The sequence below is a fragment of the Stenella coeruleoalba genome (genome assembly GCF_951394435.1).
Source record: "Stenella coeruleoalba genome assembly, chromosome: 9".
NCBI lineage: Eukaryota > Metazoa > Chordata > Mammalia > Artiodactyla > Delphinidae > Stenella > Stenella coeruleoalba.
The window spans coordinates 223,460-286,919 of NC_137155.1; the positions used below are offsets into that span (position 1 = coordinate 223,460).

Genomic DNA, 63,460 nt, shown 5'->3' on the forward strand with positions numbered 1-63,460 from the left:
AGATTTTTTTTAAGATTCTATACTTTATGTTTTATTTATTTATTTTTGGCTGCATTGGGTCTTCATTGCTGCATGCGAGCTTTCTCTAGTTTCGGCGAGCGGGGGTCTATCCTCTGTTGCGGTGAGTGGGCTTCTCATTGCAGCCTTCTGACCCCATGGGCTTCTGACCCCATTCGTCGGTGCTACTTCAGTTCCTTACCCCTTCCCTTCTGACCCTGGGCGGTGAAATCCTCTTTCTGTGGCTGGCCTGCGGCAGAAAGTCAATGAGGCAAGAGTAGGCTTGGAGTATCCAAGGAGCAGAAAGGATGTCAGCGTGTGGAAAACAGAGCGAGCAAATTGGAGAGGAGAAGGAAACAGTCAGAGAGGAAACAGACACCCAGATTTCTAGGTCTGTGGAGGCACTCTGAGGGCTTTGCATTTTCTGTGAAGAAGCCATTGAAGAAATTTGCGTGACATGATCTGACTTATGTTTTAACAAGATCTCTCTGGATGCCACGCTGATTAGAGACTGTAGGAGAGCAAGGACAAGCCCCAGAAGACCAACAGTTGATTCAAAGAACTGATTACTCGAACATGGCCCCCTCCTCAGTGAAGACGCAGAGCAGGAATTGGCAAATAATGGGCACGAATCAAATCAGGCTCTCAGCCTGGATCTGGGGGACTGTGAGCTAATAATGGTTCTCACGTTTAGAAAGCTTGTTGAAGAGGAAAGAGGAGGAGAAGCTACAGAAACTGTATATGGCCCACAAAGCCTAAGATATTTAAAATCCAGAAAATGCTTTCCAACACCTGACGTAAAGCATGTGGCTGGTAGGAGGTCCTCAACCAAATTTGGAAGAGGAATACATGAGTCAGTTAGTTCCTGAAAACACTGTAAAGTGATAGGTGTCAAGAAACATTTACCCCTTCACCCTTAACCTTCACAAATGATGCCAGTTCCATTGAGCTGTTGAAAAATACATTCTGGCTTTCAAAAAAATAACCCAGAGGGCATTTTCTCACATAGGCAAGGTCATAAACAACTGTCAAGTGAAGTTGAAATAGCAACTAATCAAATAAAAAACATTTTTACAGATTTTTAAATCTTACAAAGCATTTTCATGTTCATTATCTAATTTAATCCTCAAATCAACGTCATGAGATAGTTACTATTTCCCCATTAGAAATGACCACATAGGAAATCCTTAGTGATTGCTCAAGAAAAGCTGAAATCTTGAGTGTTACATCTATTAATGCCATGGTTGGGTGTTTTCCCATGGGAACATTGGAGGCTAAAATCCACAGGGATTTTCAGCTCAAGATGGCAGACTAGGAAATATATTTACTTTCTGTTCCTCCTGAAACCATATCTAAATAAAACTGTAGAAATACCAAAATTAATCAACCAATAAAAGCCAAGATATTTTGGAAGTCATCAACCACAGAAAGATTTCAACACATTTCGAGAAGGCAAACAATGAAATGGAGGAGCCATGAATAAAATAATGAAGAAAAAAAGGCTGAGCCTAAGTAAGGTCTGCACAAAGTCACTCAGCTTTTGCTGAGCTCTGGTTATAGTCAAGGGCAGAGGAAAGAAGAGGGGCTGAAAACAAGGAGACAAACGTCATTTTAGGAAAAACACTTCATTTAATGAGCTCCAGGGAACACTCAGCCTGCTGCCATACTAACTCATGAATTACAATGGATTGTTGGTAAGCAAGACAAGAAAACAGGGAAGAAACAAAAGAAACAAAAATCAAGACACTGTTTCTAACTGAACTCTTCTCAAATGAGATCGAGGAATTATGGTTCAATGCCACAGCTGTAAATCATTTCTGCTCTTGGAGAGGTTACAAAGGGCTTATAATATTTCCCTTGTTTTCAGACAGAATTTAGGTCTGAGCAAAAGCTTTTGTGTCCTCCAACCCCAAAATTTATTGGGGATGGAAGCCCAGATTTGCTGGGACATACCATAAAAAGAATCTCATGAGCAGAGGGTCAAACTGATTTTGGAATATATGAACTATGCCCAGTGTGAGTTTCTATAGATTTATATATATATATATATACATTTTTACTGATCTATATGATTTTGGGTTCTGAAACTTCTACATGTCTCATGCGTGATACATAACAGACAATGTCAGCCCCAGGAGGGAGAAAACACTCCAACGAAGCAAGCCAAAGAAACAAGTTTTAAGCAAGGTCAAGTGATGTGTGGACCAGGATTGTTCAATTCCTACCTGTCATGCTGAAGCTTCCAGCTCCTGAATAACAACACATGCTTCCCTTGTCCTAGACAGCCAAGAGTACGTCTCCTCCCTTGGGCATAAGAATCCCTAGAGTTACATATGTGTAGTAAAGAGTGGACCCAGCTGTCATACTCACAATGACCAAATTGTGCTGATCGTACTTTATACCAATACATCGCTCCACGCTGAAGTTGCAATAAATGATATATTTGCTTTCTAGACATATGAATGAGACGCCTTACTGGATATACTCCAGGAAGGCCAGAGAAGCTGGCTTCTAATCCATACGGAACAATTCACTGGTGAATTTCTGTCAGGATAGCCCATGATTTATCTAGAATATCATCTTTACATATCTGGATCCTTCCAACTAGACAAAGGGAAAATACGGGCTTCAAGCCTCAATTAGAAATATGGAATGGCGCCATGCTGACAACTGGTGGTCCCTGACCTGTATCTTCTGAGATTAGAACACAGTGTGGTGGATGACCAATTCAGGCGTTGAACAAAAGAAGACCTCCTACAGGGCAGTGTAGCTGTTCGTTACAGGTATGGCACTTAGGGCTAAGTACCATAAGGACTACAAGAAAAAAAAATCAAGTAACACATGAAGCATATACGATAAGGAGGCACCACAGTCCAGAGCATAAGCTCTGGAACCACACAGGCTTGGATCGAATCCCGGCTAAGCCACTACCATCTATATACCCTGAAGGACAGGCCAAGGTTTAAATGTTCTTTTACCAAATTGCAAAAAAGAAGTGAAGAAAGAACCTATCTGCCAGGAAGGGACATCGTGGGGTGCAGCATCCAGTCGGATCAGGGCTCTGCATCTCCTGCTCAGAAACCTTGGCCACCTGGCTCATGGTGATGCTGGCAGCCGAGCAGCCCTGGAGAAGGCGATCCTGTCTCCAGGTCTCGCAGAGGAGCTGGGGAGGTCTCCGGACGAGGTGGCCCCCACCCTGGTAAGCTCTGGCTGCCTCCTGCCCTCAGGTCTGAGCAGGCTCTGGCCTCTGGGCCCCGTGGTGGGGAAGGCCTGGCCGATACATACGCAGGGCTGAGGGGCCTGCAGAGCCAGTCCCCAGGCAGGGTGACCTCTGGAGGAGGCGTCCACAGTCCCCAACAGTCTCTGCATGGTGGCCCATCTGGTGCCAAACACCTGCCACCCACAGCCAGACGTCCCAGCCACTAGAAAGTCCAGAAGGGGCCCCGCCCTTTGCCTTTGGGCTGGGGTTAAGCCACCAGCTGGGCTTGCATGTGACCCCTGCCTCACCCTGTGCCCCGCCCGCTCCTTCTCTGTGACAGGTACAATGGATATGTCATAAAGCCAGGCAGAGCCAGTGCTATAAATTCAGAGGAGTTAGAATCTAAGAAGAGGCTCTCCCACTTTCACTCTCTGCTCTCAGATCAGGCAGGCAGTACCTCTAATATGGAAGCTATGGACACCACACCTCCTTCACACGCTGTCCTCTTCCATTCTGCTCCTGTTTTCCCCAGCACCCCATTCACTGCTTTGGCGGGCATCGGTGCTTCAGCAGGAAGCACGTCAGACCCCGAACCTATGGACACCACACCTCCTTCACACGCTGTCATCTTCCATTCTGCTCCTGTTTTCCCCAGCACCCCATTCACTGCTTTGGCGGGCATCGGTGCTTCAGCAGGAAGCACGTCAGACCCCGAACCTATGGACACCACACCTCCTTCACACGCTGTCATCTTCCATTCTGCTCCTGTTTTCCCCAGCACCCCATTTACGGCCCCGGCGGGCATCGGTGCTTCAGCAGGAAGCACGTCAGACCCCGAACCTATGGACACCACACCTCCTTCACACGCTGTCATCTTCTATTCTGCTCCTGTTTTCTCCAGCAACCCATTTACGCCTTTGGTGGGCATCGGTGCCTCAGCAGTCAGCACCTCAGACCCCGAACCTATGGACACCACACCTCCTTCCCACGCTGTCATCTTCCATCCTGCTCCTCTTTACCCCAGCACCCCATTTACGGCTTAGGCCGGCACTGGTGCTTCAGCAGGCAGCACCTGTAACACCAAAGCTATGGACACCACACCTCCTTCCCAGGCTGTCATTTTCCAGTCTGCCCTGTCTCCAATAGAACCACTACCCATTTCACACCGCTGTTCCAAGTTCTGGGAACACACCACCCAGTGATAGCAATGCCTCAGCCCATGCCTCGACTCATTTACCTGCAACCTGAGCCAACAGACAGACCAACACTTCAAAGTTATGACAGAAAGTTGAGTAAGTTATACGCTTGGAATTTCATTTATTATTATTAACAAGCACAACTGTAGTGCTTAGACTATAACAAGTACTATTCTAAGGGCTTACCAAATATTAACTCACTTATTCCTCATAATGGCAACCCTAGAGGTAGGGAATATTCATAATGTTCACTTTCTTGGGGGAAACTGAGGCCCAGAGACGTTGAATAGCTTGCCTAATGCCACACAGTAAGTAGGTGGCAAAACCCGGGATTAAAACCAGACCGTCTAGACTTTCATCACTTTGCTGTGTCACCGTACTATAAGTTGTGGTTAGGGAAGGAACTAAATTGACAAGACTCTGAACTAAAAGGAGAAGGGAGAAATGAGAAAATGAGTGATCCTAGAAACTAGAGTAGATTTAGGCTCAGGAATTTCTGGTGATGAGACCCGGAAGAACAAGAACTTGGTTGGAATATTAACTTGGGGTAGTATCTGAATCCACTGAGAAATGGTTTTGTTTTCTGTAAGATTTAGAAAGGTCAGTTGGATGAAGATTAATGAAGACAAAAGTAGAAAGGAAAAGAAAAAGGTGCCTTAAGTGAGACATAACCGCTTCCCTCTACGTACCCACAGGTGGGGTCCTGTGGGAAAGGATGGAGCTCTCTCTACCGGGTTGGTCACCAGGCTGAACAAGGAGAAACATGGCAACCATTGTACTGGTTTTGATGATCTCTCAAAACCAAGGCTTCAGTTTCCAAGAACGACCTACGGTAGCATAACTAGTGTGTGTCACACATGCCACTAAGTGTGTTTCCAGTCACACAATTTAATTGGAGAACTACTTCCTATGAGGTAGGCATTAGTTCCCTATGGCTGCTGTAACAAATGACTACAAATGTGCTTGCTTCTAACAAAACCCACTTATTTTCTTATGGTTCTGGAAGACAGAGGTCCAAAACCAGTTTCCCTGGGCTGAAACCAGAAGTCGACAGGGCCATCCATCCTCCTTCTAGAGGCTCTAAGCGAGAATCTGTTTCCTCGCCAGCATTCCTTCACTTCTGGCCACATCAATGCAACCCCAACTTCGTCATCACATTCTCTTTGGAGTACAAATTCCCTCTGCCTCTCTCTTACGAGAACACCAGTGGTTATATTTGGGCCCATCCAGGTAGTCCAGGAGAATCTTCCCATCTGAGAACCATTACTTTCATCCCACTGGCAAAGTGCCTTCTGCCATTTAAGGTGACATTCACAGGTTCTGGAGAGTAGAATGTGGACATTTGGGGGCAATGGTATTATTCAGTCTACTACAAGGTAGATACTATTATCTTTCTCAGATGTAGGAAATGACGTTTAGGGAAGTAGTTTGTCTCAGGTCTACAATTTCCAGAGTAGAGACTTAAATTCTGCCACTGACACTTTAGGACACACCCTAAACAACTTTAATCTGTGTCCTTAACTACTGCATAATCCTTGGTTAAGAGTCACACTTAGGTATCAAGACCCAATTGAATACAACACAAGTACTGTCTCCTCTTTCACTATGTTTGCCTGGTGTACTGATGAATCTTGCCCAGAGCAGAAGAGTTCAGAAAACTGTCATGCAGGTTTACGAAGAGAAAGCATTTACTGTTTGACGTGCCCGGAGTAACGGAAGGCTTTTTCAAATAAAATATGCCACCAAATAGTCAAGTGTCACAACAGAGGTAACCCCGTGGGAGTCACGAGGAGACTAAAATTATCTCCAATTGTGCAGGAGAGAAAAGTTTCACTGAAGGCAGGTGTAGTTCAGCCAAGCCCTACAGCACAGAAGTAGGAATGTGGGTATGTACGAATGGGAAACAGATTAATGCAGAATGGATGAGAAATATGCATTCGACCTATTCTAAAACAACTGGCTTATTAACTCAGTAAATCGATTTAGTCAGTCAAACTAGCTTTAGCTGATTACTTATCCAGGGAATAGCTGTTTAGAGTAATTTTTGTCATAGAACAGTAAATAAAATGGTTGATCTATAGCTTTAGGCTTGCTAAGTGAAACAGATTGCTCTAGATGATTTTCAAGTGACTTACTTGGTAGTACTCACGAAATTGGGGGTTAACAATTGCTTAAGAAAACAAAGAGAACTGATTTTAAATAAAGTAGTTACTGTGTAAACTATCTGTTCAGTAGCTCATGTTAAACGGATGTTTATAATCCCCATTGGACAACCAATTACTTTTTTGCAAATGGCAATGTGAATTGCTCTCGCATAAACTATAGCAATGACCACCTATCTAATTTGTTGTCCAAACCAGAAATCTTCTAACAATACTGGTGTCCTAATAAAAATAAGCACGAAGGGAACACACACTGGGTGTCTCCCGTGTGCCTGTGTATGCATCTATATCTCACTGAAGCCCCATAACAGCCCCCAAGAGAGGGACTCTGAGTGTCCCCATGCTGCTTGTGGAGAAACAGGCACAGGAAGGTTCAATAGTCTATCTACCTGATATCACACAGAGGGTGGGAGAGCCCGTTTTTAAACCACCTGCCTCCAATTCCAGGTGCCAGGAGCCAGACTCAGCCTACAGCTCTCTTCTGCTCGCCTGGAGGTGAAACAAGGTGTCATGATTAGTCAAATCCCGTCTTCACTCATCAAGGTAGCTTGAACACCTGCACGTCCTCCAAGTAGCATGTAGCATAAGCAATAAGATGTTTGCCCCGTGATCGTCCAGGAACTTGGAATCAGCTGTGCCTGGTTAGGCTGAGCTGGTTTAGAGTGGAGAGGACCACCGATCTTCCACCTGGGCAAGTGCCTTTTGACCTCCTGCCATCAGAGGGCCGAAAACTCCAGCCTGAGAATGTGCTGAGGCCTGTAGCCTAGTTAAGCCAGCTCAGAACAATGACGAGCACACCTTTTTCCAATCACCTTTCCTCACGCTCCCCATGCCTCATACTGCCCTGCTTCTTTACTCTTTATCCCACAGATACCCAAAGCCCCTTGCCTTTGGGGAGGCGGATTTGAGACCTATTGTCACGTCACGTCCTCGCTTGGCTGCCCTGTGAATAAACCTCCTCTTTGCTGCAAACCTCAGCATTTCAGTGTTCTGGCTTGCTGCGCCTCAGACAGAATGGTTGGGAGCAGTGGTACAGGTCCCTTGCCTGTGAGGGAAGCTGGTTCCAAACCCTTGCCCTCAGCGTCACCGTCACCTAGGAGCTTGTTAGAAGCACAGAATCCAGGCCCCACCCAGAACTACTGAATACCAGCCTGCATTTAACAAGATCCACAAGAGAGGCATACCCATATTAAAGTTGGAGAGGCACCAAGCTGTCATATACGATAAGGAGGCACCACAGTCCAGAGCACAAGCTCTGGAATCACACAGGCTTGGATCGAATCCCGGCTAAGCCACTACCATCTATATACCCTGAAGGACAGGCCAAGGTTTAAATGTTCTTTTACCAAATTGCAAAAAAGAAGTGAAGAAAGAACCTATCTGCCACGAAGGGACATCGTGGGGTGCAGTATCCAGTCGGATATGGGCTCTGCATCTCCTGCTCAGAAACCTTGGCCACCTGGCTCATGGTGATGCTGGCAGCTGAGCAGCCCTGGAGAAGGCGATCCTGTCTCCAGGTCTCGCAGAGGAGCTGGGGAGGTCTCCGGACGAGGTGGCCCCCACCCTGGTAAGCTCTGGCTGCCTCCTGCCCTCAGGTCTGAGCAGGCTCTGGCCTCTGGGCCCCGTGGTGGGGAAGGCCTGGCCGATACATACGCAGGGCTGAGGGGTCTGCAGAGCCAGTCCCCAGGCAGGGTGAGCTCTGGAGGAGGCTTCCACAGTCCCCAACAGTCTCCGCATGGTGGCCCAGCTGATGCCAAACTCCTGCCACCCACAGCCAGACGTCCCAGCCACTAGAAAGTCCAGAAGGGGCCCCGCCCTTTGCCTTTGGGCTGGGGTTAAGCCACCAGCTGGGCTTGCATGTGACCCCTGCCTCACCCCGTGCCCCGCCCGCTCCTTCTCTGTGACAGGTACAATGGATATGTCATAAAGCCAGACAGAGCCAGTGCTATAAATTCAGAGGAGTTAGAATCTAGGAAGAGCCTCTCCCACTTTCACTCTCTGCTCTCAGATCAGGCAGGCAGTACCTCTAATATGGAAGCTATGGACACCACACCTCCTTCACACGCTGTCCTCTTCCATTCTGCTCCTGTTTTCCCCAGCACCCCATTTACGGCTTTGGCGGGCATCGGTGCTTCAGCAGGAAGCACGTCAGACCCCGAACCTATGGACACCACACCTCCTTCACACGCTGTCCTCTTCCATTCTGCTCCTGTTTTCCCCAGCACCCCATTCACTGCTTTGGCGGGCATCGGTGCTTCAGCAGGAAGCACGTCAGACCCCGAACCTATGGACACCACACCTCCTTCACACGCTGTCCTCTTTCATTCTGCTCCTGTTTTCCCCAGCACCCCATTTACGGCTTTGGCGGGCATCGGTGCTTCAGCAGGAAGCACGTCAGACCCCGAACCTATGGACACCACACCTCCTTCACACGCTGTCATCTTCCATTCTGCTCCTGTTTTCCCCAACTCCAGCCTGAGAATGTGCCGAGGCCTGTAGCCTAGTTACGCCAGCTCAGAACAATGATGAGCACACCTTTTTCCAATCACCTTTCCTCACGCTCCCCATGCCTCATACTGCCCTGCTTCTTTACTCTTTATCCCACAGATACCCAAAGCCCCTTGCCTTTGGGGAGGCGGATTTGAGACCTATTGTCACGTCATGTCCTCGCTCGGCTGCCCTGAGAATAAACCTCCTCTTTGCTGCAAACCTCAGCATTTCAGTGTTTTGGCTTGCTGCGCCTCAGACAGAATGGTTGGGAGCAGTGGTACAGGTCCCTTGCCTGTGAGGGAAGCTGGTTCCTAGTAGTCACGTTGCGGATGTTTTGTCCTCTCGGGTGGGGGTGCGGCAGACATCCTGCTCTTCCGGAAAGGGAGAAACGCAGGTGCCAAACCCTTGCCCTCAGCGTCACCGTCACCTAGGAGCTTGTTAGAAGCACAGAATCCAGGCCCCACCCAGAACTACTGAATACCAGCCTGCATTTAACAAGATCCACAAGAGAGGCATACCCATATTAAAGTTGGAGAGGCACCAAGCTGTCATCGTCTTCTCCGCAGCTAATGAAAACGAAGCAAAGATTCATCCCGAGCCGACTCTGCCTCAGTCACCTGGATATCACATGAGCTCATTTAATCCTCCCCAGAACCTGCAAATGAGACTGAGGGTCAGAGTGGTCTAGCACCCAAGGTTCCATAAAAGAGCATGACCAAGGCTCACTGGAGCCCAGACTTCCAAAAAAGAAGGCCCCTGAGCCCAGCATGGCACCACCGCAGCCCAAACCGTGGGCCTCGAGGGTAGGCCAGACTCCCCACGCACAGTTCACACCATTCGACAGATGCCCACAGCAGACCACATGGCAATATGAGAAGGAAGTTCTGATTGTGGAATCTCTGAATTTTGAGATTTAAAGAAAAAAATCTGTTTTCGCGGGATGGTTAAAACAGTTCTACCAAGGAGTAAAGAGAGGGCATCTCAAGGCCCCTTCTGGACTAAGAATTTAATGCCTACTTATTGAGAAATGCTCCGTGCATTTGCTCAGCCCTACGTCAAGATGAAGTTCTCTGTGCCCTAGAAGCTTAGGTTCTAAAAGGGCCACAGAAATGGGTGAGACCTAAAAAATGCCAGAACAATGCAACGGCCTTAATCAGACTGTCTTTGCTTTGCCTTGCTTACAAGTCACTGACTTGAAACTGAATACGGTGTCATGTCTTTATGTTTCTTGAAGCTTTTTTTTTTTTTTTTACAAAAGATCATATAAAGATTTTCTAACATGGTAAGACTTTTATATTGTATTTTTCTTAAACTGGAGTGTGGTACATTTACCCTCCATCAGATGATTGCTTATAACTCACCTTGCTTTATTAAGAATACCGCTAGAGGCTTCTATGTCCCTACTAAAAAAAAATACATTTTCAGGCCCATTCAAACCAACGAAAATCCAAGATTTCAGAGCACAAGATAATGAAAATTCTCTCTATCCGTGTCTTTTACTACTTTTAATCTGTTAACAGTCCCTAAGTGTCTCAGATGAAAGATACTGTCGCGGGAATTGACATCGTTAACAGCATTCCATACAGGTAAGTCTTGATTGTTCCAATTTCTCAAAAAGTTGGACACATTTACCGCCTCTATGACATCTCTAGGGTGTGTGGAAGAAATAAAAAAGAGGCCTGTACAATGTGTTTCTCAAAATATACACACAGTTTGCACATACAAACAGGGAAACCTTATAAATAATGTATGGGGAGCAAAGTATCGTCGGTAACGGAACTACTCATTTCGAAAGACAACACTGTCACCAAGTGTCCCCTCACCAAAACTGACTGGGAATTTTTAGGGGCCACCAAACCAGAGGTGGAGATTTTTAGGCACATTCTTGCCAGAAAAGAGAGCCTAGGGCTTAAACCACTCAACTTCTTGGCACGAATGCCAGGGCAACCCAAGCAAGTGGATATACAAGCCTACGTAACGCTTGGAAGTAGGACGCTTTGGGGGACTACACCTGGACTGGTACTGGCCTCCCTCCCCAAAGGGACAAGGAGAGCAGAAACCTGGATGGAGTCAAGAGAGAGAAAAAAGAAAGGCAAGGCTGGGTATGGAGCAACGTGTGGATCCAGGAACATGTGTCTCAGAACTGCCGGGGCTCTGCAGACCAGCTGCATCCCCATTCTCCTTGACCCTCATTGGTATGATGAACTCAGGGTGGGCGCATCCCGGCTGCCAAGTCACTTCCACCTGTCCATGGAGTTGACAGTTACCTGCTCACAGTGAACCAACCTCTCTGGACCTAACAGCTACTGCAGGAGGCGGTAGTGGAGAACAAGGTGACGACAACGACCAGATGCGAAAGAGGAAGAGACGTCCAGTGGACCGACTGGGTGGACTCATGGTGTGGGGCTAAGTCTGCAGAGCTAAAGGGCCCAGAGGTAGAAAAGGGAAGGGGAACCACGAGGATATGGTCAAGCCCCATCGTATGGATAGTTCATCCATATGTTGTATGCAAATTCCATTCAATTTGCTCTGAGTGAACAAGAGAGAACAAAATTATCCTTTAAACCATGTCAGTGACTTTATTTACCATCTCATTTGATGAGCTCATAGCCCAGGGTCAGAGGGAAATGGGAGCTGTGAGTCTGCCATCTCTCAGGAAGTCTCAGGCCTCAGAGGCCCCTCAGAGCCAAACTACCTCACCTTTTGCACTTTTCAAGCAACCTTATTCCTAAGCGCGAGTCACCCTCTTCATCAGGTTCTCCAAGAAACAGCAATCTCTCCCAATGAGAGAGGAAAAATGGGCTACTTTGGCTTGCTGAGGCACAATAGGTAGTTCTCCAAAATGGTACCTGCCTGGGGCATTTTTCAAGAAAATTAAGCATCAGTGGTGATTTGTTTGTCTTCACATAACGTATGTCCCAGATGTGCTGAGAAATAAGAAAAGGACGAATGAATCAAGGGCGGCTGATCCAAGGAGGCAAGGGGCAACTTCCACAGCCTACGTGGAAAGCTAGAGGGAGGGACCATCCAGCTGGTGGGAGCTGAAGACAGGGGCCAGTCCTCCTTGGGCTCGGGATGCCACCCCCTCTTCCTACATCTTCAGGCTCTCCTTCTCTGTTGGCCCCTCCCAGCCATATTAAAGAGCCACAAGGAAATGCTCTCCTCCATTCCATTCTCCTGTCCTCCTATCTACCCCTCCCTTCTTTCCCTTTGCCATCAATTTCTTGACTTGCCCCCCATTTCTCCCCCCCCATCTACACTGCGATCTGGTTTCTGCCCCACTACTCTCGTGAAACTGATCTCCTTGAAGCCCCCAATGATTTCTCCGTTGACAAGTCCAGGGGACTACTTCTCAATCCTTATCTTTGTGACCGCCAAGCCGAGTTAGATCTTAAACAACGTCTCTGTCTTGAAAATCTCTTCCCTTGGCTTCTGCGCCACCTTTCCTTTTCTTTCCATGAGACCGATCACAACCAGTGCTGCAGATTCCATCGAATTAAGGAATGCTGTTGCCTACATGTGTGAATGCGCTGTGAGTAAAGTACTGAAGTAGAGGACACCTAAAGTGAAACGTCTTCATGAATGTCCACGTGGCTGAGCAGCAAGTTAACCTTTCATACATGTGCTAAAGAAGAAGAGTTGGGTTTTATTTTATTTACTTTTCCCTGGACTGTGTTGAATGACTATCATCTACAAGTTCAGCCTACTTTTTGCTGAGGATTAATGCACTGGGAGAGCTGAGAGAAAACTGAACAATAGAGCTGTCTTTTTCTTGACCAGTTCACCTTAGTTTCCCAAACTCTAAGTCTTTCCCGAATTTTTTCTCCTTTTTATTGTAGTAAAATGCACATAACACAAACTCCACCATTTGGATCATTTTACAATTCACTGTACCATTCAGTGGAATTTACTACTGTCACAATGTTGTGCAACTATCACCACTGCCGAGCTGCAAAACATCTTCATCAACCAAGAGGAAACCTACACCCATTTTAAGGAGTCATTCCCTATTTCCCTCTCTTCCAAACCCCTGGCAACCACTGATGTAGAATCTTTTCTGTGTGTATGGATTTGCCACTGCTGGACATTTCATATAAATGGAACCATACAGTATGTAGCCTTTCATGCCTGACTCCTTTCACTTAGTTGCATCCATCATGTAGCATGTATCAGAAATCCACTCACTGTTATGGCTGAATCCTTCATACCCTTTGAATACAAAATTAAAAATACGTTGAGAGTGAAGCTCTGTTTTAATGGCACATCTATTAGGCCAATTCATTGAAAGAGGCTGAAGATGGAGATATTGTTGTGAAATGATAATCGTTGAGAAGCCTCAGCCAATTCGATAATGAAAAGTTTGGGAAATGTTGCAAAAAATTATCTGCTTTATATTAAAAGCCTATTAAACAAGGATGCAGGAGATTGTCTTTTTCTTGCAGGTAACTTAAATGAGGCAGAAAGAAATAACTGCCCTTTAAAACACATTTTGAAAGGATTCTCTTTATTCTTAATAGACGAATGGGAGTACAGGAAGTTCACATCCAATATGGACTCGCTGTCCAAACACTGTTTATCGTTCTAGCCACCACTATCGAATTATATTTCTTGAGGGTAAGGCAGCTCAATTCCTGCATATTACTTTCTAAAATTCATCCATCAAATCCATTAATACAGTATAAACAAGAGTTGTTCATGTTTAAGTGCACTTCAAATATCAGGTATAAAGAACCCCCAGTAAGAAAAAGAATCCTATATCTCTTGCCAGAATGTGGTCAGCTCTGGGGTGCTCTGCTAGCTGAAAGACACATTCATTATTAAGAGGATAGAGGCTGTTTAAGAGGGATGAGAGCCAAAAAGTTTTAACTACATATATGTGTTAAGAACAGTGCTAGGTTATCTCATATTCTATATCAGTCAAGGCTCACCATTTTACATACGTGAAAAGCAAAGTTAAAAGTGTATTAGTAGGGCTTCCCTGTTGGCGCGGTGGTTAAGGATCCACCTGCCAGTGCACGGGACACACGTTTGAGCCCTGGTCCGGGAAGATCCCACATGCCGCGGAGCAACTAAGACCATGTGCCACAACTACTGAGCTGCGTGCTAGAGCCCGTGAACCACAACTACTGAAGCCCACGCACCTAGACCCCGTGCTCAGCAACAACAAGAAGCCACCACAATGAGAAGCCCGCGTACTGCAACAAAGAGTAGCCCCCGCTCACCGCAACTAGGGAAAGCCCGTGCACAGCAACGAAGAGCCTAGGCAGCCAAAGATAAATAATTAAATACGTCTATCTAAAAAAAAAGTGTTTCAGTAACTTACTAAAAGACACGCAATCAGTAAACGTGAGCAGGAATTCAATCCCAAATCTGTCACACTGAAGTTTAAGCTAATACTTGAGATTAATAAAAACAGCACTAAATTAAAAGTTCAGAGATATTTTTTATTTCATACTTTCACTAATGCTCTTTGGAGATAAATCATTTCATTTATATGGGCCTTAGTTTTCACAACTATAATACTTGGAAGCTTGACTAGATGATCTGTATGTCGTCTTCCAATTCTAAAATGTTCCACTAATTTGGATTGCTACAAAAATTGCCCTTGCAATACATGCGTGCTGCCACCAAGTAGCAGTAGAGACTACTAGTTCCTTTTTTACCCCTAGTGGGGGTGCATTTTCACAGCAGACTTATCCGTCAATAGTACAACCTGTTAGTATAACTATAAGATAACAAAATAATCTGGTATTCTTTCCTGTAAAAGAGAAGCTTTACATTGTATCTGTGAATCGTACCAGAGTCACCTGTAGGTTTTTAAATAAGGAGGAAATCCTGAACCCATTGAATGAGAATCTTCAGAGACAGGACTTGGGCATCTGGAATTTTGGGCTCCCATCACTTGTATATTTTATTTCATTTTACTTTTGCCTATGTACAATATTTGTCACATCCTTTTGAATCTTTAAAAGTTTCTTTTTGTTTTAAATTTTAGAATATTCCATAATCTTCACCTACTTTTCATAAGGTGTTACCTGTTATGTTTATTCGATCTTGTGCTTCTCCTGGTTAAGACTTCTTTCTTTCCTTTTTTTTTTTTCGGGGCCCTGCCTCATGTCTTGCAGGATCTTAGTTCCCTGACCTGGGATTGGACCCCAGGGCCCCAGCAGTGAAAGCGCCATGTTCTAAACACTGGACCACCAGGGAAGTCCCAAGATTGCAGTTTTAAATGACTTTTCTCCCACTCTAATTCATTCCTGGGATCAGTTTCACATTTGGACATTAAAGCAACCTTGCATTGCCAGAATAAAGCTACTTTGATTCTGATATATGATTGTTTTACATACCATGGATATAGTTTGTGCTTCTCTTTACACATTTTGCATGCATGTTCAAAGGAGAAACTGGCCTGTGATTCTATTCTTGTAATATTCTTTACAGATTTTTTTTAAGATTCTATACTTTATGTTTTATTTATTTATTTTTGGCTGCATTGGGTCTTCATTGCTGCATGCGAGCTTTCTCTAGTTTCGGCGAGCGGGGGTCTATCCTCTGTTGCGGTGAGTGGGCTTCTCATTGCAGCCTTCTGACCCCATGGGCTTCTGACCCCATTCGTCGGTGCTACTTCAGTTCCTTACCCCTTCCCTTCTGACCCTGGGCGGTGAAATCCTCTTTCTGTGGCTGGCCTGCGGCAGAAAGTCAATGAGGCAAGAGTAGGCTTGGAGTATCCAAGGAGCAGAAAGGATGTCAGCGTGTGGAAAACAGAGCGAGCAAATTGGAGAGGAGAAGGAAACAGTCAGAGAGGAAACAGACACCCAGATTTCTAGGTCTGTGGAGGCACTCTGAGGGCTTTGCATTTTCTGTGAAGAAGCCATTGAAGAAATTTGCGTGACATGATCTGACTTATGTTTTAACAAGATCTCTCTGGATGCCACGCTGATTAGAGACTGTAGGAGAGCAAGGACAAGCCCCAGAAGACCAACAGTTGATTCAAAGAACTGATTACTCGAACATGGCCCCCTCCTCAGTGAAGACGCAGAGCAGGAATTGGCAAATAATGGGCACGAATCAAATCAGGCTCTCAGCCTGGATCTGGGGGACTGTGAGCTAATAATGGTTCTCACGTTTAGAAAGCTTGTTGAAGAGGAAAGAGGAGGAGAAGCTACAGAAACTGTATATGGCCCACAAAGCCTAAGATATTTAAAATCCAGAAAATGCTTTCCAACACCTGACGTAAAGCATGTGGCTGGTAGGAGGTCCTCAACCAAATTTGGAAGAGGAATACATGAGTCAGTTAGTTCCTGAAAACACTGTAAAGTGATAGGTGTCAAGAAACATTTACCCCTTCACCCTTAACCTTCACAAATGATGCCAGTTCCATTGAGCTGTTGAAAAATACATTCTGGCTTTCAAAAAAATAACCCAGAGGGCATTTTCTCACATAGGCAAGGTCATAAACAACTGTCAAGTGAAGTTGAAATAGCAACTAATCAAATAAAAAACATTTTTACAGATTTTTAAATCTTACAAAGCATTTTCATGTTCATTATCTAATTTAATCCTCAAATCAACGTCATGAGATAGTTACTATTTCCCCATTAGAAATGACCACATAGGAAATCCTTAGTGATTGCTCAAGAAAAGCTGAAATCTTGAGTGTTACATCTATTAATGCCATGGTTGGGTGTTTTCCCATGGGAACATTGGAGGCTAAAATCCACAGGGATTTTCAGCTCAAGATGGCAGACTAGGAAATATATTTACTTTCTGTTCCTCCTGAAACCATATCTAAATAAAACTGTAGAAATACCAAAATTAATCAACCAATAAAAGCCAAGATATTTTGGAAGTCATCAACCACAGAAAGATTTCAACACATTTCGAGAAGGCAAACAATGAAATGGAGGAGCCATGAATAAAATAATGAAGAAAAAAAGGCTGAGCCTAAGTAAGGTCTGCACAAAGTCACTCAGCTTTTGCTGAGCTCTGGTTATAGTCAAGGGCAGAGGAAAGAAGAGGGGCTGAAAACAAGGAGACAAACGTCATTTTAGGAAAAACACTTCATTTAATGAGCTCCAGGGAACACTCAGCCTGCTGCCATACTAACTCATGAATTACAATGGATTGTTGGTAAGCAAGACAAGAAAACAGGGAAGAAACAAAAGAAACAAAAATCAAGACACTGTTTCTAACTGAACTCTTCTCAAATGAGATCGAGGAATTATGGTTCAATGCCACAGCTGTAAATCATTTCTGCTCTTGGAGAGGTTACAAAGGGCTTATAATATTTCCCTTGTTTTCAGACAGAATTTAGGTCTGAGCAAAAGCTTTTGTGTCCTCCAACCCCAAAATTTATTGGGGATGGAAGCCCAGATTTGCTGGGACATACCATAAAAAGAATCTCATGAGCAGAGGGTCAAACTGATTTTGGAATATATGAACTATGCCCAGTGTGAGTTTCTATAGATTTATATATATATATATATACATTTTTACTGATCTATATGATTTTGGGTTCTGAAACTTCTACATGTCTCATGCGTGATACATAACAGACAATGTCAGCCCCAGGAGGGAGAAAACACTCCAACGAAGCAAGCCAAAGAAACAAGTTTTAAGCAAGGTCAAGTGATGTGTGGACCAGGATTGTTCAATTCCTACCTGTCATGCTGAAGCTTCCAGCTCCTGAATAACAACACATGCTTCCCTTGTCCTAGACAGCCAAGAGTACGTCTCCTCCCTTGGGCATAAGAATCCCTAGAGTTACATATGTGTAGTAAAGAGTGGACCCAGCTGTCATACTCACAATGACCAAATTGTGCTGATCGTACTTTATACCAATACATCGCTCCACGCTGAAGTTGCAATAAATGATATATTTGCTTTCTAGACATATGAATGAGACGCCTTACTGGATATACTCCAGGAAGGCCAGAGAAGCTGGCTTCTAATCCATACGGAACAATTCACTGGTGAATTTCTGTCAGGATAGCCCATGATTTATCTAGAATATCATCTTTACATATCTGGATCCTTCCAACTAGACAAAGGGAAAATACGGGCTTCAAGCCTCAATTAGAAATATGGAATGGCGCCATGCTGACAACTGGTGGTCCCTGACCTGTATCTTCTGAGATTAGAACACAGTGTGGTGGATGACCAATTCAGGCGTTGAACAAAAGAAGACCTCCTACAGGGCAGTGTAGCTGTTCGTTACAGGTATGGCACTTAGGGCTAAGTACCATAAGGACTACAAGAAAAAAAAAATCAAGTAACACATGAAGCATATACGATAAGGAGGCACCACAGTCCAGAGCATAAGCTCTGGAACCACACAGGCTTGGATCGAATCCCGGCTAAGCCACTACCATCTATATACCCTGAAGGACAGGCCAAGGTTTAAATGTTCTTTTACCAAATTGCAAAAAAGAAGTGAAGAAAGAACCTATCTGCCAGGAAGGGACATCGTGGGGTGCAGCATCCAGTCGGATCAGGGCTCTGCATCTCCTGCTCAGAAACCTTGGCCACCTGGCTCATGGTGATGCTGGCAGCCGAGCAGCCCTGGAGAAGGCGATCCTGTCTCCAGGTCTCGCAGAGGAGCTGGGGAGCTCTCCGGACGAGGTGGCCCACACCCTGGTAAGCTCTGGCTGCCTCCTGCCCTCAGGTCTGAGCAGGCTCTGGCCTCTGGGCCCCGTGCTGGGGAAGGCCTGGCCGATACATACGCAGGGCTGAGGGGCCTGCAGAGCCAGTCCCCAGGCAGGGTGACCTCTGGAGGAGGCGTCCACAGTCCCCAACAGTCTCTGCATGGTGGCCCATCTGGTGCCAAACACCTGCCACCCACAGCCAGACGTCCCAGCCACTAGAAAGTCCAGAAGGGGCCCCGCCCTTTGCCTTTGGGCTGGGGTTAAGCCACCAGCTGGGCTTGCATGTGACCCCTGCCTCACCCTGTGCCCCGCCCGCTCCTTCTCTGTGACAGGTACAATGGATATGTCATAAAGCCAGGCAGAGCCAGTGCTATAAATTCAGAGGAGTTAGAATCTAAGAAGAGGCTCTCCCACTTTCACTCTCTGCTCTCAGATCAGGCAGGCAGTACCTCTAATATGGAAGCTATGGACACCACACCTCCTTCACACGCTGTCCTCTTCCATTCTGCTCCTGTTTTCCCCAGCACCCCATTCACTGCTTTGGCGGGCATCGGTGCTTCAGCAGGAAGCACGTCAGACCCCGAACCTATGGACACCACACCTCCTTCACACGCTGTCATCTTCCATTCTGCTCCTGTTTTCCCCAGCACCCCATTCACTGCTTTGGCGGGCATCGGTGCTTCAGCAGGAAGCACGTCAGACCCCGAACCTATGGACACCACACCTCCTTCACACGCTGTCATCTTCCATTCTGCTCCTGTTTTCCCCAGCACCCCATTTACGGCCCCGGCGGGCATCGGTGCTTCAGCAGGAAGCACGTCAGACCCCGAACCTATGGACACCACACCTCCTTCACACGCTGTCATCTTCTATTCTGCTCCTGTTTTCTCCAGCAACCCATTTACGCCTTTGGTGGGCATCGGTGCCTCAGCAGTCAGCACCTCAGACCCCGAACCTATGGACACCACACCTCCTTCCCACGCTGTCATCTTCCATCCTGCTCCTCTTTACCCCAGCACCCCATTTACGGCTTAGGCCGGCACTGGTGCTTCAGCAGGCAGCACCTGTAACACCAAAGCTATGGACACCACACCTCCTTCCCAGGCTGTCATTTTCCAGTCTGCCCTGTCTCCAATAGAACCACTACCCATTTCACACCGCTGTTCCAAGTTCTGGGAACACACCACCCAGTGATAGCAATGCCTCAGCCCATGCCTCGACTCATTTACCTGCAACCTGAGCCAACAGACAGACCAACACTTCAAAGTTATGACAGAAAGTTGAGTAAGTTATACGCTTGGAATTTCATTTATTATTATTAACAAGCACAACTGTAGTGCTTAGACTATAACAAGTACTATTCTAAGGGCTTACCAAATATTAACTCACTTATTCCTCATAATGGCAACCCTAGAGGTAGGGAATATTCATAATGTTCACTTTCTTGGGGGAAACTGAGGCCCAGAGACGTTGAATAGCTTGCCTAATGCCACACAGTAAGTAGGTGGCAAAACCCGGGATTAAAACCAGACCGTCTAGACTTTCATCACTTTGCTGTGTCACCGTACTATAAGTTGTGGTTAGGGAAGGAACTAAATTGACAAGACTCTGAACTAAAAGGAGAAGGGAGAAATGAGAAAATGAGTGATCCTAGAAACTAGAGTAGATTTAGGCTCAGGAATTTCTGGTGATGAGACCCGGAAGAACAAGAACTTGGTTGGAATATTAACTTGGGGTAGTATCTGAATCCACTGAGAAATGGTTTTGTTTTCTGTAAGATTTAGAAAGGTCAGTTGGATGAAGATTAATGAAGACAAAAGTAGAAAGGAAAAGAAAAAGGTGCCTTAAGTGAGACATAACCGCTTCCCTCTACGTACCCACAGGTGGGGTCCTGTGGGAAAGGATGGAGCTCTCTCTACCGGGTTGGTCACCAGGCTGAACAAGGAGAAACATGGCAACCATTGTACTGGTTTTGATGATCTCTCAAAACCAAGGCTTCAGTTTCCAAGAACGACCTACGGTAGCATAACTAGTGTGTGTCACACATGCCACTAAGTGTGTTTCCAGTCACACAATTTAATTGGAGAACTACTTCCTATGAGGTAGGCATTAGTTCCCTATGGCTGCTGTAACAAATGACTACAAATGTGCTTGCTTCTAACAAAACCCACTTATTTTCTTATGGTTCTGGAAGACAGAGGTCCAAAACCAGTTTCCCTGGGCTGAAACCAGAAGTCGACAGGGCCATCCATCCTCCTTCTAGAGGCTCTAAGCGAGAATCTGTTTCCTCGCCAGCATTCCTTCACTTCTGGCCACATCAATGCAACCCCAACTTCGTCATCACATTCTCTTTGGAGTACAAATTCCCTCTGCCTCTCTCTTACGAGAACACCAGTGGTTATATTTGGGCCCATCCAGGTAGTCCAGGAGAATCTTCCCATCTGAGAACCATTACTTTCATCCCACTGGCAAAGTGCCTTCTGCCATTTAAGGTGACATTCACAGGTTCTGGAGAGTAGAATGTGGACATTTGGGGGCAATGGTATTATTCAGTCTACTACAAGGTAGATACTATTATCTTTCTCAGATGTAGGAAATGACGTTTAGGGAAGTAGTTTGTCTCAGGTCTACAATTTCCAGAGTAGAGACTTAAATTCTGCCACTGACACTTTAGGACACACCCTAAACAACTTTAATCTGTGTCCTTAACTACTGCATAATCCTTGGTTAAGAGTCACACTTAGGTATCAAGACCCAATTGAATACAACACAAGTACTGTCTCCTCTTTCACTATGTTTGCCTGGTGTACTGATGAATCTTGCCCAGAGCAGAAGAGTTCAGAAAACTGTCATGCAGGTTTACGAAGAGAAAGCATTTACTGTTTGACGTGCCCGGAGTAACGGAAGGCTTTTTCAAATAAAATATGCCACCAAATAGTCAAGTGTCACAACAGAGGTAACCCCGTGGGAGTCACGAGGAGACTAAAATTATCTCCAATTGTGCAGGAGAGAAAAGTTTCACTGAAGGCAGGTGTAGTTCAGCCAAGCCCTACAGCACAGAAGTAGGAATGTGGGTATGTACGAATGGGAAACAGATTAATGCAGAATGGATGAGAAATATGCATTCGACCTATTCTAAAACAACTGGCTTATTAACTCAGTAAATCGATTTAGTCAGTCAAACTAGCTTTAGCTGATTACTTATCCAGGGAATAGCTGTTTAGAGTAATTTTTGTCATAGAACAGTAAATAAAATGGTTGATCTATAGCTTTAGGCTTGCTAAGTGAAACAGATTGCTCTAGATGATTTTCAAGTGACTTACTTGGTAGTACTCACGAAATTGGGGGTTAACAATTGCTTAAGAAAACAAAGAGAACTGATTTTAAATAAAGTAGTTACTGTGTAAACTATCTGTTCAGTAGCTCATGTTAAACGGATGTTTATAATCCCCATTGGACAACCAACTACTTTTTTGCAAATGGCAATGTGAATTGCTCTCGCATAAACTATAGCAATGACCACCTATCTAATTTGTTGTCCAAACCAGAAATCTTCTAACAATACTGGTGTCCTAATAAAAATAAGCACGAAGGGAACACACACTGGGTGTCTCCCGTGTGCCTGTGCATGCATCTATATCTCACTGAAGCCCCATAACAGCCCCCAAGAGAGGGACTCTGAGTGTCCCCATGCTGCTTGTGGAGAAACAGGCACAGGAAGGTTCAATAGTCTATCTACCTGATATCACACAGAGGGTGGGAGAGCCCGTTTTTAAACCACCTGCCTCCAATTCCAGGTGCCAGGAGCCAGACTCAGCCTACAGCTCTCTTCTGCTCGCCTGGAGGTGAAACAAGGTGTCATGATTAGTCAAATCCCGTCTTCACTCATCAAGGTAGCTTGAACACCTGCACGTCCTCCAAGTAGCATGTAGCATAAGCAATAAGATGTTTGCCCCGTGATCGTCCAGGAACTTGGAATCAGCTGTGCCTGGTTAGGCTGAGCTGGTTTAGAGTGGAGAGGACCACCGATCTTCCACCTGGGCAAGTGCCTTTTGACCTCCTGCCATCAGAGGGCCGAAAACTCCAGCCTGAGAATGTGCTGAGGCCTGTAGCCTAGTTAAGCCAGCTCAGAACAATGACGAGCACACCTTTTTCCAATCACCTTTCCTCACGCTCCCCATGCCTCATACTGCCCTGCTTCTTTACTCTTTATCCCACAGATACCCAAAGCCCCTTGCCTTTGGGGAGGCGGATTTGAGACCTATTGTCACGTCACGTCCTCGCTTGGCTGCCCTGTGAATAAACCTCCTCTTTGCTGCAAACCTCAGCATTTCAGTGTTCTGGCTTGCTGCGCCTCAGACAGAATGGTTGGGAGCAGTGGTACAGGTCCCTTGCCTGTGAGGGAAGCTGGTTCCAAACCCTTGCCCTCAGCGTCACCGTCACCTAGGAGCTTGTTAGAAGCACAGAATCCAGGCCCCACCCAGAACTACTGAATACCAGCCTGCATTTAACAAGATCCACAAGAGAGGCATACCCATATTAAAGTTGGAGAGGCACCAAGCTGTCATATACGATAAGGAGGCACCACAGTCCAGAGCACAAGCTCTGGAATCACACAGGCTTGGATCGAATCCCGGCTAAGCCACTACCATCTATATACCCTGAAGGACAGGCCAAGGTTTAAATGTTCTTTTACCAAATTGCAAAAAAGAAGTGAAGAAAGAACCTATCTGCCACGAAGGGACATCGTGGGGTGCAGTATCCAGTCGGATATGGGCTCTGCATCTCCTGCTCAGAAACCTTGGCCACCTGGCTCATGGTGATGCTGGCAGCTGAGCAGCCCTGGAGAAGGCGATCCTGTCTCCAGGTCTCGCAGAGGAGCTGGGGAGGTCTCCGGACGAGGTGGCCCCCACCCTGGTAAGCTCTGGCTGCCTCCTGCCCTCAGGTCTGAGCAGGCTCTGGCCTCTGGGCCCCGTGGTGGGGAAGGCCTGGCCGATACATACGCAGGGCTGAGGGGTCTGCAGAGCCAGTCCCCAGGCAGGGTGAGCTCTGGAGGAGGCTTCCACAGTCCCCAACAGTCTCCGCATGGTGGCCCAGCTGATGCCAAACTCCTGCCACCCACAGCCAGACGTCCCAGCCACTAGAAAGTCCAGAAGGGGCCCCGCCCTTTGCCTTTGGGCTGGGGTTAAGCCACCAGCTGGGCTTGCATGTGACCCCTGCCTCACCCCGTGCCCCGCCCGCTCCTTCTCTGTGACAGGTACAATGGATATGTCATAAAGCCAGACAGAGCCAGTGCTATAAATTCAGAGGAGTTAGAATCTAGGAAGAGCCTCTCCCACTTTCACTCTCTGCTCTCAGATCAGGCAGGCAGTACCTCTAATATGGAAGCTATGGACATCACACCTCCTTCACACGCTGTCCTCTTCCATTCTGCTCCTGTTTTCCCCAGCACCCCATTTACGGCTTTGGCGGGCATCGGTGCTTCAGCAGGAAGCACGTCAGACCCCGAACCTATGGACACCACACCTCCTTCACACGCTGTCCTCTTCCATTCTGCTCCTGTTTTCCCCAGCACCCCATTCACTGCTTTGGCGGGCATCGGTGCTTCAGCAGGAAGCACGTCAGACCCCGAACCTATGGACACCACACCTCCTTCACACGCTGTCCTCTTTCATTCTGCTCCTGTTTTCCCCAGCACCCCATTTACGGCTTTGGCGGGTATCGGTGCTTCAGCAGGAAGCACGTCAGACCCCGAACCTATGGACACCACACCTCCTTCACACGCTGTCATCTTCCATTCTGCTCCTGTTTTCCCCAACTCCAGCCTGAGAATGTGCCGAGGCCTGTAGCCTAGTTACGCCAGCTCAGAACAATGATGAGCACACCTTTTTCCAATCACCTTTCCTCTCGCTCCCCATGCCTCATACTGCCCTGCTTCTTTACTCTTTATCCCACAGATACCCAAAGCCCCTTGCCTTTGGGGAGGCGGATTTGAGACCTATTGTCACATCACGTCCTCGCTTGACTGCCCTGAGAATAAACCTCCTCTTTGCTGCAAACCTCAGCATTTCAGTGTTTTGGCTTGCTGCGCCTCAGACAGAATGGTTGGGAGCAGTGGCACAGGTCCCTTGCCTGTGAGGGAAGCTGGTTCCAAACCCTTGCCCTCAGCGTCACCGTCACCTAGGAGCTTGCTAGAAGCACAGAATCCAGGCCCCACCCAGAACTACTGAATACCAGCCTGCATTTAACAAGATCCACAAGAGAGGCATACCCATATTAAAGTTGGAGAGGCACCAAGCTGTCATCGTCTTCTCCGCAGCTAATGAAAACGAAGCAAAGATTCATCCCGAGCCGACTCTGCCTCAGTCACCTGGATATCACATGAGCTCATTTAATCCTCCCCAGAACCTGCAAAAGAGACTGAGGGTCAGAGTGGTCTAGCACCCAAGGTTCCATAAAAGAGCATGACCAAGGCTCACTGGAGCCCAGACTTCCAAAAAAGAAGGCCCCTGAGCACAGCATGGCACCACCGCAGCCCAAACCGTGGGCCTCGAGGGTAGGCCAGACTCCCCACGCAGAGTTCACACCATTCGACAGATGCCCACAGCAGACCACATGGCAATATGAGAAGGAAGTTCTGATTGTGGAATCTCTGAATTTTGAGATTTAAAGAAAAAAATCTCTTTTCGGGGGATGGTTAAAACAGTTCTACCAAGGAGTAAAGAGAGGGCATCTCAAGGCCCCTTCTGGACTAAGAATTTAATGCCTACTTATTGAGAAATGCTCCGTGCATTTGCTCAGCCCTACGTCAAGATGAAGTTCTCTGTGCCCTAGAAGCTTAGGTTCTAAAAAGGCCACAGAAATGGGTGAGACCTAAAAAATGCCAGAACAATGCAACGGCCTTAATCAGACTGTCTTTGCTTTGCCTTGCTTACAAGTCACTGACTTGAAACTGAATACGGTGTCATGTCTTTATGTTTCTTGAAGCTTTTTTTACAAGAGATCATATAAAGATTTTCTTCCATGGTAAGACTTTTATATTGTATTTTTCTTAAACTGGAGTGTGGTACATTTACCCTCCATCAGATGATTGCTTATAACTCACCTTGCTTTATTAAGAATACCGCTAGAGGCTTCTATGTCCCTACTAAAAAAAAAATACATTTTCAGGCCCTTTCAAACCAACAAAAATCCAAGATTTCAGAGCACAAGATAATGAAAATTCTCTCTATCCGTGTCTTTTACTACTTTTAATCTGTTAACAGTCCCTAAGTGTCTCAGATGAAAGGTACTGTCGCGGGAATTGACATCGTTAACAGCATTCCATACAGGTAAGTCTTGATTGTTCCAATTTCTCAAAAAGTTGGACACATTTACCGCCTCTATGACATCTCTAGGGTGTGTGGAAGAAATAAAAAAGAGGCCTGTACAATGTATTTCTCAAAATATACACACAAATAGTTTGCACATACAAACAGGGAAACCTTATAAATAATGTATGGGGAGCAAAGTATCGTCGGTAACGGAACTACTCATTTCGAAAGACAACACTGTCACCAACTGTCCCCTCACCAAAACTGACTGGGAATTTTTATGGGTCGCCAAACCAGAGGTGGAGATTTACAGGAACCTGAGATGTTTGAAAAATGGTTTTGGACGTCCTCCTCGAGGAAGGCAACAAGCGCCATCCCAAATTGCAAAAATAGCTCCAGGTTGACTCCTTGTGTCCTCACTCTTTGTAATGTAACATTCCAACTTCTCCCATCAAGAGGCAGACTTGATTTCCCCACCCTTAAAGTTAGGTGACTTGCCATGGCCAATAGAAGGCAGCAGAAACGATGGTGTGCCAGCTCAGAACTAGGTCCCACGATGCTTCTACTCTCCCTCTCGGAGCACTGCCACCGCCATGAGCACAAGCCCCAGTTACTAGCTGGGGCATAAGAGGCATGTGGCCCCGTCAGTCCCCCAGCCCGGCTACAGCCAGCCCACAGCTGACCCCACAGGGGTAGCAGCAATTCCAGCCATGATAAGCAGGGTTGTGAGGAAGAATTAAGAGCATAAGCATATGCTATAATTTATAAACCACTCTGTCAACCTACGACATTATTTTTCAAAAGCATTTTTGTTATTTTGAATCCCTGCGTGGACATATTGAAAACAGCACTCCAATGATTGCTGGAGAGCAAAGGACGCAACCTGAAATTGAGAGTAAAATATATTAGTTTATCCAGATTCACATATTTGTATAAATTACTAGAAAATCATCTGAAGAAAAACAGACCCCAAAGAAAATACAGTCCAGGGTCAGCTGGGGAGTGGCTGTGTTTGGGAAAGTGGTCACACCAGGGACTCTTCAACAGGAATGGTAATGTTTCACTTCACACACTGGCTGGAGGACACAGGAGTGTCTGCGATGTTATAATGTGAGCACGTTGCATGTAAAAGCCACTGCTGACCACATCTAGGGGATCTGATGCGTGGGAGCTGGTAGTGGGTGGAGGCATCCAGAAGGTGGTGGTAGAAGAGGAACGTTGTACACGTAACGCCTAAGGCCTGACCAGAGGACGACCACTGTTCTAGATACTGGACACAAATCCAACTTCTACGGCCAATCTTAGAAGACAAACTGAGGCATATTTAAAGTTTTAACACTTTATGTGAGCAAAAATAGATTCAATTCAGGCACCACAATGCGGAAGAGGTGAGGAGCACTCCAGCCACAGGAGCTGCAGAGATGTTTATTTTAAAAGGGCAGAAGCAGAGCAAGGAAATGACTGATTTGCTATGGCTTTAACGCCTAGTTGGTGGTTTGTGACTGGTTGTCCTCAGCGGTTTTCGTCACCCTGAGGCGTTGACAGGCTTAGATTTTGGTTGGTTTACGTAAGCAGCCGCATCACTAGAGCCACTGCGGTCTAACGGCCTCCTTGCAGGGTTAATTTACTGACACCAATCGTCTGAGTCCTTCCTCTCACTCAGTCACTTCACTTCCTACGCCTCAGTTTCTCCTCTGTAAAGTGGATATTCAGTAGTAAATTCTCGGAGTTGTCAGTACAAATAAATAAACAAAGTGATTATTAGTAACCACGATCATGTCCTGAATGCACGGAACACGTCACCGTTTGCCAACCACCGTGTCAAGTCAGCAGAAACTACAGAAATTAAGGGCTCTCCGCAGAAATTCACACACCCGCGCACCAGGTAACGGACCACAGGCAAACGTTCACTCAGCCTTTCCTGTGTCCCTCAGGAAGTGCACACTCTCTCCTGGGCGGCGCGAGCACCAGACACTTAGTGGGAGTTTACTTTTAAAATGCGCTGATACAATCATGTCTCACTTTTGTTTGGATCAGTCAGCAAACGCGTTTTCGAAACCCCAAATTCTCCACACCGCCCACCTTTCGCGCCGTCCTAGTCTCGAAGCTTCCACCACTGCTCCTCAAGCCGGGTCCCCTTGGGAGGCGGGGCTGCGTGCTGGCGCACAGGGCGTGCGCTGACGTCCTCGAGCCCCGCCCCCAAGGTCCCGCCCGGAAGTTTAAACCGCCGCGCCGCGTCTCGCGGGGCGTTGAGGCCGGCGCCAACAGCCGGCGATGCGGGGTCACGGGGTCGTGGCATGGAGGGGGCCGGCGTAGCTGGGGCCCGTGGCCCTGCGTCTTCCGCCTGCTATGTGGGTCCTGCCCACGCTGCGGCGCCGCAGCCGCCGGGCGGTGGGCGCCCGAGGGGCCGGGAGGCGAGCAGGGACCGCCAGGCGGCTGTGGGCGTCGTGTCCGCAGCCAGCGTCCCCGAGGCCACGCTCCGGCCATGATCACTCGGTGAAGCTGCGCCGCGACAGCGTGGCCGACTTCTGGCGCTGTGAGGAGCTGTGTGCGCTGCAGGACTCGCTGCCTCTGCCCGCCGTTCGCGCTTCCCTGCGGGAGGGCTGCTGGACTTCAACGCCGACCGCCTCCGTGGGGTTGACTGGACGCCGCTCATGAGCACCCTCTGCCCGTGATCTGTATCCAGAGTTTCTTCCAGCCACGGCTTGGCGAGATAGGTTTGTAGTTCCCGCTTCCAGGGGCCCTCATTCAAGTAGAATGAGTTGTCAGAACCAAGGGCTGCTGGAGACGACGCTTCTGCCCTAGGTAAGCTCCCCTTCTACTGGGTGGCAAGTAAACACAAGCACAGTAGTCAGTGTTCTGGAAGAAGTGAGTTCTGGTGCTACAAAGCATAGAATCTCTTTTTTCTTTAATTTAATTTTTATTTTATATTGGAGTATCGTTGATTTACAATATTGTGTTAGTTTCAGGTGTACAGCAAAGTGATTCAGTTATACATATATCCATTCCTTTTCAGATTCTTTTCCCGTACAGTTTGTTACAGGATACGGAGTAGAGTTCCCTGTGCTATGCAGTAGGTCCTTGTTGATTATCTATTTTATATATAGTCGTGTGTATATGTTATTCCCAAACTCCTAATGTATCCCTCCCCGCCATCTTTCCCCTTTGCAGAGCATAGAATCTTGGAAGGGAAAGTTCAGGGTAGGCTCTTGGAGGAGGTGCCATCCTTTCTAAGGATATGTAGAAGCTCCTGGGGTGGCAGGAGGGAGCAGTGTGTGTCAAAGTTTGAGAAATATAAAAAAATATGGCAAAACTCAGGTACAGGACTGGAACTCAGGGTTTGGGAAAGCAATGAGAGTTGATACTGGAAACCTAGTGGGGCCCCACAGAAAGGGGCCTTGTTTGTCATGTCAGAAGTTTGGATGTTTATCCTGAAGGCTGTGGGAAACACCAAAGAACAGTGAAATGGAATTCTGGTTTAGAGGCTCACTGGGACCTCCATGTGGAAGGCAGTTGATTGGGTGCAGCGTGAATTGTAATCAAAGGGTCCCACTTAAGTTATAAAAGGTGGGACTGGATTTTGCAGATCTGAGAGAGAATGGGTGAGGCCTGGTGACCAGTTAGAAAAGGGAGGGCAGCAAGAGTGGGTGACAGTTTACAGCTGCATCTTTTTGTGAGATACAGAGCACAGTAGAGAGGGATTGGAGGTGGGGAGAGGATCTTACTTGATCTTCAGTGCTTTAGAGGGGCCTGGTAGAGGGGCCAGGTCTGGGCCCAAGATACAGATCTGGGCTTTCTGGAAGGACAGGTGTTTGAAGGCATGGGAGAGACTTAGGTTATCCACAAGAATATCCAAAGAGTCATAGGTCTGAGAGTTTTTTAAGTGGGTATATTTGAGGATGTTTATAAGCTGAGAGAAAGTAGCTAGCAGAGGAAGGGTGTGAAGATCTAGGAAAGGAAATGATTTTTCGTTTGTTTTCGAAAAGCTGAATACTTATCGTGTGCCTGGCCCTTTACTAGGATCTGGGGTTCACACCATCTGTTCTCTCTCCTGCAAGGACAGTTCAATTCATCCCCTGGTGAACAGAAGTCAGATTATTCTTTGCATCCCATTCAGGTGTAAGAACTGTTCTGTACCTCTGAAGGGACTTTACTTAAGCAGAGTAATAAGTTAGAAATCAAAAGAAATTAGAGCTGGAAAGGACCTTAAAGGCCACTGTACTTAATTTTGCCACATATTTTACATTGAATGTAACAAAAATTTATTGTTGAGCCCTTTCTCTTCAGAGTTCCTTCACCGAACTTCCTTTATGTCTTGAATCCAGTGGGGCTAGCTTGTAGATTTTGGCCTCCTCTTAAATTTGCTTCTTCATCCATATTACATTTTGCCCAGACTATGGCAGAAACTCCTGGGTGCTTTCGCAGCTCCTGGGCTCAGCTCCTCTAAGTTCATCTGCCTACTCGGGTTGAGTGATCTTGTAACATAAAAAGCTATGCTTAAAATAATGCTGCTAATGGCTTGCCCACACAGAGTTAGTTCATACTAGCCACCCAGCGTGTGCTCTACACGGAGGCGTGTAGTCTGCACTGTGCTGGGCCAAGCCTCATGGGGCTCTTTTTTTTTTTTTTTTGCGGTACACGGGCCTCTCACAGTTGTGGCCTCTCCCGTTGTGGAGCATAGGCTCCGCACGCGCAGGCTCAGCGGCCATGGCTCACGGACCTAGCCGCTCCGTGGCATGTGGAATCTTCCCGGACTGGGGCACGAACCCGTGTCCCCTGCATCGGCAGGCGGACTCTCAACCACTGCGCCACCAGGGAAGCCCCGTCATGGCGTTCTTTGGCCCTGAGGAAGGGGAACTTTCTGGGATCACTCCCTTTGTCTAATTGGTCCTTCAGCAGCGGGGCGCCTTTTTCTAATCAGCGGAGGCACCCTTACTCAGCTAGTGGTAGTCCCAGGCCTCGTCACCTGTGGGATAAAAGCCATGCTCTCTCCCAGGCTTGCTTCTGCCAGCTCCTCTATTTTCCTTTGTGTCTCTTCTCACACTTGGACCCCTGGCCTTTAGTCGTCCCCACCTGAAGTATTTACAGTGCCCAGCAGGAGTCAGGCTTGAGTGTCTTTTCACAGATGTTCCCTCTGCAGTTAATGCACCTCCTACTCCAACTCTGCATAGCCTCATCTTTCTAGATTCTACTTCAGGGTTCTCATGAAGCTGTCACTTAGATATAACTTTTTGCCTCCATAGGCACCTCTATGCATAAAGGTTATGTTTATTTATCTCATGTGATTGAAATTTTGAGTTTATACATCTTCCTCCTTAATGAAGGCTTTAAGGGCAGGAGTCGTTTCTAATCCTTAGCACAGAGCAGATGCTTTTTTTCTTTTTATTTAGGTGCTTTTTAATGATGATAAAATGTATGGTTTAAACCACTCATTTTACAATATTTTTGCTTTAGGTTGTGACAGAAATGAAGTTTACAGAAGTCGTGTTCCTGCGGTAAGAAATAAAGATGTGACCTTCCAGTTCATGAAGGCTGTGTAAGTGCATCGGGTGCGCTAAGGAACCTGGAGCTAAGTGGGCTAGTTCTGAGAGAGAGAGACTTAACTATGTTAACAAAATTAAGCCTTCATTGTGTCCTGCCAACCTTTGATAGTTGCATTTGGGGCAAACTAAAGCAATAAAATTTTAAACTGTTCCTCCCCATTAAAGGGATTGAATATTTGGCCACTTTGGTGAACCTGTGTCTTGCGAATTGTCCAGTTGGAGACGGAGGTTTCGAAAGTGAGTTTCAGTCTTAAACGTTTAAGTCTCTTCCCATCGGACTGGTCTCGTGATTTCCTACACACCATGTCTGTCTACCTTTTCCTGTCTACCTTTTCTTGGTGTTGTGCATGCGTGGATTGTCTCCTGTACCTGCTCAAACCTTGGTCCATTCTCATTTGTACCATGGAAGTTTGTCATGCTGGATACTGTCAGAATTAATCTTACTTAAGTTTGTGTTAAGCCACAAACCACATGTTTTGTATATTTCCTGTTTTTTGTGTTTCTTTATATTTTTATGGTTTCTCGTCAAGAAATATTATGGGAAGGGAAATAGCAAGACGTAAAGAGCAAAAAAGTCATCATTCTCTTTAAATTGTTAGAACATCTATCTGCAATCATAATTATAATGCACTGTGGTATGTGTTCAAATAGGAAATATATGTAACGTCCCGTAGGAGCAGCAAACTCAGTGGTGTTGGTGAGGGTGTATGATGGACCTAATCACAAAGCAGGTGATTCTTGATTGGGGTCCTGAAACATTAGTGTACGTTCCCTGTGTCCATTAGTGGTCTGAAGGGGTAAGGAAGCCTGCCTTTCAATTTGAGGAAACAGAGGGTTTGAGGTCCTCCCTCTTCTATTGCTCTAGTATACTGCATAGCAGCTAATAAAATACTGGGTTTATAGTTGACATTTAAATCGCTGATTGATCATCAAGGTTGGCATGTATCATTGGAACTGAAAATCAGAAGAGTCTTATGCTCTTTAGGTTTTTCTTTTTTTTCCTTTGTCTCAAAAGTATGTAGTACTTTACTGAGTGGTTGGGAAGAAAGTTTGCAGTATCCAGTGTATTCAGTTTTAGTATCTAAATAGAATTAAACTGTTGCTGTAAACTGGAATAACTTTGTTACTGACAAGCTTTAGAATGCATCAGTTCATCAATTACCTGTTTGGGAAGATTGTAGTTAATGATTTTAAGAATGTGGCTGTAAACCTCCAATTGACTCAAGAAAAGCAAATAAGTCAAGATTGACAAATGTATAGGCTCTTCATCTTACTGTGTGTGTAGGTTTTTTTTTTTTCCTTTTAGTTATTTGGCAAGGTGTAAAGAACTCTATCACTCTTAAGACAGTAAACTTCACAGGGTATAATCTGACATGGCAGGGAGCAGATTACGTGGCCAGGATCTTAAAGGTGATTTTATGTTTAAACTTTCATGAAAACATATGTGATTGAAGCACATTAATACATTGACACAGATGGCAGTTAATTTTTGTCTTTTGATACCTGTGAGTGCATCTTTCGTTTTGTTGAAAGAATAAGACCAGTTTTCAGTTTGGGATTCTACCATTTAGTAAAGATAGTCCACTTAATTTTAGAAATAGGAGATTTAATATATAATACATAATAATACTTCTATGTATTTTTAGTTACTGAAAACATTGATTGTGATGCTGTGAAGAAACTATGCCTTTATAGTCTTCAAGATTTAAATGAATCAAGTGTCTATTAGCTGCTGTAGTTTATAAACTAATAAACATCACTACATCGGCAACTTGTAAATACAGTTTTTAATGCCTTAACAACTTTACAGTGGTTATAATTACTGTATTTAGGCGTAAATTATTTAATAATTTGACATGAAGTCTTTTTAATAGTTTGATGGTGCAGATCAGGGATAGGTAAACTATGGCTGGTGGGCCAGATCCAGCCCGTCGCCTGATTTTTTAAAGAAAGTTTTTTGGAACATAGTGGAACCCATTGTTTACATGGTAGCTATGGCTACTTTCAGCCTACGCCAGTGGGGTTGAGTAGTTGCAACAGAAACTGTATAGCCCACAAAGCTGGAAATGTTTAAATTTAGATTTTAGAAATTGAAAAATTCTTTGAGCCTATACAGGGCAAGTCCATTGACCCCTCGGGTAGAGAACAGTCAAGAACTTGGGTGCCGAAGCCAAATGGCCTAGGTTCAAATTCCCTTTCTCCCTTTTCATAGCTAGTGACCATGGACAAATCACTTAACGTCTATGCCTCGTTGTGAGGTTTAAATGAACTCATTTGTATAAATAGTGCTTGGCACATACTAAGCACTGTGTAAGTGATTGCTGTTATTTCTGCTTGGAGCTTTTATAAGCCATTGTTAATAGGAAAATGACACTAATGATTTTGCTTTTAGAGTGTCAAAGGCACTTTGAGTCTTTTATGTTTTCAAGAATGTAACAAGACTTTTTTGATTTAAAGTCAGTGTTCCCTGTTACCAAAATTGATTTTATGAATATAAAGAATTGAATGTCTTTAAGACAAGACTTGTGGTTAAATGTCAAACCATTATCTTCCCAAGGCACATCAAACTGGCTGTGCATGGTCCAGGCCTCTGAAGTTTGTGTCCACACCCTAGGTAGCATGTAAGATCCATTTTGTAAATATAGTTTTAAAAATAATGCCTGGGACTTCCCTGGCGGTCCAGCAGTTAACACTGCGCTCCCAATGCAGGGGGCGTGTGTTCGATCCCTGCTCAAGGAACTAGATCCCACATGCAATAAGTAAAAGATCCGGCAGGCCGCAACTAAAGACCTGGCACAGCCAAACACAGCCAAACAAAGAAACAAATAAATAAATAAATACTTTTTAAAAATAAATAAAATTCAGTAATGCCTTAGGAGTTAGGAAAAGAAAATATTAGAACCTATTTAGCTTTGTATCATTTAAAAAATATCTGTGTAGTTTATAATGTACCTAAATTATATGTATAGAACTTTGTGTATATAATTTGTTAAAAAATAAGATGCATATTAAAAAGTTTTCTTATGGGTTGCCCAGTCAGGTGTTTGGAGACCATTGGAGGACAGAATGATGAAATTTAGAGCCTCAGCAATGATAGAATTTAGAATCAATTCCCTGACTTAGAAGATAAGGAAAATAATTCTTAGACTGTAATTGAGTTATCCAACTTTACATAACTGTTCAAAAACAGGTCATCCAGTGGCTGGAATCTAATCACTGACCGACTAGAATGTGGGTCACTGGACTCGTAAAGCAGAACTGACTGTTTAATTTCTCAGCTTGATTCTCCTGGCATATATGCGTGATATGTGTGTGTGTAAATCTCTGACATAATAAGCCATACTCAGTAGGCACATCCTGTTTCCTTATTGAAACATCTTAATTTTGTCCCATTAAATCTTTGAAGTATCAGACTATCAGAAGGCATGAAGAAACCTGGGCTGAGAGTCTTCGTTACAGGAGACCTGATCTTGACTGTATGCCTGGTTTGAGGCGCATCGCTCTGAACTGCAACAAGCTCATTGGTGACCTGGGTGCTCGTGCTTTTGCAGAATCTCTTAGTGAGGATTTATGGCTTGGAGGTAAATTCTTAAATTGAAAATACTGAATTTTTAATGTAATATATGCTTAGCTTTTGGCATGATACTGTTGTGATAGGACTTTTTTTAAGGCCTCATTTTTCTGATAGCTTTTATGTTGCTTTTAAACTTTCTCTAAGAGTTACATATATTCTTTACAGAAAATACAGAGTAACAAGAGAACAATTACCTATAAATTTAACACCCAGACATAATCACTGTTCATTTTGGTGTATATATTCTCAGTCTTTTTATTGTTTTCTATAAATATATTTGTACACTTAGAGATTACAAAAATAGAATTGTAGTATACTTGCTATTTCATATTCCTGCTTTTTTCACTTAATGAGGTATCATGTAGTGTTCCATCATATTGATGTCCCATAGTTTAATCAATTCTTTGCAATTAGATTGAGACAGTTTGCTTTTCCCTGTCAGAAACAATGTGAATACATTATATATACATCTCTGTGTCCATCGGGCTTACTTCTGTAGAATAAGGTACTACAAGTGGAATGACTAAGTGTGACATATTTTTAAGACTTTTCATACACATTGCCAAATTACCACCCAGAAAGGCTATGCCAATTTGTAGTCCACCCCAAGAGTGGATGTGAATGAAGCCTGCCTCTCACAAACACTGGCTGGTAGCACTTTTTAAAAACTGTAAGACTACAAAAATGAGTACCTCTCCCTTTTTTATGCAAGTGGGATTACTCCAAATTTTATAACTTTTTTCAGTTAATTCAGTATGACCATCTTAGCATGTCAGTAAATTTGCATCTTTTTTTTTTTTTTTTTTTTTTTGCGGTACGCGGGCCTCTCACTGTTGTGGCCTCTCCCGTTGCGGAGCACAGGCTCCGGACACGCAGGCTCAGCGGGAATGGCTCATGGGCCCAGCCGCTCCGCGGCATATGGTATCTTCCCGGACCAGGGCATGAACCCGTGTCCCCTGCATCAGCAGGCGGACTCTCAACCAGTGCGCCACCAGGGAAGCCTTACTGCATCATTTTTTTTGTGACCCTTCAGTGTTCCATTATATGAATATGCCACAGTGCACATAGCTTATCCGATCTTGTATAAAAGGTATGTCCAGTTTTTCAGTTACAAAAAGTACTCTGATATATATCCTTACCTATATCTCTGACTATTTTGGATCAAAAGGGTATAGACATTTTAAAGACTTCTCTTACAGAATCTTGGCTTAATCTGATAGGAGAATAACCACATTTTGTTTTATTTTGTATTCATTTGATTTACTGGTGAGGTTTACTGGCTGTTTGTATTCATTTGGCTAGTTGGTTAATTACACCGGGTGTCCCTTCTTCTGTAGTGACAGTTTGTAAGGGTTGTATCATATGCTGTTAGATCCATATGTCTGACTTGCTATTTCTGTATGTCATGGGGCGTTGAAAGACTCTAGTTATTTTAATGTGATGGTCCACTCAACACTTAAATGACTCATGATAGTTTCCTTTCATGTAATATTTTTTAATACCTGTGCTTTTGCGATGATCCCTTTTGATTAAATGAGTAGGTTGTTCAGCCCCAGAACTACTAGAATTCATGATCATTTGTTCTGGTTTTTGTCTGACCTTTTACCGCAAGAGTTCTTGACCATCATACTTTCATGATAGATTTTTAGTGTGTATTCTCTATACACACATTGTTTGAATTTGTTAATTGTTTGTATCCTAGAAAACAGTACTTTTCTAATGTTGTACTTCCCTTATGGTTTGAGCAGATAATTTACTGATTAAAGTGATTTATACTTGTAAATTGTTCTTATCTCTACTCTGAATAGAGGTGAACCTAGATACTAAGCCTGCTTCCACCAAGAGCATTATTTGCTTCTTGTGCAACCTCTGAATTCTTGCAAGGAGTACTTGATTCATTTGTCAGTTTCACAAGTAATTTTTTTAATACCTTCTGTGTGCCAGATACAGGTTTAGGCACTACTGATAAAGCAGTGAACCAGACAGACAAAAGTCTTGCCCTCATGGAGCTTACATTCTAGTGAAGGAGTTGAGATAGAAATTAGTAAAGAGATAAGTAATATAATTTTAGAGAGTAGGAAGTGCAAAAATATCTTAATGTAAGAAGAGTGAGGGGGGCAGGTAGGACTCCACTGGACAGGTTAGTTAGGGGCCAGCTTCACTGGAGAAGTGGCATTTGAATGGAGACCTGAATGAAGAGAGGAGCAAGCCATGGAAGATCTGGGGTAAGCACATTCCAGGACAAGGGGGCAATGAGTATGCAGGCATGTAGGTCGGTGGAGTATTTAAGGAAAAGCAAGAAGGCCAATCTGGGCAGAGTACTGAGTGAAGAAGAATGTGGTGTGACATGAGGTCAAGGAGCTAGCCAGGGGTCTGCTCTTGTAAAGTCTTGAAGGCCAGAGTAAAGATATGGATTGTTCTAAATGAGTAGAGGGTTTTGAACTGGAAAAAGGCATGATCCAAATAGTATCTGAATAAGGTGACCTGGTATAGAGAATGGACTTGGGAGGATAAAGAAGAGAAACAGGGAGACCAGTTAGGAGACTATCACAGGGGTCCAAATAAGAGATGTTTATGGCCTAGGTTAGGTTGGAAGTTTGCAGCAAGTGAAAAGTGGTTGAATTCAGGTTGTGTTTTCAGGGTGTAGCTAACAAGACCTGCAGATAGATTAGTTGTGAGGTATGAAGGGAATAGTAACAAGGAGACAAGTCGTTGATGATTATGTGTGCAACTGGGTGGTATCACTTAGAAAAAGGGGGCTGATGGGAGGAGCAGCTTTTGAGGGAATATCAGGACTTGGATTTGTTATCTTAGATGCCCTTTAGGTATCTAAGTGTCTGGACAGTGCTCAGACTGTACTTTCTATCCAAAGGTATCCAAAGCCACTTTAGATGCAAAATGTTTAAAGTTGACCTTTGTTGCTGCCAAAATAGTAGCCATGGTGGGCAGTCTGCAAGATGGCATCTTAGGTTTCTGAGGAAGAAATTAGAATACACAAAGGGGTATTAAGGGTATAATTACATAATGTAGATTTCATATTTAAATTTATGGGAAAAGCAATAATTAGTTGGCTTTTGGTTTTAAATGGAAATAGCCACTCACTGGGAAATAATTACTCTAACTTCAATTCATTTTACTTTAGATCATTCTGTGATGAAAGCAATTATCAAAAAAGTTCTCCAGATGGAAGGAGTGCCAAGTCAGACATACATAACATGTTTCAGTTCGCTCGGAAGAATTTCTCTTTAATGGCTTGTTTTTCTTTCTTTCTTAAAAGAAAATTATCAAGGTACTTTCTGCCATCTTAAAACTAAGTTTTTAGTCAAATCAAATGGCTTTTCTGTTTTTGAAAATGTTGTGTGATGCTTTAATTTAGGTTCCCAGAAATGCAGATTGAAAACCTTTTAACTTTTTATTTTCTGGAACTTATTATCGTTAGTCACAAATAGTCTTTTTTTTTTTTTTTGGTGATAAGAATGAATAGCAGGAGCAGCATTTGTGAAACCAAATCTAATATGAAACTGACTCTTTCTTGTGAGTAAATTTGAATTTTGAAACAGCAAAACAATAAGGTTTGATATAAAGCAAAATAAATATTTTATGTTTATGATCTGCCAATTTCCCAGAAAGAGTTTTCTGGTGACTTTCGTTATATACCAGATACATTAAAATCACCAATGGAAAACACATCTTTTATTCAGGTTCCCTCTGAAAGTTTTAAAAATTTGTTGACTTAATATCACTGAACGGTTCACTTTAAAATGGTTAAAATGATAACTTTTCTGTTTTGTGTAGTTTACCACAATTTTTTTAAAATGTGTTGTTTGAAGATTTTTGGGTTTTACAAAGGTATTGTATTAGCATAAAAATGAAAAATTTAAAAGACCACCTCTAATTGCATTATCCTATCTAGCAATATTTACATTTTTATTTTCTCTTCCTGCTGTCTATAAACATAATTCCACATAACTTCAATATAATTTGCCATTCTTTTCATACTAAATTTAAATTCTGTGATTCATAGTTATACTTTTTAACATTGTATTCACAAGGTTTCATTGAGTTGGTCAATTTTTTAAATTGGTGAACAAGGGCTTCCCTGGTGGCACAGTGGTTTAGAGTCCGCCTGCCGATGCAGGGGACACGGGTTCGTGCCCTGGTCCGGGAAGATCCCACATGCCGTGGAGCGGCTGGGCCCGTGAGCCATGGCCCCTGAGCCTGCGCGTCCGGAGCCTGTGCTCCGCGACGGGAGAGGCCACAGCAGTGAGAGGCCCGCGTATCGCAAAAAAAAAAAAAAAAAAATTGGTGAACAATTGGAAATAACCTAAAATAAACTATTGTAAACATCTTCATATACAGCTTTTTTTTTCTACTTAAAGATGTATGTTTTTGATTCTCTGTTAATCAACTTGCTTGGACAATAGTGTATTAAATAAGTTGTTAAGAGTGTTTATGAAGTCAAAAGAAAGCTTATGATTGTCTGCCAATTGTTATTTCAAGAGAGTGATATTTGAATAATCAAATAGTACATACAAAGAAGTTAAGATTTGTGGTATCACACTAATTAGATATTATTATTAAAAATTTATATCATGTGTACAGTATTCTTAAAATAGCTAAGTTGACTTTTGCTATGATATTAGAAATGGAAATATATATATTAATAAAGCATGTATATTAGGAATTCTGTAAAATTAGTACCTGGTGGTATATAATAGGGCATCATGGAATGAGAAGAAAACAGTTAAACGTTTTTTTTTTATTTAGCATGATGAAACAAAGTGGAAATATAACTGAAATATACAAACTCATTGAGCTATTTTAAGAGTAATTTTATTTCTTGGGCTTTTTTTTTCTATTTGCCTCAGTTATTTGGAGACATAGAGGTAAGCCAATCAGTATCTGGGTATATACCTAGATCCTGGTGAGTACAGGGCGAAATAATGGTGTGAATTGTGTCACATTTATATTGTCATTATGTATGCCTAAAAACAGATGGGAACTTTTAAAGCATTCTTTTTTTTTTTTTTGCCATACACGGGCCTCTCACTGTTGTGGCCTCTCCCGCTGCGGAGCACAGGCTCCGGACGCACAGGCTCAGCGGCCATGGCTCACGGGTCCAGCCGCTCCGTGGCACGTGGGATCTCCCCGGACCGGGGCACAAACCCGCGTCCCCTGCATCGGCAGGCGGACTCCCAACCACTGCGCCACCAGGGAAGCCCCAGATGGGAACTTTTATTAGAAATTTTTTTTATCTCCTAACAAGAAAAGTGTAATTTAAAAAACTTTTAATACAAATGTATTTGCATTCGTTTCTGAAAGTAAAGGAAGCTAACACATACAAACCACATGCATACAAACATTTTTTTGACCGTAATTAAGTTAAAAAACACAATAAAATAGCACAAAATGAACTGAGCTCCTATATATTTTTAAGAGGCATATAAATCACACAGGATCGTGTGGTGATTATCAATAAGCTACACTCTATGAAATATTTGTCCTATATTACCACATACACTCCATTTTACCCTGCATCCTAATGCTGCTAAACTATAGTAGAAAGCAACAGCATAGCACAGGGAGATCAGCTCGGTGCTTTGCGATGGCCTAGAGGGGTGGGATAGGGAGGGTGGGAGGGAGGCTCAAGAGGGAGGGGATATGGGGACATGTGTATGCATATGGCTGATTTGCTTTGTTGTGTAACAGAAACTAACACAGAATTGTGAAGCAATTATACTCCAATAAAGATCTATTAAAATAAATAAATAAAATAACACAAAATATAGTAGCTTTGAAGGATAAATATAACCATTTTAACCTATGATGTTTGTCTTCAGTAAATTCAAATTAAATATTTAAATGTGAATTTTAATATGTGGCTTGTTCTAAATAAAATATTAACACGTAGGTCTAGTTTTTGCAACCAAATATTTCATATAAAGATACTTGCCTCTTTACTACTGAAATATAGGATAAGTCTCCACATTTCACTCTTTTATCCAGTGGGTTTCATTTGTTTTTTTGTGTGATTTCTGTATGAAATCAAAGGAGCAGTGAAGGTTGACAGGCTTATAGGAGAGTAACATTGACTCACCTACCACCCAGCAACTTGCAGCCTTATAACTTTTATTGTTTTTACATAGAAAAATTCATCTTAAATTGAAATTTTGGTCTAATTCTGAAGATTCTGTTTGGCAGAAGTCATGGGTGTATCTGTGTTTCTGTGTCCTTGAGATTCAGAAATGCCAAAGGTGTTCTAAGATTCAGTAAACTTGAGTGTTTCTGCATAATACATAAAATGTATCATACTTCGGGATTATTTTAAAAATTTATTTTTGCATTTCTGCACATCTCAATACTTTTGTTTTAGTTAAAATAACTTGTTACTGTAGAGAACTTACATTTTTTAAAAATGCTGGCTTATGTAAAACCTTTGTACAAAACGATCCTCTTTTTAATGGCCTTGGCATCATTGTCAAGTGCCTGTTTGATTCCTCTCAAAGTGTACACATGTGACAGTTGCTCTGTAGACCTTTGGTGCATCTTGATTCCTTCTTTTCATGCTTTGTCAAACATAGGCTTGGCCACAAAGCAACCTGTAAGTAATGGAAGGAAACACTCTGCTGGTAAAGAATGTTATGGTCCTGAACCTCTACCACCTGGTGTGTCTGGTTTCTGGCCGTGGCGTACTGCAGAACATGCAAAAAGCAACAGGTAACGTGTTTGCATTCCCTGTCTTTTTCAATCATTCAGAGTCCTTTATTTTGGAACTTCTGTTATGTGAGCGGTCTCTGGTGCTTTCTATAGAGGAAAAAAGATAACTCACACATGGCTTCTGCCCAATGAGCCCTCTAAGGAAGAAAAACAAAAAGTAATTGGGAGTTTCAAGTTGTTTCTCAAGTGTCACAACAGAGCTAACCCCGTGGGAGTCTTGAGGAGACTAAAATTATCACCAATTGTGCATGTGAGAAAAGTTTCATTAAAGGCAGGTGTAGTTGCGTGAAGCCCTACAGCACAGAAGAAGGAATTTGGATATGTACGAATGGGCAAAAAGACATTTTAGACATGGGAAATAGTTTAATACAGAATGGATGAAAATTATGCATTAGACCTATTCTAAAACAACTGGCTTATTAACTCAGTAAATCAGATTTAGTGAGTCAAACTAGCTTTACCTGATTTCTTATCCAGGGGATAGCTGTTCATAGTAATTTTTGTCACAGAACAGTAAATAAAATGGTTGAACTATAGCTTTAGGCTTGCTAAGTGAAATAGATTGCTCTAGATGATTTTCAAGTGACTGACTTGGTAGTATTCACGAAATTGGGGATTAACAATTGCTTAAGAAAACAAAGAGAATTGATTTTAAATAGTACTTGAAGTAGTTACTGTGTAAAATATCTGTTCAGTTGCTCATGTTAAATGGATGTTTGTAATCCCCATTGGACAACCGACTACTTTTTTGCAAATGGTAATGTGAATTGCTGTTGCATAAACTATAGTGTTGAATCCCCAGTCTTTGCACTTGAGTTTAGCAACTTTGTGGTTTCCTATCTTCTTCCTGAGACACTTAATCTCAGGTCCATCCTCCTCACACAGGGTGGTAAATTAGAGAATGATTAATATCACCATTTAAAGAAGTGAGACTGAAATCTCAAGCATCCTGAACATAGGAACTGAAGGGGCCTCTCAGCAGTTCAGAGAGTTATTACCGAGCCAGTCACCTGAATTCTGTTCAGTTTTCTCCATAGCAGAGCCCTCCAGGTCCTTGTTTTGAGCTTATTTATTTTTATACACAATTCTGTGTGGATACTGTACATAATACTAAATAGTTGTATTAACTGGGTTTAACTGGTGATGTATTTACATGAAGATCTAACTTCGTTTTGTTGATATCTTTTTAGGGGCTTTCCATTCATCAAAGCTCGTGATGTATGTAATCAGTTGCTGGTGTTTAGCTATCATATTTATGATATATAGGACTTGAATTGGGAAAGGTGGATGGTCATTCTCCTTGCTTTTTCAACTGACAGAGCCTTACAAGAAGCATTTCCCTCTCTGAAATAAATCCATGTAAAACATGTCTGGTCGCTCTCCCAGTGCAACGGTGTAGTTGTGTGGATTTGGCACACAACTGGCAGCCTTGTGGTTATGCCTGTAAACAAGGAAGCCTGTTTTCCAGTCCGCAAATCAGCTGTTGCCCAGTGAAACGAACTTGAGTGCCATTTCTGACCCCTCACATGGAGCTGTCATACTGAAGAATGTTCACATGTTTTCAAGAAACGTTGTTTGCGGGCTATATGTACAAATTCCTGATCTGAAAACCAATATAAAGCAACATCTCCCAAACCTCTGCTCTCTCACCAAGGCCACACACATTCCCTCGCTTATGGCCTCATGGCAAGCTAATACTGTCAGTATCAGATTCTCCTTCCCAGTGGTTCGGGGAGACTGCATAGTTGCTCTGTGAAAGGCACCACTGCTGAGGTTGAGAGAAGAGCATCTTGGGTGTCAGTCCTGCCCTTGCATGCCCAGAGAGAGAGGTGTGCACCTCGTTCTCCTGTTACGGTTTTCCTGTGCTGCAGGGTTTGCTGCTTGTTGTCAAAATGATGTCCTAGTGACTTGTCTTCTGCGTGGTTATATAATCCCAGCACGCTTCTTTATGATCTATAGACTTTTATGGGGTTGTGGCCAGGTCAGGTTTTAAATGTTTGGAACTGTCCTATTGAACAACATTGCAGTGGCAGTGAATCTTGATGGGAGAATTGTATTACTGTTACCCTAGTTTTGGCTTAAGTGTGGTGAGAAGATGAAATTTTTGATGGGTTAGTTTTAGTTGTGTATGTGTATGTGATTTCTTTTTTAAAATTCTAATGTCTATTATTCCCAGCTTAGATATGTTGACTTTCTGATTATTCATCAGTCCCTTTACTGATGTATTTTCCTCTGAAAAACTACATTTTCTTCCAGACTGTTTGTGTCTGATGGTGAAGAATAAATTTTTCATTTGCAGTATAAAGTTGATCTGAGAAAAAATGTTTACCTTGGCTCTTCACTTGGCTTCTGTGAAAGAAACTTAATAAAATAATATGGGCAATTCCCATTACTAATCCTAACCATGTACAACAGAGGTCTGTATAGTAACATAGCAAAAATAAGTTCCTGTAATTTTACTTAGTCATTGCCTGTTTTAGACTAAGGAGCAGTGAGAGACATTTATAAATAATGATACCTCAGATCACTTTTGTTAAATGTCCTCTAATATTTGGATATTTGGATCTGGCTTGTGTTGTCTTTTTTTACAATCTTGTCTTCTTTCTTTGCACTTTAGTGTAACAACTCTGTGATTTCCTATCTTCTTCTTCAGACACTCAGGTCCATCAGAATTTCCTGTGACTGTGACAGTAGAGAGTCCTTCCTCCTCAGAAATCGAAGAGGTCAATGATTCCTCAGAAAGTGTTCAGGAAGAGCCAGAGAAAATCCGTTTGAAACAAGAAGCACTACAGGTACAAAGTTATCACTTTAAAGCTATAGACAAGATTCTTTTTCAAATGGAAGCCTGATTGCAACATGGCACAGCTTGTGTGAGGGTTCTGTTTTCCCCTCCCATCTGCATTGTATCCCCTTGAATGGTTCCCTAAGCTTAGACCAAGGTGAATGGTGGACATTTGAACTCTAAGAAATAAAAATCAAAACATGTCGTTAGTAATATATTTTCCTTTCCTTAGAACCTTAGTAGATTAGATTTAGGGAGAACCTTAGTGATCATACGATAAAGAAATTGAGTTCTGAATGAATATAGTCAGCTGATTCAGTGTTCTTGTTTTACAGATAAGAAAATTGACAGTTCTAGCTGAACTCTGTTTTTATAAGAGGAAAATATGGCCTCATTTTAAATAAAAGTAAAAAAAAAGTTTTGATGTTGATATTCTCCTTTCCTAAAATAAAAAATATCAAGAAGCTACATTCTATTACCAACTAAACCTGACCTCTAATGTCATTCCATACTTTTGTTTGTATGGACAGAAAAGAAAAATTGATTTTCATAAGAAATTTTTGTACCTCAAAAATAATATATTTCTTTTTTTTCAACTTTAATGCAGAGCTGAACATTTCTAGTAAATAAAGGAACACCATTTGGGGGGAACCTTGTCTTTGTGCTACAAAGTTCATGTTTAATTTTTAAAAATTATTTAATGTGATTTTCTTTTCATATGAAACATGAAACTTGACAGGTTTCAGAACTAATTATTCCATTATTGTAGGACTATGGGAATTACTCTTTGATTTTCAAAAGAGAAAGCTAGATTTTTATTTTTTTAATTAAAATTAATGATAATATAGAGAAATTTTAAGAAAAGAACTTAGAAAATTATGAAATGTTAGAGTAGGAGAAATCTATAGTTCGTGTAGGGTTACCCCCTTTCGTTTTATAAATGAGCACCTACAATTTGTAGCACGTAGTGGTTTATTAGTAAATGGCAGAGTATGACAAGACCCTAGAGCATCTAACCCGCCTTCCTTGTCATTTTAGATGTGATGTATTCATTTCCTTCACGAATAGACCAGGAGATTGTATTTCTAAAAGCAATGATAGACACTGGGGAAGACCAAGAAGTTTAAACACTGGACCACAGAATAGCAGATTCAGAAGGCACTGAGAACCCTTTTAGCTCTTCTCCGTTTTCACAAGACACTACAATGATGGTATCAAAGGGTTTAAGTATATAAGCCCACAAGAATCAAGAGGTTTCAACATAGTTTTGAAAGACGGAAGACAAGTGGAAGAGTGTGAAACTGAAGCAGTAGAACAGAGGAAAAGCATCACCTAGAATATGTACAGCGACCACCTGCAACTGAGGAGGATTCTGACCCCACCTGCAGAAGTAGGCCCATGCTCAGATGCGCATGTAGGAGAGAGGGTGGAGTTAGTTAAAAGTGTGACTGAAATAGGGGAGCTCATTGAAGGGTTGTGTTTGGAGGAGTGGACTCCCAGCCCCGCCCTCACACTCCTGAAATGAGATGATTTCATTTTGAAACCAGTGAAACTGGCAAGAACTAGGGCAGCTAGTGTGAGTTTTTACACCCTAGAAAATTGTGTTTGGGGGAGATCCTATTACAGTTACTCCCCGCTTTTTCCTGCATAAGAAACCAATCAATCGTTGACTTCAGGGAGCTTTCTGCACTCATTCTTAAATAGAAAATAACTGTCATTTGCGTGATAGTTGAGTAAAGCTTCCAACGTGAGAGGGGGAGAAAGAGTGAAAACGTATCCTAGTAGGACCAGGGACAATTTAGGGAACAAAATAATTTAAGAAAAAACCCTAATTAGTATCCTGAGAGAGGTTTAAAAAGAGCTATAAAAAAGCTATAAAATAAGATTAGGGTGTTAATTAAAAAGAGAATGGTCAGAAAGCAAGAGAGGTCTCTTGGAAATGAAAATATGGTTGCTGAAATAAATTCAGTAGGAATTTAAAAAATTTCTCAGCATATAAAAAAGAAAGACACAATGGAAAATGTGATAGAAATATGTTAGAGAGGCTGCATCTGGGAGATCCAACATGTTACTATTAGAAACTCCAGACCCAGAACAAAAATGGAAGGAAGCTGTCAAAGGGCAACAAAATTCCCCACAGCTGAAAGTAGACATCAGGCCTCAGATTGAAAACAGTTACGCAAGATGAGCAAGAATAGACTCATACCTAGGCATCCTTCATTGTGAAACTTTAAAATACTGAAAAAATAAATTAAAATAGAATAAAATACTGAGAGGATACATCCATTCCAGAGAGAAAAATACTGGCCACCTAAAAAAAAGAGTTAAAATCTGACCTTATCATACCTGTCATCAGCACCATGGATCCTGGAAGGCATTAGAAAGATACCTCCAAAGTTTTTCAGGCACATAATTTTCACCCTAGGGGTTTGTATCCAGCCAAACTATCAGTCATAAGTGGAGGCTGAAGAAGATATTTTGTACACAAAGAAATTTGAAAATTTGACCTCCTGTGCTACACCTTAAGCTATTTATAGAAATAATCCAGCAAAATGAGGCAATAAACCAAGAAGGAAGGTAATAGGGGATTCGGTGCAGATTGCAGCTAGTCTAGAGTGGAGAGGCTTCTATTGATTGTGTGATTGAGAGCTGAGAAACACCTTGAGGCATATTGTACTTATTTGGTATTAGGCACTGTTGGAAGGGAGGAGGGAGAGGAAGAGGAGAAGGAACTTGAACTCCAGAGGACGAAAGGCTATATGGACATAAACATGAAGCAAACTAAACTATCATTGATTTTTAACGTACTATTGGTGAGGAAGAGAAGAATCCACTTAAACTTGACACTATAGATGTCCCCCTTTTCAGTGACACACAGGGGTAATGACCACCTGTCTAATTTGTTGTCCAAACCAGAACTTGTCCAAACTCCTTACACTTGAATAGTGTAAGGAGGCGCTCTAATGCTGTAACATCAGGACAACAGGTATAAACTGGAACAGCCCAAGGCGGCTTAGGGTATGTGGTCACCCTGCACAAGGGCAGTGACACTGGCACAGTATGGAACAAGGTGTAGTCTGTACACAGAGACACAGTACATCTGCAGTGGGCAATATTAATTTAATTGTAATAATGGCAATACTGTCTTGGTTTGCAGCTTTTATCGTCAACTTGCATGTAATCACTAATAACTAAAGTAAACTATACTTAGTATGTATTAGTATTAAGTTGGTATGTACTGAAATGTATTGTGTACTAGTATGTACTTAGTATATATTAGGCTCTAAGTGTTTTTGCATATATTAACTCATTTAATCCTCTGAATAGCCTTATGAGGTTGGTGCTAATATCATTCCCACTTTTTTTTTTTTTTTTTTTTTGCGGTACACGGGCCTCTCACTGTTATGGCTTCTCCCGTTGCGGAGCACAGGCTCTGGATGCGCAGGCTCAGCGGCCATGGCTCACGGGCCCAGCCGCTCCGCGGCATGTGGGATCCTCCCAGACCGGGGCACGAACCCGTGTCCCCTGCATCGGCAGACGGACTCCGAACCACTGTGCCACCAGGGATGCCCCATTCCCACTTTTGAGAACAGGTAACTAAGACAGGGAAGGAACTTGCCCAGGCTGTACCTATTTTAAGGTTGGATTGAGGCTTTGAGTTGAGGCTCTCTGCCTGTTCTCTTAAACCTTACTCCTTACTGACTCTCGAATAACAGAAGACTTAACTGCACATAGAAGAGAATATAAATTTCAACTTTGACAACGTAAAAGCTAGGTTTGGAAGGTAGACAGGAGGTAGAAGAAAGGGAAGATGGTATGAATGTCCTCATTTTACAAAGCGTGACGTTGAGAGAGTTTATAGTTGATCAACAATGTAGGTTTTTAAGTATATCACTACAAGTCAAAGAGATCATGAGCAGTGGAATAACTCACGATGACATAACTTTACAGAGCAGTGTGGACATAGGAAAGAGTGTAAAGGAACTAAACCCTTACTTATTAGTAAGTTAGAAAGTGAACAGATAATGCCTCCAATTTAGTGAGAAAATAGTCATGTAAGAGTATTACTTGGAAATGGAGAAGAATTCAAATAACAATAGTTGGACCTCCCTGGTGGCACAGTGGTTAAGAATCTGCCTGCCAAGGCAGGGGACACGGGTTCGAGCCCTGGTCCAGGAAGATCCCACATGCTGCGGAGCAGCGAAGCCCGTGCGCCACAACTACGGAGTCTACGCTCTAGAGCCTGCGAACCACAACTACTGAGCCCACGTGTCACAACTACTGAAGCCCACGTGCCTAGATCCTGTGCTCCATAACAAGAGAAGCCACCGCAATGAAGAGTAGCCCCCGCTCGCCGCAACTAGAGAAAGACTGCACACAGCAACGAAGACCCAACACAGCCAAAAATAGGAGCTTGTGATGAGAAAAGGATATGGGGGGGGGGTTTGAGATGCTGACAAGTATCAATACTTTCAGATTCGAGTAGTGTTCATGTGAGTATTCTCTTTTTATTTGTCACATTGACAGTTTTGTTCTGTGCACTTCTCAGTACACATATCGTATTTTACAATTAAAAACCTGCGTAAAGAATCAGTGGCTTCTTGAGTGCTGGATGTGGGAGTGGGATGAGACCATTTCATTTTAAGCCCTTTACTACTGTTTGCATTCGCATGTTCATTCATTCAGCATTAATTGAACATATTCTGTGTACCAAGCACTCTTCTAATTTTATATGTGTTTTAACTCATGTAATCCTCACAAGAGCTCTGTGATATGGGAGCTTATCTCCATTTTATAGATGAGGAAGTTGAGGCCTAGAGTTATAGAACTTGTCCAAGGTTACATAGCTAATGGGTAGTGCCAAGCCCATTTGCCTCAGAGAATCTGAATTTTTACAATATAATCTAAAAGAGAAATTTAATTACTAATTATAAGCAAAAAAATTGCACATTAAAGAAGATGACACGTTTTCATCTATCCAGTTAGAGAAAAACACACAGTCTGTCTTTCACACACATACATCTTGTATTGGCAGGGATTTTCCTTATTGAGCAATTATTTATTGACCGTCTACGCTGTGCTAGGCACAGGTGCTGGGGGTAAACACTTAATAAAATACACCCCTATCTTCAAATAACTTGCACTCTAAGTGAGGAAGTAAGCCAACAGTTATAGTAGAGGTTATATACCAAGTGATACATCGCTGATGGCAGTGTAAAATCTCAGAAATCTTTTGGAAAGAAGTTTGGAGACAGGTACCTCAGAGCCTTAAAAATGTTCATTTGCTTTGATCTCAAACTCATTTTTATGGATTTATTGTAAGAACGTTATTCTCAATATGGAAAAAAGCTTTCATGCATAAAAACGGTTATTGTCTGATAATATTGAAAAGTTGGAAAGAATATAAATGTGTAAAATGGTTAACCAGTAAACCCACTCAGTGGAATATTTTTTAGCCCACAAAAAAAAATCACGGTTATGAATCCCCGATTATATGAGAAATGATTGATTTCAATGTTAAATGGAGAAAAGTTGAACATAAAATTTGATATCCAATATGATGGAAGCTTTGTCCCAGAAAAATCACCCTAGCCAGTGTACAGAAGGGAGGAAGGAGAGCAGATGACAGGAAGGAAAATTATTCCAAAGCCTTATCATTAGTCTTACTTAAATAATAGAATATCAAGCAATTTTACTTTCTAACTTTTTTGGTTCCATATTTCCATGTAAGGGACATGAATTATGAATACTTTGTAGGAGGAGGATACACTTTTTCACAAAAATTTAACACTTCTAACACAATTAGAAGATTGATTAAACCATCATATTAAAAGTAGAGGAATTTTGCATTTTTTTTTCCTTTTTCCCCATTGAAAACTTGACTGGCTTTAGTAATGAAACATTAAAGAATTTGAAGTTCTTAGACTCTCAGTTTTTTAAACACGTTCTGAATATAAAAATATATGTTCATTGAGCAAATGTTTGTAAACAATGAACAGCTTCTTGAAGGAAATAGCCACCTCTGCATGTACACATACCTAATCTGCTCTTTTGTCTTAAAAAAGTATCGAAAATATTTTGCCATGTCACTAAATACTCTTCTACATCAGAGAATTTGATTAAGCTTTTGCATCATCTCCCAGGAAAAACGCACAGATATATTATGAATGTAGAACTCCTGAAGCCCATTCATTAACTCTGGTTGAGACCTCTTGTCATTCTTTTCTTAGTGGCTTCATAGCGCATTCCTTCAGACGGTGAGCTGTTTTTCTTTAAACCAGTCCCAATTTGGAGGCTCTTAGCTTTCTTCTAGGGTTTGGTTATAAACAATCTTATGACATCATGTTGGTAGATAAATCTTTGCCCACATCTTTGATTTCCTTAGGGTAAACCCCTGATGTAGGATTATTGTTAGGTACCAAGAGTTACTCTCCAGAAAGTGATACCAGTTCCTCTCCCAATGATGGCATATAATAGAGTTCCTCCTTCTTTAAGTGATTGTTCAAAGCAGTTAAAAGGTATAAATATACCGTACTGTTTTCATAAGTATAGGAATTCTGATTGTTTATCGCTGCATAAGAAACCACCCCGAAACAGTGGCCTAAAACAATGACAGTCATTTATTTTGTTCACGAACCTGGAGGTTGAGTAGGATATTGATTCTTTTACTACACTCTTACTGACTGAAAACAATACCTATTTGACTAGCTCACAGTTCTGCAGGTCAGAAGTCCAGGCACAGCATGACTGGGTTTCCTGCTCAGATACACACGGGAACATGTGAGTTCCCTCCTGAGAGTGTTAAAGCACATGAAATTTAAGTGTAAGACATTGAGCCCCAAACGTTGGATGTTCACCATAGTTTGTGTGGGTCACAGAGCTGAAATCAAGATGTCAGTCTGGCTGTGTTAGCATCCAGAGGCTCTGGGAAAGAATGGCTTCAAGATTCTTCGGCTTGTTGGCATAATTCAGATTCTGCAGTTGCAGGACAGAGGTCCCTATTTCCTTGCTGGCTGTCATTCGGGGGACAGTCTCAGCTCCTAGAGGCCTCTCACTTGCCTTCCCTGCCACACCATTGGACTTCTTCAGAGCCAGCAATGGAGAGTCTCCCTCTTGTCCCTTTTGTACTTCAGGAAGAGTTCAGGTCCTTTTCATGGGGTGCCTGAGTAGGTCACATCCATCTAGAATAATCTCCCTATCTTAAAAAAACAACTGATTTTGAACCTTAATTCCGTCTGCAAAATCCCTTCACTGCAGCACCTAGATTTAGAGTTTGATTGGATAAGTGGAAGGTTTGTGTACTTCAGTAAGTAGGAGTCTTAGGGGCTCTGTTAGAATTCTGCCTATTGCAAGCAGTGTCCCCACTTCACGGACCGAAGTGTCTTATTTCCTGAAACTCCTAAGGGAGTTTATCAGTGTTCATTTTATTTCAGTGACCTTGGTGAATGGGAAGACTACCACCTCCGTGAGCAAGAACGGCACCCAGCTTCCTGAGTCCACAGTGTGGCTCTGCTACTTAGTGGTGTGACCTTGGCTGTGCTGCTCTACTTACTCTACTTCTCTGCCTCTGTTTCCCTCATCTGTAAAATAACATGGAGTTAGTGATTGTTCTTTCCTCGTACGGTTTGTTTTTTAAATAAATTTATTTTATTTATCTGTTTTTGGCTGCGCTGGGTATTTGATACTGCTCTCGGACTTTCTCTACTTGCGTCGAGCGGGGGCTACTCTTCGTAGTGGTGTGCGGGTTTCTCATTGCGGTGGTTTCTCTTGTTGCAGAGCACGGGCTCTAGGCGCGCAGGCTTCAGTAGTTGTGGCACGCGGGCTCAGTAGTTTTGACTCGGGGGCTCTAGAGCGTAGGTTCAGTAGTCGTGGCGCACGGGCTTAGTTGCTCCGAGGCACGTGGGATCTCTCCGGACCAGGGCTCGAACCCATGTCCCCTGCACTGGCAGGCAGATTCTTAACCACTGCGCCATCAGGGAAGCCCCCTCTTAGGGTTTTGATGATTAGATTTAATGCCCAGGGAACTCCAGGAACAGTGCTTGACTGTAAATTACTTTAAAAGTGATCACTTTTGGAGCTTCCCTGGTGGTGCAGTGGTTGAGAGTCCACCTGCCTGCCGATGCAGGGGACACGGGTTCATGCCCGATCCGGGGAAGATCCCACTTGCCGCGGAGTGGCTGGGCCCGTCAGCCATGGCTGCTGAGCCATAAAATAAAGTGGTTACTTTAAAAAAAAATGCTTTTGAATCTGCAATTATGCAATTCAGGTGTGTTAAGCATGTTCATTAACAGGAGTTCCTACTATAAAGAGACCCACAAATAAAAATAGAACTTTTCTTTCTTGTTCTTAACTATTTATTTCTGACTTGCTATGTTATACACATATGCCTTTTATGGTGGGCTGCCACAAATTTATGTTGGAAAAAGTGGAATTTAAATAAATCTTTACTATGCTAATTTGATAGATTTTGATAATTCATTTCACTAGCATGGTATGATATTACCAGTAGCAGACTAAAATCTGAGTTCACTTCTGGCTCTGCCCCTAAATCCTGATGAGTCCTATAGCTGGAAAGGCTTTTGGATATTATACTACGAATTAGTTATAACATTTACTCTGTTTGTTTAGGAAAAACTGGAGGAGTGCCTAAAGCAGTTAAAGGAGGAAAGAGTAATAAGACTTAAGGCTGATAAATGAGTCAATGAAGTAAACAATTGCTTATACTTTTGGGAGTGTTTTGGTTTTATTTCGATTTGATTTTAATCCATATACACATAGTTTGTAAACTTCAAAACTGTAATATGTTGCAAATTGGTTGTATCATATGGACTTTTGCATTTACTGGTATTTAGTGATCATATGATCTATATTCCAGAAAGCATGTTTTTAAAAATATGAAAATCTCGGTGTGTGTGTGTGTATGTGTGCGCACGCACACGCGCTTTATGACATTAGCTTATGATCTGTTCATGATTCTTTGATTCAAGAAAGCACTTTTTGTGCATATACTATATATACAGTAGCATAAAAGACATGATGAGACTCTCATCATGAGGCAATGAATTAGGAAAGTGAATCATTTAAATAAATTTAAGATATTGGAAAACTTCTAAGAATGCAATGAAAGATAAAAATATATACTATAAGAATTACATTAGGTAATGTGCATGAAAGCAGGGCATAATCTAAAAAGTTCTAAATATACTTTATCAGAGGTTGAGCGTAGGGAGGAATTTTTCAAAGTGCATATCCACTGGATTGGCGGACACTCATTCAATAAATGGTGAGCACCTGCTCATATAAGGCAAAAGGGGCATCATGAACATAACAGCCTTTCTGAGAAATACTGGAGTTGAGCTTATAGGGGGTTTTAAGTGCATAGGTGATGAGCGGAAGGGGAAGAGTGCACGGGAGTGAATATTTTGAAGGAGCCAAAGAAAACATTGGTGATCATACATTTAATAAATTGGGTTGGGTATGATTTAGGACTTTTAAACGTAAGCATTAGATATTTTGTTCACTAAAGTTAATTCTTAACATTCAGCAGAGTTGTAATATGTTTTGTTCAGATCAGATTCTATAATTCACTTTCTAATTTAAGGGAAACTTAAAGCAGGTAATTTTCTGATGTGGAATGAGGCTCCATTATGAACTGGACCAGTTAGAAATGTGATCTTTCGTGAAAGATCATTAATAAAACGATAACTTTGGTTTACTTATATACCACCTAAGCGTTATATAGGAAACTTTGTTGGGTGCCTGGGGGTTTTGGTTATTATGTGATAATGGTCTCTGTCTTTACTGGTGGAGAGTTAGGTTAATTACAGATTAATTACATTTTGAGTGTTTTAGTTTTGTTCCTTTAAACTAGGCAAGACTACTTTTGATGACAATGAGAAAAAAATCATGTCAGACATTTTCCGTCTTCTTTTATAGCTAGAACATGAAAATGCCCAGTTAAGAAATGTAACTTTCTCTTTGTCTGAAGCCCTTCATGTCCACAAGCATGATCCTGGATGATGAAGGTGTTTTGGGCAGCACTGAGAATTCTTTTCAGAAGTTCCATGCTTTCTTGGATCTCCTTAAAGATGCTGGGTTAGTTCATTTCTCTTCATGGCGTTCTTCTCTTTGCGACTATAATGGTAGTTTGCTGAGGAACTGGAGCAATTTTCATCACTTACGTGGCCATATTTAGCCAAATTTAGTGTAATTATAGGTAATATAGTTGACGTTTTAAAAGGAGGAATTAAATTTTTTAAGAAATGCAAATAGGGGAGCCTGCTTTGGTAGAGTGGGGAGCCCATTATAAAAGAGTAACCTGTAGACAGAGTAATTAGTAGGTACAGTTTTTTGTAAAGACTAAATTGAAAGCAGTTTTCATTGAAAATATTCGGGAATGGATAAGAATTTTCCTATCTTTCATTTACTTTGCTTGTTTGATACGTTTGAATGAAAGTTATTTTTGTCTTAGACATACAAATTATTATTAATCTGCAGGGAAGATATAGGTCAGTGGTTCTCAACCGTGAGCAATTTTGCTGAAAGAGGGAAGTGGAGATTGATAGTTGATGGAGTAGTGTTTTGTCAGTGAATGAGTTGGTGTTGGGAAGGAAGGAACAAACACATTCTTGGAAACTGGAGGAAAGGTGGTAAAGAAGTGTGGGAATGAAGGTGTGACTGGCAGTGGACGGGGTGCACAGTACATGTTGAAGCTGCTAGTGAGACAGTGGGATGTCTCCTAGAGGATGAATCTGGAAAGGGCTGAGAATTTGGGGGAGAGAGAGGCTTGTAGTACGGAGTAGGATGTTGGCTTTTAAGATTTTAGAAGTATTTCATGATTGTAGGTCTGGGGAAATCTAAACTGCTCTTCTGTGATTATAATAACCTTTATCTTTTCTCCTTTCCTCCTCTGGTCCAGGCTTGGGCAGCTGGCCACAATGGCTGGTACAGATCAGTCCGATTTTCATTTACTAGGTCGTCCCCAGATGAACTCTACTGTTAGTAGTCCACCTAAAGAAGAAAAGAAGGCACTTGAAGAAGAAAAATCAGAGTCAAAGCAGAGTGCCCCAGGACCAACGCAAAATCTCCAAGTAAGTGGAGAGGACAGCACTTAAGGATTCTAAGAGTGATTAGCAAAAAGGAAATGACCAAGTCAGAGAGAAAATAATAATGGTCAGTCTCTAATAGTTCACGTGCTCGGGAGCTAGAAGACTCTGGAGTCCTCCCCAAATCTGAGATTAGTAAATGTGGGCCCGTTTCATGATACTGTATTGTTGTACATAAGAAAACTGGAAGTTCTTTAGAAAGTGTATGAGTTAAAGCAAACTCTCCTTAATGAAGAAAGAAAACATTACAGAAAATATTCCAAATTTTAAGTTGTATAAATGTCTGTTCTATTCATATTTTATCTAGGTTTCTATTTGTATGCAGTCAGCTTAACAATGAAGGAACACTAATGGAGGTACACGTACTGATATAATTTTTAAAATAAGTAATCTTGACATAGCTGATACGTAAGATATTACAGTGACTCACCTGGTCATGGGAATGGGAGGGGAAACCTGTCAGCTTTTCCTCCAGCCTCACTTGGAGCCCCCTTCGCCCAGCTCAGCCAATCTCAGACTGGTCTTGGGAACTGACTGGTCTTGGGAACTGACAGTCTGGTCACAAACTATATTATATACTGTTCACATGTGCCTGGAGGATAGCAAAGAAATTAATTTTCTTACAGAGTAGGGTTTTATTTTTAGTGAGGGGAAGGAAATGGGTAATAACTACCCCAGTCACCAAAGTCTGAAAATGTAGCGGACATAGCCTTGGATATAGCTAGGTTAAGCTGAGAATCACTTGGCAGGATATAATTAGAGAAAAACTGGCTCTGAAATCTTCTGAATAATCAATTGACTGTGTTAATAATAAGATCACAGAGTAACACTGAAGTTTTGAACTCTACTTTTTAATGATTGGCTTTGTTCATCACTGAATTTTTGTCTTGTCTTTTGTCTTTCCCTCCAGTTTCAGAAAATTACAGGTGATGCTGGGATTCCTGTGCCTGTCGACTCCTTCCATGTCCCAGTCTCTACTCAGGAGGCCTTAGAAACTTCCAAAGACAAGCTGGGGGTTGCAGTCACAGAGCAGCGGCAGGAGTCTTTTGAAGATTTCATTGCTAGAACATGTTCTCCTTCAGCAGACGTCATTTCTGGAACTGGAAGTCAAAGAAAAGAGGAATTACCTAGATATAGCAGGTCTTCTTCAGAGAAAATGACCAGAGCATAATATACCAAAAACTACTCTGCTAAGAAACAACCTGGGAAGGACCTGCATTCCTGCTCTGACTCACCTGTAAAGCAGAAAAGCAAAGGAATTGGGCAAAATTCTTCTTTGCTTAATGAACCAATTAGAAGTGAGTCTTCAAAAAAACACATTTCTGTTAAGAAAGAGAGTACAATAGTGACTGTTTCTTCAAAGACAACTAAAAGTAAACTCAGTCTACTAGAACATTCTGAAAGTGATACTCTTGGATCTGATTGTGAATTTCCAGAAAGCATCCATATTCCATCAGGCCTAACATAGGTCTAAATCTTTTTAAAATCTTTTAAAATTATGTTTTTGCCTTCAAATTTTAATAAATTATTTATGTTTTTATTATAGCATATGGTGTTTTAAAATACTTGACTGGAAGCCATTAGAGAAAGATTTATCTATACTTTTTTATTATAATGAAAGTTTTGGTGTATTTTTCCTTATGACAGTTTGCACCATTCATTCAGCTAGTGTTTACTGAGGGTTTCATATGTACAGTACTTTTCTGGGTGCTATTGCTTTCAGCAGTGAACAAAATAAAGCTTTTGCTCTCCTGGAACTAACACTGTGTGGTGGGAGAAAACATAAACAACAAAACAGGGTAAGGGGTAAAAAGAGATGGGAATAATAAATGGAATAGTTTTACCATTTGGTTAACTGTCAAACTATTATAAATCGTATGGCCAGAAGCCATTGACATATTTTAATTCACAATAACCAGAGAGCATCAAACAATTTACCAAGGCACTTAACCGTGTTTATGGATTACAGCAACACTATGAGGTAGGGAACTATTACCATCCCCATTTATAGATGAGGAGTCTGAGGAGACATTATGTGAGTTGCCCAGAATTACACAGCTGTAAGTAAGTGGGAAGCTGGGATGTGACCAGAACCCATGCTCTTTTTTTTTAATGTATGGACTTTATTATGTTTCATTTGTTTCTGATTTATGTGATTTTTTTAAAGATTTTTTTTGATGTCCACTATTTTTAAAGTCTTTATGGAATTTGTTACAGTATTGCTTCTGTTTTATGTTTTGGTTTTTTGGTCGCAAGGCACGTGGGATCTTAGCTCCCCAACCAGGGATCGAACCCTCACCCCCTCCATTGCAAGGCGAAGTCTTAACCACCGGACCACTAGGGAAGTCCCCCTTCTGTGGTGATTTTTATGTCAGTTTTTTTAATTTTATTTTTTATTGACGTATAGAATTACAGTGTTGTGTTAATTACTGCTGCACAGAAAAGTGACTCATTTATACATTTATATACATTCTTTTTCATATTCTTTTCCATTACGGTTTATCACAGGATATTGAATATAGTTCCCTGTGCTATACAGTAGGACCTTTTGGGGTTTTTTTAAATACATCCACTTTTTAAAAAATAAATGTATTTATTTTATTTTTGGCCGTGTTGGGTCTTCATTGCTACACGCGGGCTTTCTGTAGTTGCGGTGAGCGGGGGCTACTCTTCTATGCGGTGTGCAGGCTTCTCATTTTGGTGGCTTCTCTTGTTGCAGAGCACGGGCTCTAGGTGCATGGAGTTCAGTAATTGTGGCACACAGGCTTCAGTAGCTGTGACTCGCAGGCTCTAGAGCGCAGGCTCAGTAGTTGTGGCAAAATAGTCAATAATTTAATACTGAATGGAGAATTAAGGACTCTAGAGCTAACCTTTGGAGAAAAGTAAGAACAGAAAAGATAAGATTTGGAACACTCATTATCCCTGTTTTCATATAACAGGGTTTCTTGTCATCCAACTATTCGTTATCTACATCCTAATTTTAAGGTGTCTATAGATTCCAGCCCTTCTAAGTCAGCAAACTGATCATCCTGTTTCAGAAAATTACTCACTGATGGATTCATAACATAAACATAATACCGTATAATAGAAATAAAATTCAACTTTAAAGTGAAATTCTGAATTTTAAAGATATAATATCATGAAGCCATTGTAAATAATACCAGAGATCTGCTGGGTTAAACATACAAAGCCATTGATAAATGAGGATGTGTAGTTAACAATTTTAAAAAGAGATACAATAGAAGTAAAAGTAAAAACAACTGAGTATCAAATAATTAAGAGAAGGCCTTGGAAAACTGTTGAATTTTTACCAGAATTAGCCTGTTTGAGCTGCTAACATTGAACATGCAGTGAAGGACAGTTTACTGTCCCATAAACCAGTTTTGCTGAAATAATCACTCAAAACAAAATGTAATTCTTTTTTTTTAATTGTGGCACTTGTGCTTAATTAAAATTTAACCTAAATTTTACTGGCTATAAGAGAAAATATACTGGATTCGTTTATATAATAACATATTTTGACATAAATTTCAAATGAAAATTATTTTCAAATGTATTTTCAATTACTCTTCAGTCACTACAGATGATTTTAAGTATATGGATTTTTTTTTTCATGTACAAATCATCCTTGAAAAATAAGGATTCTTTTACTTGAGTAGGACTTATCTTAATCCAGAGATCAGATCTAGGTCCAATAGACAAAATTTTAAAACTTAAAATTTTCTAATAGTAAAAGGCACTTAAAAGGTTAAAACCTCCTAACAGACCAGCATTCCGACTATAGAATCAGCTGATTTATGGGTAGTGAGCATTTTGTTATCAAAATACTCATCCACAGCTGAGTGAGCCTATAGCATGGATACATGGTAGATTTCTGTACCAGAAATTGGATGAGCTTGTGTGTGGATCTCCTTCCAAATGCTAAGATTTCAAGGGCTTAACTGAGACCAGAACAGCATTTTCCAAAGTTGCTGGAAACAAAGAGTCCTTTAAAATGTTCCACTGACAAAGGGTTGTAGAGCCAAATAAAGTTTAAAAACACTTCAGACCAAACTCTACTTAACAGTGAAATTCACAGAGCACGTTATAGCTCATTCCACATCTCAAAAGTCCTGCAGTCACGAAACATGTTTAAATTTACTGAACCCAGGATTTCTCAAGTTTATTTTACTACAAAATCCTTTTTCTTACATTTTTTTCTTTTTTGTTGACTTCACATTCACTAATGTCCCATGGGAGCATAGGTGATATTCAAAATATTTAACAAACTTCAAGTGAAGGCGCTAAACAATCAGGAAGCTGTCTGACTAATTAGACTGACCCTAAAACTAGTGTTCTTTGGATCACTATTTAGAGGAAAAATCTGGTTTAAAACTGAGATCTTAATTGATAATCTAACTCCATCAATCTGCAAAGTTGCCTTAATTAGTAGGGTTTTTTTTTTCTTTTTTTTGGTTAGAGTTGCTGGACTTTGTGTAGCTGATATAATGTAAATCATTTCAAAAAGGTCAAATGTATGATGTCACATGTTTTCTAGCATCAAATCCATTTCACTAAATCTAAAATAATCTCTTTCAAGAGACGCAATATTTTTTTAACCCTGGAAGGTTCGGTTCTAACCTTAAAATAACTTAAAGACACTTTTCAAAACTAAACTAAAAATTGAAAAAATAAATAATAAGTAGAAAAGGGCAAGAGCTGAAGTAAGAGACATTTTCACAGGCCATTAAAAAAATTCTCTTCTTAAATCTGATTTTTAAAAATTAATAGAAAAGACTGGCAATTAACTTATTTTCCCTGGTGACTACTGCCTGTTTGGGGTGATACAAACATTTACCTAGATAACTGTGCTTTAGGAGTAATAATTATATTTTTGGTCTCTGTCCCAGTTTCTGCCACAGAGTTTCTAAAACCCTTGGTATTTCCTAAGTGATGAGATGATAATGGTGTCTTTTGTTATGTTAACAAGGTGATCTTTAGAAAGCACCTAAGGATGGGAGCCGGCAGCCTGTGGAGCCAACCTTGTGATTAAAGGTTGGACCTTTCAGTCCTACCCCCTTGCCCTCAGGGCAGGGAAGAGCCACTCAAGACTGAGCTCAATCGCCCAATGAGTTATTCAGACACGCCTGTGTACTGAAGCCTCCATAAACCCCCAAGGACAGGGTTCCGGTAGCTTCCCAGTTGGTGAGCACATGGAGATTTGGGGAGAGTGGGCTCCATGCTTTCTCCCCATACCTCGTCCTATACATGTTTCCTATCTGGCTGTTGCTGAGTTTTATCATTTTATAATACACCGGTTAATCTAGTTAATAGAATATTTCTGTGAGTTCTATGAGTCACTTGGGCAAATTAATTAAAGCTAAGAAGGGGGTCGTTGGAACCTCTGACCTGTGGTACAAGGGTCAGAAGCACAGGTGACAACATATACTTGGTGACTGGCACCTGAAGTGTGTGTGTGCATTCCTGCTGGACTGAGCCCTTAACATGTGAGATCTGATGCTATCTACAGGTAGATAGTGCCAGAATTGAGTTGAATTATAGGACACCCAGCCGTTTGAGCACTGCTACGCTCTCTCATTGGAAATGGGGTGCTCAGGACCACTTAATGCTTTCCAGGCTCTGGCTTCTGTGAATTCATGACAACAGTAACCTCTGAAACATACACATGTACCTTTGCCACAAAAAACTTCTGATAGACACGTAAGAAATTAATAAAAGTTGCTAAGAAAGGGGGTAAGGGACCTAACATTGGTTGGATGAGGGGGAAAAATATTCCAGAAGGAATTACTACTACTATCTATCTTTTGATAGTATGTGATTTTTAAATATGTGATCTCATTAGATTTTCCAAATACAAATAAACAAGATAATTATCATTTTTTAAAAAAAAGGCTGAAGAAAATGTAGTTTTATATACTTCAGGAAAAAGAAAATTGAGGGAGGATTTGATTATAGTGTTCAGTAGGCCAAGAAATGTGAATAAAGAAAGAATTACTATAAAGGGGCCAGAAAAATGATTTAGGAGACAAGACTTTAGGAGACACTTTCTGATAAGCAGAGCAGTAACTCTTGCCCATTTCCTTTGTTTTTGGCCACGAATGGTTAAAGGCTCCTGTGAGAGGGCTACAAGGGGACTAGTGTCCACATCAAGTGGATAGCTTAGATCCTGATACCAACTACTGGAAATTATCCAGGGCCCAGGAAAGAAGTACTGGTAAGCTGCAGTTGCCAGCACGGTGCTTGGTAGATGTAAATATTTGTGGGTCTGCTAAATTAATGGTAAGACTATAATTCATAATATCTTGCACACAAACTAGATTGGTAAGTTTTCAGTGGATGACTTTATTACCATTCCGAACTCAGTTAGATGGAACAGTACTCCTCAATGACTGAGAAATCAATCTTCCTCAATCTTCATCTATCACCATCTGCAAACATTGCTCTCTGTCACAGATTACCTGCCTTCAGCTATGGATGAGACAGTGAGATGCATTTCATTCTCCTCTTCCTGGACACATAGAACAATGACCTTTTCTAACCTCCCTTGGAGCCAGGCAGAGGTCAAGTTTTTGCATTCTTGTTGAAAGGGTATGGGTCTACCACTTTCAGGCCTGGCCAGGAGATATTATGCATGATTGCCCATGTTCCCTTCTGCTGTAGTTTAGGTAGTCATGCATTTAAGACAACACCTCAAGGTGGAGGGGGCATGGGTTCCTGATTCACTACTTGAAAGCAATCTGCTAAGAATGAACCACCTAATTCACACGGGTCTCTGACAAGAGAAATAACCATTTATTAAGTTAAGACACTTGGCTTTCAGGAGTGTTTGTTAGACTACCTAGCATCAATTACCTTGAGTAATTCATTGCTAAACTGGTACACTGGTAATAACCACGGACTAGTGATGAGTCTACTTAATTCCAATCCTCTCCATTTCTCATTGCTGATTTACTCTATACTCACCAGAAATTATTTTTCATAGGACTTCTTGATGACCATGTCAGTCTAGAATTATCCATAGTACCTCTATGTCTATCTCTTCCTCCAATTCAACTTCCCAGTAGGGGACTGGCATTACCCCTCTGTGTAGATACAACCATGGAGGATCAGGTCCTAACGAGATCGTATCTAGAAGGGCCCTGTTCTGCAAGGTTAATGGTTTATTTTGCTATACATTGGATTCATATGTTGATTTAAAATAAAAAGTGACATGATTTTTGAAGGTTGAAGCTGAGTGGCTGAACCAAATTTCTATAATCAAGTTAACATATATTTTCCCCCTGAGTCTGTACTAGGTCATTTCTTAAAAATTATTTTTTCTATCCTATGAATCTATATGTTTACATGAGCATTAGTTATTATTCCCAACGTCTATGTTATGGACGGAAAATAGGATTCTTCTTGTGTCCCAACTCAAATCAAACAGTAAAGCATTGTTTACATTATACAAGGTTTACACTGCACAGGACTGTTTATATTCTACAAGAATCCTGAGGTCATGTCTAGACCCAATGGGGAAAAATGTCATAATAGATTAGTAAGGACTGTAATGAAGATGGAAGGGGAAAGTGGTGGCATATGTGCTAGGCATTTATTTCCCCAACTGAGGTCATTTCCTTGTCATGTATCACAATGCTACTGTAGTTGCTCATGTGCTGCAATCCACTGCCCACCCACCACCCATCTAACATTTCTGAGGACTTAATCTGTGCCAAGGACTCTATTCTCTGCCTGAAAG

The 63,460-nt window shown here is 42.2% G+C and overlaps 1 protein-coding gene and 1 pseudogene across 2 annotated transcripts; both read left to right on the plus strand.

Moving 5' to 3' along the window:
* The first annotated feature begins 28,648 nt into the window (after positions 1 to 28,648).
* Positions 28,649 to 55,025, plus strand: LOC307191250 (centrosomal protein of 78 kDa-like). The gene is made up of 7 exons (XM_079931160.1): positions 28,649 to 28,718; positions 29,018 to 29,074; positions 31,456 to 31,496; positions 34,951 to 35,125; positions 41,700 to 41,835; positions 44,489 to 44,627; positions 54,606 to 55,025. Exons 4-7 carry the CDS (start codon positions 35,023 to 35,025, stop codon positions 54,810 to 54,812), a joined length of 585 nt encoding a protein of 194 aa, XP_079787286.1. The 5' UTR covers positions 28,649 to 28,718; positions 29,018 to 29,074; positions 31,456 to 31,496; positions 34,951 to 35,022; the 3' UTR covers positions 54,813 to 55,025.
* Positions 55,026 to 56,566: 1,541 nt separating this feature from the next.
* Positions 56,567 to 59,730, plus strand: LOC307191251 (centrosomal protein of 78 kDa-like; annotated as a pseudogene). The gene has a single exon. The product of its transcript is annotated as a centrosomal protein of 78 kDa-like (transcript).
* Positions 59,731 to 63,460: the final 3,730 nt, after the last annotated feature.

Bases quoted from the DNA above. Each gene is read 5' to 3' on its own strand.
- LOC307191250 (XM_079931160.1), top strand. From the start codon at position 35,023: ATGCCTGGTTTGAGGCGCATCGCTCTGAACTGCAACAAGCTCATTGGT. The intron at 41,836-44,488 runs GTAACGTGTTTG...CTTCTTCTTCAG, and splicing joins GAACATGCAAAAAGCAACAG to ACACTCAGGTCCATCAGAAT. The intron at 44,628-54,605 runs GTACAAAGTTAT...CTTTGTCTGAAG, and splicing joins TGAAACAAGAAGCACTACAG to CCCTTCATGTCCACAAGCAT.